Below are 72,089 nucleotides of genomic sequence, written 5' to 3' on the forward strand. Positions count from 1 at the left end.
TTCTTTATATTTAATTCTAAATACAGCTTTTGTGATATGTAATGGCGTTTTGATGTTGAGTTACGGACCCCTGATCTACATGTTTCTCTCTGGGTTTCATGAACAGCAGGAGTGGTGGGAAACATAGCACTCAGTGTTTTAGGATCGCCCACACTAAGTGAGTCAGGCTGGCAGGTTTTCAGCCTGGTGAAACCTCGTGTCAGCCCCTGACAGGGAGAACAATGGAGACAAGTGTACAGAACACTCTGGGCAGACAGATCTAAACTCTAATGGATTTCTGGCAACTTAGGAGGCAATACTTGAGGGTACACCAAGTTTTTGTCTGATTTATCGCAGCTCTGCGCGTTGGACTGAGCAGTTGACCTAATTGAGGCACTGCAGGATACGTGTGCACTACAGAGACTGAGCAAATTTGGAGAGCTGTGAACGGAAGTGCTGGACACTGCTCAGCAGTCCAACACAAGCAGAGAGAAGAGGCAGCAAAAGACCAGCTCTGCTCTTTGTGGATCTCTCAAATCCATAACTGGTCAGCAAACAGCCGTCGAGAGAAGGATTATCTTTGTAAGATTGTTTATTGTCCCATGCCAGGCACTGTGAAGGCCAGGCTGGAGAAATGCTTTTCCAAAATGTGTGTGACAAAGAGAAAGTCCCACAAACAAACCCCACATCTTTTTGGAGGACAGTCTCTAGTGTTTTGTTGAGACCATTCAAACAAAAAACCTTGGATCAGCTGCTGCCTGAGCTCCATCAAACCTGCAGATCTTGAAAAGGAAGAAGGCTTGGTGGAAACAATATGAGCAGTTTGAGTTGGCAGAGTTTCTTCCGTCATTCAAAGATGTTTCCTGAAAAACATCCTTTAAATTTCCATGGCTCTACCTGCAAACAAAGCTGCTGTGAAAACAGCGTCTGCACCGAAATTAATTAAATCTCTCGCACATCAGGATGGTCACTGAGAGACGAGACAGCTTTGGGATGCTAGTGGAGTCTAAAAGAGCTGAGGCTTTGGATGTGGATCAGTTCATAGCATCATTTAGTAGTTGCCATGAAATCACAAAATACGCCAGCTCGGACATGTCTCCAGAAATTAACTTATACAATTTCTCAGTATGAATTTACAGAGAGATGATTTTTCTTGGCTGTCTTGTGATAAAGTTCTCTTCACTGTGATGGTTTTCTAAAGGTGTCCGACTTTTCTTTGTTTCGTTCTTACTTTCTGGGACGCCAGTCAGGGATAAACCCTGAACTTCAGCACTTTTCATGAAGCTGCAGAATGCTGGGATTTTTTTTTTTTCTTTTTTGCCTGAATATCATTAACACTGCTTGCTTTGTGAACTGGCCTTGAGATAGAGCAGTTAGCGAGGGCAAATGAAGAGCAATTCTTGGTGCTGTAAGCAGCTGCTTTCAGTGAAATCCGCGAGAGTTACATGTTTTCATCCCAGACAGCACACAAACATCACCCGAAATCGACCAAGACATTTAAAATTCCATTGCCACGATGTCGCAGGGAAAGAATTTGCTCACTGCCATACAAGACGTCCGCATTTAATTTAAAATGACCACTCCACAACGTCTGAACAAAAGCTAGAGCGCCAGGGTAGCCTCCTTAAACTTATGTCTTTAAATATGTGACTTTTATTTTATTATTATTTATTCAATCTCTAGATTGTTAACCCCTTGATGCCTGTTTTCACAAATTTGCGACATAACCTGTCAGGTCTTGATGCAGCTGAAATGACCTTTGTATCTCATTTTTACTTGTTGATTCATATTCTACACAAACCAAACATCATATCAGATCCACTATGTCACAATATATTGGTCAGGGGATGAACTTCTCATGTATATATATAAATGTGTATATATATGTATATATATATGTATGTGTATATATATATATATATATATGTGTGTGTGTGTGTATGTATATATATATATATATATATATATATATATATATATATATATATATATATATATATATATATATATATATATATATATATATGTGTGTGTGTATATATATATTCGGTATTGTGTATATATATATATTCGATTCGGTTGCTAGGCGCTACCCAAGTAGCTGCCTGTTGCAGCAGCTCTCTCGTCTTTGTCCGTTTCTTGTAATTTTTCGTCTCTTTTTCGTCATCTTTGTATTTGGAGTGGATCATCACTTTGTATGGTTCATTGTTGGTCACGGACACCAAACTTTTTGTGGCTTCAGCGATATTTTTTTACTACTTTTCTCCTGTGTTTGTCTGGAGATCCTACATGTAACCATGGCTGCATTGTTTACATGCGAAATTAGCTGTTAGCAGCCTGTAGCATGTCAATGCTAACTGGTGTAAGGCTTGATGATTTCCCTCGAGCTGAGGAGGAGGAGGTGAGGACGACGTGCTGGTTCTCAGATGTGAGCTGGGAGGTGACGACGTGGACCTGTCCTTCCATCCATCGTTGTTGGGAACGTGGGATCTCGCTCCGGGGGATGGATGAGCTAGCTGTGCTAACCCAGCGGCATCGTGCTGTTCACGGATGTGGCTGACTGAGCTTACATCGGACGCCACGACACATCGGAGGAGCTTCGCCTGCTGTGAGCAGACAGGATCCAGGAGACAGAGACTGAACAGACTGCTGGGGAGGCTCAGTCCTGGACCCTGTGGAGGTGGAGGCTGGCTGGGCTGGAGAGTGGTGGACGAGTGGTGGACGGGATGTCGTCATCTAATTTCTTATGGACATTTTTGCACTTTCTATACTCTTTCTTACTTTTGTTTTCTTAAATGCTGCTGTGACTCCTGAATTTCCCCTCAGGGATAAATAAAGTATTTTCTATTCTATTCTATTCTATTCTAATGAACATCATAACACTTGATGGCAAGATCAGCCCCCAGTTTCTCCTCTGACAGCTGCAGAAAAAAGGACCAAAAAAAAAAAAGTCACATCATTTTAACCACATGTCAAACTCATGGCCCGAGGGTTGGGATCATTAAAAAGTTAATGCTTGAAGTTAAAGTTAGAAATTAATTGCAGATTTACAGAAATCAATGACCTTTTCCAAAACTTTTTGCCGAAAGTTGACAAATTTTCCCCCCTGTACAGCAACTGGTGTTGACACCCACCCCTAACACCTGCTATATCCTGCGGTACTCTGTGAAAGTCACAGCTGTTAACCCACTAGCTTGTCGACTAGCTGACTAGCTGACTAGCTTTCCTTTAGTACAAGTCTTAAGCTGGCAGCGGGGATATGGGCTCTTACCTGGCACACTTCAGGTTGTTCCTAAGTCCCAACCTTCGTTTCTTGTGACAAAAAGTGTCATTTTCTGCCAGTTTTAATTGAAATGATAACTTACCTGAAGGATGCTGGGTGATGGACTCTGTGCTGGTGCTGCAATGGTGTAGATAATCTGTCCACTTTTATTCAGACCTACAATGACTGTAACAGAAAGCTCCCTCTTTATGTCTGTGTGTGTTGATGTGGACAAAAGGGACACACCCCATTAGAACCACACACACATCATCTATGCACACATGTAATGGGTATTAATTTTTTAAACTAAGAGGATAATAAATGAGTTAAGTCATTTCAAACAAGTGACCTGAAATTAAACTGCTTTAACTTGACTCATTGATGCTTTACAAATACACAACATGCCACCTTACAGTGTTGCAATGCAGCGTAGACTTGCCAATGTTGGTTTGTAGGTTTTAAAAATGCTGACCATGTAGAGCTTAAAAAAGGGGTATATTTTAGGCGTTTTATTTTCTTTGAGGAACCCTGCAGTAGTATTTCATACAAAACAATACATATTCTTCTTATACTGCTCGTTTAGAAAACTGTTTTTTAGCTGCTGTCTCTTAAGCCCCTGGACTATCAGTGGAAGAGCTGTGGGCAGACCTTGGTGTTTGGGGCCCATCCCGTCATGGGCAGCCAAATTATTACCAAAATAGTAGTAATGGTTTTTTGGGGGTGTGTGGATGGGGGGTGTAATTACATGAAAATAGTTAATGGATGTTAAAAATGGTCAGACATTCTTTTCATTGTGTTGTTTTGTTTTCCCTTCAAGTATTAACCATGTGACAAGCACATGAAAGACAAGAACTTTTGTTATCGACTGGACCACTTTGCAGCTCTCAGTTTGGTCCTTTATGTTCAATCTTCATTAAAGACAGTGCTCTGAAGACTCATTACATACCCTCAATGTTTATGGGGTCAGAGGTAGGCTGCGACAAGTTTTGAGACCTCAAAGTGGGCCCTGAGTTGGAAAAGGTTAGGAACCACTGAGTTAAGGGATCTTCATGCAATGACCTCACCATTTCAAGTCTTGTAAAGATCTCAGGAAGACCTTGGAAAGATCTGGTGCTATCTTTGAATGGACTCTTCTAAATGGAGTTGAATGTATAATGTATGCTTAAAAAAACACACACTATTTGTTCCGTAGTGCAGTTTCCAAAGCATTTAACCCTCTAAACATGCTTTGTGAATTATGACGTCTTTTTAGCTCACAGATTAGTGCAGTCCATCTCTGACTCAGATACTTAGTATACTCAAATTTGAGAATCTGCTGACAAAAGAGGGCCAGGAGAGTTTAGAGTCTGCAGGGAAAGTTTAATTTTCTCTCACTGTTCAACCCTTCTCTGCTACTCTGGTGCTGAAATAACAAAGATTTACAGATTAAATTTATTATTGATTCCGTAGTTTGAGCAATGCCCCAACAGTTGACATGGAAGAGGCGGCTGTTTGAACTGCAGCCAATAACCACAGGCTTAGGGGCTGTCAAATCGTTCACTTTATATTCAGTATTTGGTCTTGTCAAACTTTAACCTACGCTTTTTGGTGTAAAAGCTCCCTGATCAAACAGCCACGCGGCTGGCAGAGTTTGGCTCATTGTTCGGATTATCTTTAGATCTAGGGCGTGCTTGCTCAAACTTTTTCACTTTTTATGATTCTTTTTTGATCAAAATGATCTGAATCCAGAGGATAAACAAAAAGACAGGATTCAAAAAGTGAAATAGCTCTATATTCTTTCTTAGCTCTTGGTAGTAACCACTGACTCGTCAGTTATAAAAAGTCATAAACCTGCTCTGCATGTACCCAGCAGGTAATCCTTACGACTCTCAGCCTTAAGCACTGCCTTTCGGCAAATAAAAAAATAAAAAATACCATAATATCTTATTCGCTTTTGGCTCTACCACCCCAAACCTCAGCAGATGGGTAATCAGCCTGAGTTAGAAACACCTGTGAGTGATTACAGGGCCTGAGGGGATTCACAGAAAAAAACAGCAAGAATATAATCCATCCATCCAAAACAAATAAAATAGCATGAGAGCAACGGGTGGAGGATGGAGGGATGATGGAAGGCATGAAAAACATAATGAAAAACATTCATTCATTTCCCCAAATGACAGCATGTATTATTCATTAAGCAGCCTAAATTATAATTGAAGGGGGGAGGCTATTGTGAAGTCACAATGGGCTACTTCACCATTATAGACACTTCATTCCTGCTCTCGACAACAATACAAATGTGAACAAAAACAAAAAGCTCAGGGACAGAGGATAAAAAAAGGGTCTGGTCAGGGCCAAGGATTACAAGCATGACTTCTCTTTTTTTAAACTGATATGTACTAACATGTCACACATCTTTTTCTTTCTTTTGTTATTCCTGCTCCTTTTGTTGTGACAGTCTTTTTGTTTTGGAACAACAACCAGTGTTAAATTTTACCAAAAATGATAACTGTTTTTGTATATCAAATTTAGACAATGAGTCAAAAAAAGTACATTTTATTTTACTTTATTCATTTTTTTTCTGTGGACATGTTGGCAGTCCACTGAGCAGGGAGAATCACAACATGCTGATAGGACTTGTACTTGATGTCCACACACAGGCTAAAGGGGTGAAGCTAATATGAGTAGCATTAGTGAGAGTCTCTGTGTGACTGAGGATGAAGTTTTGCAGTTTAGATAAGACTACATCTGAGAAGCTGCTCCAGCCAGACGAAGTGTAAAACATTTGCCTGAAGGCGACTGCATCTCCTACCATAATGAAAAGCTACACAGAGCAACAAATTTAATGACTTTTTTTGAGCTACGCTACCTTAGGCTGGTTACTGCTGTATTTCTTTGATAAACTTCAGCTAAATATTGTGTATTGGACTTAAAGACATGGGGTATAAATTTCATGATGCAACCTTAAATAAAAAAGCTTTAGGCTACTATGTTGCAAAGCAGTTTGCATTGATTATTTAACACTTAGAGATTTTGATATGAAAGTCTCTACATGGTTGATTTTAGTGGTTGCAAAGTGCTATTTTAAATTTCTACAACAGAGATTATGGTGCAATTTGTATTTTACAGGCAAAAGTGCTTTGACTTTCCACCATGAATCTAAAGAGAATAAAACCATTTAAATATGACCTGGATTTGGATTTGAGTTTGGTCTCTCTGTGAAAAAGGTCCTTATTTGATTGCAAGTGAGCTGTTTTACTACTGGCTAGTTCTCTTAACATTACAGAATGTTGGCTGTACACGACAACTATAGGATACAAGCTGTAAATTGCTATTTTTCTCAAATAAGCTTCATTTACCAGCAGTAAAAAGACCAACACCAGTGCTATTATCTAATGAAATTGACTTGAAATGTTTAGCAATTAACTTTATTGCTAATATGATAACGCACACATATTGTTTATTTTTTGCTAGGCCGCACCCTGTTGAGTATGGCTGCCTCCTTGTCTGTTTCTTGTTATTTTTTCATCTCTTTTTTCATCATCTTTGTATTTGGAGTGGATCATTACTTCAAATGGCTCATTTTTGGTCATGGACACCAAACTGGTTTTGTCTTCAGTGATATTTTTACTACTTTTTCTCCTGTGTTTGTCTGGAGATCCTACATGTAACCATGGCCACATTGTTTACATGTGAAATCAGCTGTTAGCAGCCTGTAGCATACCAATGCTAACTGGTGCAAGGCCTGGTGTTTTCCCACAAGGTGAGGAGAAGGAGGTGAGGATGACGTGCTGGTTCTCAGGTGTGAGCTCAGAAGTGATGACATCAACCTGTCCTTCCATCCATCCATCGTTATTGGGAACAATACATCTATCTTCAATAAGATGGACAAGCTAGCCGTGCTAACCCAGCAACAGAGAGAATACCAGAGGGCAGAGTAGCATCATGCTATTCACAGACATGGCTAATGGAGCTAACATCAGACACCAACCCTACATTGGAGGAGCTTCACTTGCTGAGAGCAGACAGGATCCAGGAGACAGAGACTGAAAAGACTGCTGAAGAAGCTCAGTCCTGGACCCTGTGGAGGTGGAGGCTGGCTGAACTGGACAATGATGGACAAGCTGTCATCATCTATTTTCTTATGGAGCTTTTTGCTCTTTCTATACACTTTCTTACTTTCGTTTTCTTGTTAGCTGCTGAAGACAGTGTTTTCTATTCTATTCTATTCTATTCTATTCTATTCTATTCTATTCTATTCTATTCTATTCTATTCTATTCTATGTACAGGTTTTGTATCATGACAAGGTGCACTGGCTTTCATGGGGGAAGGTACTGCCCTGTTTTTATAAACAGCTGTAACTGCAGCCTTTCTTGCCCTCAATTTCTCGATCTGAGTCACGACTTATCATCATGGGGTGATGGTGGGTCATGAAACCAGACTAGTTCTTACTTGTGTTGACTCACCTTGGACAAATCTGCTGATTGAAACTGTAGAATTGTAGAATTGTTAAATTGAGAACTACTGATTCCAAGAGCCTGTGCTTGAGGATTAGCCCTGAAGTTTCTCCTTTAAATGACAGACATGGTCAGTTTGCACAGGAGTAAAAAAAACAGACACCTTCAAGAATTATTAAATACAGTCAGAGGTCCCCAGGTGATATGAACCCAGTGCAAACAGAGTGTGAGGGTGTGTGTTGTTAATGTGTGTTGATGTTTAATATCCTGACAGCTGACCACACTTTGGCCTTTCACATACTGTCTATGAGCTATTTTATGTCTTGTATACGTCTTTATATGCTGACTCGTCCAATTTATCAGAGACCCCCTGCACCGGCCCCCAGCACACACGCACGCACGCACACAGGCACGCACGCACGCACGCACGCACGCACGCACGCACACACACACACACACACACACACACACACACACACACACACACACACACACACACACACACACACACACACACACACACACACACACACACACAGCTTTGCTTCAAGTGATTTATCAGTAGTGACAACGCGGCTTCCTGTAGCTTCCCAAACGTCCCTTTCTGTCACTGGAACTTTGTGTAGTGTAGCATGAAGTGTGTGTTTGTACAGTGTACAGTACATGCCTACGTGTGTGTGTCTCTAACTGTTTTTATGGATAACAGGAAATTGGCATGCATCCTCTACACTTAAGCTTTAATGATGTGTGGAAACAACGTTGCTGGCACACATGCAACCGTTAATGGTTCTATGCATGAAAGGATCAGTCTCATGTTTGCGTGTTTATATGAGCAATCTGCTGTTTTTAGCTCTGGGAAGCAAATGAAATGTGACATCTGAGTGTTAACCACTGGGTAACACTTTCTCCATGCAAAGGCAAAAAGAAGATTTTCAGAGCTTTGAATAAACATTTCCTCCAGCATCTTAATTTTTTTTTTTAGCCCTGCTCTTAGCTCTCTCCCTCCTCATTTCTCTCCTTCTGAAGAGTCCTTCCACTGGCATATTTTCCACCGCACTGTGAATTTGTTAAATGTGGGTGATTCAGAGCATCAGGCTGAAGAGAAGTCTGCAGCTGAATTTCATCTCAGGGGATTGGCTCATGGACTCCTGCCAGGATGCTGATACCAAGATCTACAGGTTGATTTTGAAACTCAAAGCTCCCTTCTTTAAATCAGAAGTCTAAAAGTTCAGAGCTTTTCATTTCATGGATGGGTGTGAGAAAGTGACAGCGTTTGGTTCAGGAGAATTTTGCATCTATCAACAAGCTGAGTGCTGCAGTGAAAAGCACATGCACAGGCAAGAGGTTGACATCTTTATTTACAAAATTTTACTTACCAGATGTCAGAGGAGTTCCAATATTTGCCTTTTTGATAAGCAAATGCTAGTGACAAATAACAGCTAGGAAGTTGCTATATCTTTCAATTTGCCAGTACATTTCCACCAATCAGTGCACTGCGTTCCTAGGCTTCTTCAGCTCTAAAATCAACACCATTCACCAACAACTGGCATAATCTTGCACCTCCTCAAACAATCCACCCTGGATGATCAACACTGGCCAACCTCTCATCAGCTCCCTCTCTGACTTCACCCCAGTTTCAGGACACACCATCTCTGAACTCATTCATAAAGCCAAAACCACCGCCTGTCAGCTTCATCCTCTTCCCACCTCTCTTGTCAAAGCTGATGCCGTCCATTACTCCCATGATCACCAACATAATAAACTCCTACAGCCCCACCTTGACACAAATCTCCTCCAGCAACCCTTTAAATATGGTTTCCGTACAAAACACAGCACTGGGTCCTAGTTAAAACCTCAGTGCAGCATTCAGCACCCTCTCCCACCCACTGCTCCTGGACCCCCTAGCTGGCACTGGGATCACTGGTGCTGCACTTTCCTGGTTCACATCATACCACCAATAATTTGTGCAATTAAGGGCCCACAAGTCAGGGTGTTTGGGTGTTTCACTGGGTGTCACCCAGGGGCCGGTCTTGGGTCTGCTTCTCTTCATTTTTTACCCCCTACCCCTGGGTACACTCTTCCATCACCATGGGGTCCATTTTCACTGCTACGCCGATGACACTCAGGTCTACATCTCCAAATCCAACACTGCCATCTCTCCCACCTCCCTCATCATCTGCCTTGAAGACATCCAGAGCTGGATGAGCAGGAACTTCCTGAAGCTCACTAGCAATAAAACAGAGGCCCTGCTTATTGGCTCAAAATCCACCCTCACCAAATCACAACACACTCCAACCTCACTCATCATCATCAAAGGTTTCTCTATACCCAGCTCCCCCCACCCAAGTCAAGATACTCAGTGTCATTCTGGACAGCACCCTCTTATTTGCACTGTACATTCAAAACATCACCTAGATTGCCTTCTTCCACCTTCGCAACATCTACAGACTCTGCCCATCACTGTCTCAATCCAGCACCAAAATCCTGGTTCACTCATCTGTTACATCTTGCATCGATTAATGCAACGCCCTCCTGACAGGTCTCCCCATTCAAACTCATTCACAGACTGCGATTTATTCAGAACTCAGCCACCCCGGATCATCTTCTGCACCAAATCAACTGACCACATCACCCCTGTTCTCAGCTTCACTGGCTCCCTGTTCAATACTGTATTCATTACAAAAACCCTACCTTACTTATAAAGCTCTTCACAACCTAGCCCCCTCTTACCTCAACAACCTTCTTCATGAATACAACCCTACCACACTATCTTCTCAACCTCTGCGGGACTACTTACTGTTCACGCCTCAGTACCAGAGGTGCAAAAGCCTTCAGCAACTCAGTACCCAGGGTCGGGAACTGCCTCCCCCCACACATATAAGACAGTCAGACTCCATCATTCAAATCCCATCTAAAAACTCACATGTTCAAACTGGCTAATTCTCTTTATCTGGAAACTGTGCACTTCACTTGATTTATGTCTATGGTTTGTTTTAATTATGTTTTTTTTTTAAATCCTCTTTGCAAGGTGACTTTGGGTGACTTGAAAGGTGCCCCAAATAAAATTCATTATTATGATTACATGTTGATGAAAAATAGATGAGTGTAAGTAAGTATTTGTATGATTTATTCATCTTATTTTTTCACACATATTGTCAAAGGGTGTGAAATACCATTTCCCTCAGTCCTCAAAAAACAAACAAAAAAAAAACAAAAAAACAAAAACTCTTCAACAGTTCAGTTCGAACATTGTTTTTGGAATAAACACTCTGGGTCAAAGATATCACTGTAATGTAATACAAAAAGCAAACAGGATCCCCCTGCTCCCACCCCTTGTAGAGACATTCCAACCACTGGGACCATGTCGTTGTTTTTCCCTTTCATCCATTATCTGTCCTGCTCATCCTGTCAAGCAGGGGTCACAAGGGACCGGAGCCAACCTTGGCTGTCTTAGGGCATGAAGGAGGGTCCACCCTGGACAGGTTGCTAGTCAATCACAGAGCTTAAGCACTGAAGCAAATAATTGCTTACACATTCTTTTATCTACAAGCAAACTCATACAGAGGTCAGAACACGTGTTATAAGTCCAGTCCATCAGATGTTGAGTTTCAGGACCTGTCACGCAGAGAATCAGGTGCAGTACCCTGTGTCATAGTGAATGGCAATTAAGGTCATATCATGGACCTCATGACCTCCCCTCAGAAAATCCAGCCTGGTATTTCTTTCTGCCTTACTGAAGGAGCCAGTAATGATGACCAGTGAGACACTCTGCCCGGGCAAAAGTCATGAGTGTAACGGCCAAATCCCACCAGGTTTTAATCATGCGTTCAATTCCAGTTTTGTTATCTTTGCTGGCTGCCTTTCTGATCCAGCAGGTCAGAGAGGAAACTTTGGAAAACCATCTCACAGAAAGACGAACTGAAAAACATTTCAAGCACTAATAACTTGTTGAACAAAAGTTATTTATTTACCCATCTGTAACATACTGCAAAACATCTCATTTTGTGAAGGTTTGTGTTGAAAATGAAATTATTTTAACGTTTTTAAGAGATTTTTTAATCACTATATTTTACTTACCCCTCATTTTTATTGCCTTACTGCTGAAACACATCAGATGTGTCTCCAGTCCATCTCTGCCCTGTCATGGCATGAGATCAAATAGGTTTCCATTCAAGTCAATGTTTCAACTTACACTGGATCCACTCTGTTGTAGTCCAGCTGAGTGGCTGGTCAAGCAGGTTGCAGTAGTTACACAACCATCCTATTTCTGCCAGATGCCAAAGCTGTGACGCATAAATTCACTGTAGGGAAGATTGAGCAAGACAAGAAGTTATGTCTTTTTTTGAGAGCAGAGCCACAGAGCAGAGCCACAGAGCAGAGCCACAGCTGGCCTCTTCCAGCTACAGCAGGCCTCTTTTCCCACCTTTTAACTGCTCCACCAACTAACCCTGGGCAAACCTGCTCGCTAGCTGCTGCATCACTGCGTAAGACCTTTCTCTGGACTACAGGCCCTGTTTTCAGTCCAGCAAGTGGACTATCAGCAGCAGGCCCTGTTTTTCTGAAGCCCTCGCTGAAGCAGCAGAAGCACCCAGGCCTCTACAGCAGCAGCACTCGGCTAAAGCTAGCTGCTTCATACCCTGGTTTGCCGGCTGGATAGTGATCAAACACCTCCAAGGACCACCGAGTTTCTAATAACCAGGACGTCAACTATCCGCAGCAGGCCCTGTTTTCTGGGGCCCCCGCCGGTAAGTCTTTGCTGACTCTTGCTACATCTGCTGTCTCCCTGCTACCACCCCTGCTAACGCTAAGCCTCCTCACCGCTGCGGGCTCCGTGTTGGAGCCCCTGCGTGTAAGTGCCTGTACCTGCCCCTGCAAATCATCTGCTACCCCCTCGTCACTTCTCTGCCACAAACCTGCACTGTGCTTTTAGACCTGTACTGGCCCCTGTTGTCTTTGTTTTGCTCCAGGCGTCATGGCTCCACTTACCTCTCCTTCCGGCTGCATCAACTGCACCGTCCTCTCTGAAAAAGTCACCGAGCTGGAGCGGCGTATCTCCACACTCTACACACTTCGTGAAGCCGAGCTGCAAATGGACACAATCATCTTCCGTACTACTCCACCGGTGTCCGTGTCTTCCAGTTCCGATCAGCCCATCCGTCCCTCCAATGCTCCAGCCGATGACTCCGCACCCTCTCCCCCTGGTATCACCGCTCCCGACGGGGCAGCTGCTGCCTCAGAGCTCCTTCCTCCGATCTCCCCCAGAGAGCACTCCTGGCAGGGCGCAAAGCCCAAGACCATCGCCACCTCCACTCCGCGAGATCCTGCATCCTGGACCCTGGTCGCTCCCCGTAGCGGGAGATCTCAGCAGCCCCCCGACTCGCTCCTTCACACAGTCCATCTGAATAACAGATATGACGCCCTTGCCCGACAGGATTTCACTCTCAAAAAGGATACTAAAACCCCTCAGCTGCTTTCCCCCCTGTCCTCCAACCCGCCGTCTCTTCAGACTCCCTCTCAGCGTGCTCCTCACCGTGCTGGCCGCCGCATATCCATCCCGCACTTCACACCGGCTCCAGCTCGGCTGCCTGCCACGCCCCCCTCATGCCACTCTCCAGCCGCTGGGATGCCTCCGTCCAGCACTGATCCCTCTCCCACTTCGTCAATTCCTCGCCCCCTTTTCCCCCCTACTACCTTATTGCTTGGCGACTCCATCACCAGAAATGTCCGTTTTTTCAATGTCATCACTCACTGTATCCCTGGGGCATCCGTCACTAACATCCTCGATAAACTCCCAGTCATACTCCACACACTACCTCCATCTGTCCATAGAGTAATTATTCATGTCGGCTGTGTAGATGCATCCCGCCGACAGTCCGAAATCACAAAAACTGTCTTCAATAAACTCTTCCATTATATCCAAACCACCGGGAAGTCAGTCTTCATCAGCGGCCCAATCTCTCCCCATAACCGTGGCTCAGGACTCTTCAGCAGGATCCTCTCGCTGCACACCTGGCTCCAATCAGCCTGCAGGTCTCATTCTCTGAGCTACATAGACAATTTTAACTTGTTCTGGGCGCGCGAATCCTTTTTTAGAACAGACGGGCTCCATCCTAATAAGCTGGGCAGTCGTATTTTAACAGCTAATATCCAGCATGCGGTTCAAAATCCACCATGTGACTGACTGTTTACACCTCGCACACAGCTCCCCCTGTCTTCTTCTACGGTACTATTCTCAAACTCCTCCACTTCTCACAGCGCCCTCATCAGGCCCCAGAGCTCACCTTCTCCCACTGCAGATCCTCTTCACATCCAGCCTGTCATCTCCGCCAGACCGTTCACCCTTCAACACAGACGCAACTACAGTAACACTCATAACCTCATCCATATTGTCCCCTCTGTTCCCACAACTCACAAACCCCAGCAGCACATCCTCAAGTTTGCTCTCCAAAACACTCGCTCCCTCAACAGTAAAGCTGTCATCCTGAACGATTTCATTTTGGACAATAACCTGGATTTCCTTTGTATCACTGAAACCTGGCACACTCATCTGGACTATTTCTCCCTCAATCAAGTCACCCCCCCTGGATACAAGTACATTGACAGACCCCGCCCCTCTGGTAGAGGTGGCGGCGTTGCCTCTGTTTTCAAGGACTTTTTCAAAACAAATCCCATTTCCACACCTACTGTTGAATCTTTCGAACATATCACTTTCAAAGTACTTTCCTCCACTCCCTTTGTCATCTCGATTATCTACCGGCCACCCAAACCGAATCCATCCTTCCTGTCTGACTTCACTGACCTCGTCACCCAGCTATCAGCCCACTCACCCTCTGTTCTACTTCTCGGGGACTTCAATTTCCACATCGACAACAAAAACTGCAAACATGCCTCTGATTTCCTGGACCTCCTCGACTGCCTGAACCTCTCACAACACATCAACTTTCCCACCCACTCCTACGGCCACACCCTGGACTTAGTCTGCACCTCCGGTCTCAACATCCAAGAACTCACCTGTTCCGACCTCCATATCTCTGATCACCTTGCCATAGCTTTTGACATCCATCTCCCAACCCCTGTTCTCAAAGAAAAACGTACTTTATCCTACAGAAATATCAAATCCATCCTGCCCCATGACCTTTCAGTTTCACTTAGCACTGCTTTAATCACCCACCCCCCTCCATCAACGGACAACCCGGACAAACTTATTACCCACTACAACAGCTGTCTCTCCACCTTCCTCAATCAGTTAGCCCCCTTAAAAACCAGAACTGTTTCTTTCACCCACCCTGCCCCCTGGTTCACCCCTCATCTCCACCACCTGAAATCCAAAAAACGCCAGCTAGAGAGACTCTCAAGAAAAACCAGACTCACTGTTCATATCCAAGCTTACACAGACCACCTCCAACTATACAGATCCGCCCTCACCCACGCCCGCTCCAACTACTACTCCAATCTCATTAACACTGGCTCGAACAACCATAAAGCTCTTTTCTCCACCATCAGCAAGCTCCTTAACCCCACAAACAATACCACAGACTCCTTCACCACTGAAAAATGTAACTCCTACCTCTCATTCCTTCAAACAAAAATCAACAGCATTTACAGTTCTCTACCCACACCGCCCCCCTCTCATGTCTCCCCCCTCTTCACTGCCCCTCTCATCACCTCTCCACTTTGCAAATTCTTACCGATTTCCCAAGCCGACCTGTCAAAAATCATTACTACTATGAAATCCTCCACTTCTGTCCTCGATCCCATCCCCTCTTCCCTTGTTAAAGTCTGTCTCCCCACCATCTCCCCGCTTATCACCGCCATCGTCAATTCCTCCATCACCTCCTCCACCGTTCCTCCGTCGCTGAAACTGGCTGCCATAACCCCCATCCTCAAAAAACCTGGACTCAACCCCGATGACCTCCACAACTTCCGCCCCATTTCAAATCTCCCCTTCATTTCCAAAATACTTGAAAGAGCCATTGCATCCCAGATCAAGACCCACCTTACCAACAATAACCTGTATGAACAATTTCAATCCGGATTCCGTACCCACCACAGCACAGAAACTGCTCTCCTCAAAATAACCAACGACCTCCTCCTCTCCTCTGACTCTGGCAAACTCACCATCCTCATTCTCCTGGACCTCACTGCCGCCTTTGATACCATCAATCACTCCATCCTGTTATCCCGTCTCAAATCCCATCTCCTCATCACCAACGACGCTCTCTCCTGGATACAATCTTACCTAACAGACCGGAAACAATTCATCTCCACCAACAGCTGCTCCTCCACTACTGCCCCCCTGTCCCAAGGTGTCCCTCAGGGCTCGGTGCTTGGTCCCCTCCTCTTTATCCTGTACCTCCTCCCCCTCGGTCAGATTATCCATCGCCACGGTCTCCATTTCCATTGCTATGCAGATGACATTCAATTATACATATCCACAAATTCCATCAACCCTCAGATCCACTCCACCCTCACTGACTGCCTCTCTGACATCAATTCCTGGTTAGAATCAAATTTCCTCAAACTCAACAGTTCCAAAACAGACATCCTCGTCATAGGTCCACATTCCCTCACCTCCGCAGCCAAAGACTTCCACCTCACCTTCAACAGCACCACCCTTTCACCCGCACCCTACTGCCGTAACCTTGGAGTCATCTTGGACAGTTCCCTCAATTTCAACCAACACATAAAATCAGTAACAAAAACAGCTTTCCACCACCTCAAAAATATTGCCCGCCTTCGCCCCTCTCTCTCCTTCCCTGCAGCCGAAACCCTCATCCACGCTTTAATCACCTCACGCATTGACTACTGCAATAGCATACTCTACGGCTCACCATCCACCCTCCTCAATAAACTTCAGTATATCCAGAACTCCGCCGCTCGCCTCCTCACTCACACCCGTTCCCGAGAACACATCACCCCCATCCTTCACAACCTGCACTGGCTCCCCATCCCTTTCCGCATCACATTCAAAATCCTTCTGCTTACCTACAAAGCCCTCCATAACCAGGCCCCCCCATACCTCACGAACATGCTCCACCCCTACATCCCTTCCCGTCCCCTCCGCTCCTCGGATTCTAACCTCCTCACCGTCCCTAGGACCAAGCACCGAACCTGGGGGGACAGAGCCTTTTCAGTTGCCGCCCCCTCTCTCTGGAACTCACTCCCTCAAAACATCCGCAACTCCACTGACCTCACCATCTTCAAATCCAGTATAAAAACACACCTCTTCCGCACTGCTTTCAACCAGTAATCCACAGTCCCTCCTCAACGCTCTATGTTTTTACCTTTGCACTGTAACCTCCCGTTTTTATCTGTTTTCTGTTGTTCACCTGTCTTTTATCTGCACTTTTAACTTTTTATGTAAAGCGACTTTGAGTTTTGTTGAAAAGCGCTCTATAAATAAAATTTATTATTATTATTATTATTATTATTATTATTATTATGCACAGAGACAACCTAAAAACAGTCAGAGACTTTCAAAATAAAACAAACCATGTCAAAATCGTTTTGTATTTAGCTTGACTTACATGACAAACAGACATAATGAGAGAAGCCAGACCATGAGTCGACAAATTTGAAGTTTTACAGCCCAACATGAATGAAGAAAGACTTGGAGTGGGAAGTATGGGAACTCCTCGGTCTGTGACTCCAGCTGTCTGTCAGTCATGGAACTTGTTGGACCGAACATGCAGCTAATGTGAGTTGATGAATGCAGTCAAACACGCAATGAAGTGGAGCTGGATGCAGACTCATCTGGTGTTTGGTATTTGAGGGTTTAGGACAAGCAAATAAATGTAAAGCAACCTGAACTTTCTACCAACTTAGTGTTATTGAAAGTGATCTCCTCCTCTCAAGCTGCCAGGTTTAAACTCCTTGTTTCAAGTTTTTGAAGAAGCTCCAGACGGGACTTATCACGTCGTGAAGTACTCACCAAAGCTCTGCAGATCTTGAATCAGAGTCCAGCATCAAAGGCAAAGGTACAGACTGTTCAAATCCACGATGCTGAGCTCCAGACGGAGGGAAAACACGACGACATTACCACAGGAAAAGAAGAGATGACATTTTTGTGCACTCTGTGAATAAATGAGGAAAAAGGATCACAAACAGGAAAGTGAGATGACACACTGTAATCCCCAACTGTGGGCTCGATACAGCTGAATGACGGTGATGTTGCTTTTGTACCAATTCTTATCTGTTTTTTCACCTTTGTACTCGAAGTTCTTTCTGCTCCTGAAGTCGACTGAAAACTTTTCTTTAACACAGACTGAAGCTGCGTCTCAGTCTTAATTAGAGGCTTTTTGGTTTCTTCTGGGGATTAATCAGACACATAAGCAAAGTAGGCAAAAGAAAACAGTTTCTATACAAAAGGTGGATTTGATGAGTCTCAATGGGTGTAGCGTTTTTCTTGTGATTGTAGTAATTTAGGTGAGTACGTGGAGTGCAGGGAGGTTTTCACTTTGTTTCTATAATTCATATTGAATTACTATTGTGTGTGTGTGTGTGTGTGTGTGTGTGTGTGTGTGTGTGTGTGTTTATGGAACATGCAGCTTGTAATTGCCCCCTCAAACAGCCGTGTGACTGTGAATGCTCTTGGATTAGCAGTCCAAATGGATAATTAAAGTCAAACCTTGATGAATTACCTGCCTCAATTAACATGGATCCTCATTAGTGTGATCAGTGAACGTGTTTGTATTTTAACCTTGTGACTGCTTCGAGTACGAGTCAGACGGGAGCTCCATCTCTCCCTTTGGCTGCTTTTTCCTCCTCTCCTTTCTTCCTTCTCTTTCTCTTCATCTGTCTCTGCCAAGCCTATACACATGAACACACTTGAGTCTAATTACTCTTCATTCATGTCTTTTTTTCTCAAACATGGTTCATTCCCGTGTTAAGGAATCCGTGGTTACAGCAGCGGTTGATGATTTGTAATTCAACTGCAAACTTTCACTTGAGGATAATGCATTTTGATAAAGTGTGTCTGGCCCTGCAGGCAGTTTTCTGTGGCCTCAGGTATTTTGTTTCCTGCCTTAAAATAGCAGTTGTCATATCGAGCTCTAATCTGAGTGCTGATAACTTGATTGTTGGCTTCCTGGCTGCCTGAGATCCCTCTGCTCGTGAAAAACAAAACAAAACAAAGATGTTTTCTGAGTTAGTTCTATGGTGTGAGATTATTCCAGTCAGGGATTGGAAACATGGCATAAATCTGCAATGCTTTGGCTGTACAGTCTTCTGAGGAACTACAGCAGCAGCAGTGAGACATCGGCACGGTTCGTTATTTGCTCTGGCAGCTCGCTGGCCCAGAGATGACACATCTGCTCATCAGAGCAGATATGAAATTGATTTTGATCAGGTTAGCAACCTGACATGACGCGCTGAGTGAAATGTAATATCAACTGCTGTGCAGCACAGGAGATGATGTTATGTAGGACATTTTTACTCCATAATTAAACGTACATGTATGTATTTTCTCCCGAACACGTTTCTCTTTTAAATGAATCAATCACAAGGAGAGTCATCCAACAATCGCTGGGGTGATTGGTTTTAGATTGACTTTTTATGGACCAGTGAGTAAGAAATCTTTAAGCAGTTAACACAGACTGATCTAAAACTCAATAAGTAACATCAACAGCTCTGACATATTGTAGATCAATGTGTTTATATCTGTGTGTGTGTTGGTGGTTGTGTCAGCTTTGAATGCTGTTACTCGACACATCTTTGGAGTTTGTTTGACACTCTTCCCATGCATGCTCGTGTCTTTTTACAGTTGTTGTCTTCTAGTGTATTCCTTGGGCTTAATATGACAAACAAAGGGAGTCATGTGGGAGTTGGTTTCACTTGGTCTGACACCTTTCTTAACGAGACAGGCATAACTTATTGCATTCCTCTTGCCACATACCTTAGTAAAAAATCATTGCTTATGAGGAATCTTAAATAAATACTAATGACCCTTAAATGGAATAATCAGGCATATAACAGCCATTACTGATAAACAGATCACGGCCAATTTCCTACATAATGTTTTTTCCTTCATACTCCAAAGCTTATACTGATACCTGATTGGTCACTACCATGAACTGGTAACACCTTATTTTTGATAGTCCATCTTTGAAGACTCAACAACAATCAGACGACAGTCAACAAAATGTTTCAACAGACCAGTAACACACATTGAAATAACTATTAGTAGACAATAAGATGCATTTCAAGGTCTCAAAAAATGTAAAAAAAAAAATAAAAATAAAAATTAAAAGTCTCCTGACTCTCTCTTTTTTTTTTTTTTCAAAACAGGCTATTAATTTACACACGACTATCTGTAGATTGTCATCTTCTTCTTGTAAGTTCAGACTCTACTACTCTGAATCGATCTGTCAGTGAAAAGTCAACAGTAAAATATCAATATATGTCCAACATTTCTTATCCATTGTCGACTACTGATAAGATTAACTATCAATAGATAATATATTCATTAATTAGTAGTTGAATTTCTGTGACTGTCAGCATATATACAGACAACGATCAACAGACTTTCACCTCTCATTCTCCACTAAGCATTTGTAGACCTGGGTTAGGACTATCCAATTAAAGTGAAGAACAGTTGACAACAGTTCAAACTCTATAAACTATCAACTGAGCCAAAACAGACAAGTTTGCTGAACTGCATGTCAGAGAAGGAAAGCTCATTTATTTGAATGACAAAACATACTCATCAGGCACACAAAATCAGGAGGCACACTTATTGTTTTTCCCCAAAACAACTGTACAGTTGAGGGATCCCATGAGGGAAACCAGAGGCAGCTTGACTTGGTCCTATCGGTGGTAAGCATTTCAGCTGACCGGTTGAAGAGTCTTGTTAAATATAAACTGATAAACTGTTGATATGAAACATATCTACAGATAATGTACCTTACGTGTGTATGTTACTTGTCTGTTGACTCGTCATGTGATATATAAACTGACACTGCCAACAGATGGAATATCAAAAGGTTTATAAAATGGACAGCATGTCTATTACCATCGTATGGTTTTGAAGCCATAATTCCCCCGTTACAGGCAACACCATTGTGCAGCAAGATTGGCGCAGTAGAGACTGTGAGGGACTGAGAGAACCTGAGTGGAGCCAAGTGACCAAAATAATATATTTTGAAAGCCTAAGCTCTTCTTGGCTCTCCCTCTTAAGATGATGAAGATGTCCATTTTTTTCTACAGTCTATGCTCACTACAGACAGAAACACAACAGCTCCCAACAACACCCCTTCACAGACCCATCAGAAAATTTCCCGAAATTATAATATTGCTGTATCATTTTGTTCATGATAGTTTTTTTTTTTCTCGTGTCACATTTGACACATTGGGCAGATTTGGCATCTTGTTGCTCACATCAATGTTGATTTTAGAAGCAAAAGCTAGTTTTTTTTTTTCATTTTTATTTGTGCAACATGCCACTTTTTACAGCTTTTTTATTTCACATAGGTCTATGTACTAAAAGAGTTTCTGTCCTTGTTGAGGCTACGCCTTACACTCCCCACAGTAGACATGTAAATAGTGTTTTGCAGTGCAGTGCTTGCACATCTGTCGGGTTTCTTATGTTGGGAAACGGTCGGTGCCATCCCTTCTCACATCAAGAGGCAAACTGCAGCCTGGGCCTTTCACCGGGTGGTGTTGGAGTCGCTTCAGGGGAGGACAGTGGTCGACCACACTTGGCCTTTCTTGCACTTGTGACAGTCAAAGCCTGAAACCAGAGGCAGAGCCATGGGTTTCTTCTTGGCACTTCATTGACTCCTTTCTGTTTGTGTCTTGTGTTGGGACGTCAGCGTCTTTGCTTGTCTGGGTAACACGCTGATAGTCTTCTTCATCACTGCTGTCTGGACTTTCATCATCATGCATGTCCATTCTTTCTTCTTTTCTACTCTCAACGAAGTCAGACACTTTTCTTCTAGCTCCCTCCTCCCTCTGTGCCCTGCTTGCTCTTGGTTTGTCTCTGTCTGAGCTATCAGAGCCTCTCTTTGTATCCAATCCAAAACCTAAAACCATGGATTTGATCGGCTGGTCTCTCAACGCAATTCATCAAATTTTCGCCTGGGACACTTGATCCTTTCCGTCAAAGATGTTGAAGATTTCTACATATTGGGAATTATGATATCAGGCTTTCTGCTGTTTGGGGTTGGCGGTTTCCTGATTTATTGCAAACTTCAGAAGACAGGCAGCACTTTTGGGTTATAAGCTGCCCATCATTGAGTGATTAGGAGTCAACACTCAGACTCAAGCAATATGCGAACTTAATTGCAGGCAGGATGTGATTCCTGGACTTCTTCGCGGGATGGAACTTGGAGAAGTTGTCAGCTCAGCTCTGCTGTAATGGACCACCAAATTAGATCATTTGGCACTACACAGAGATGACCAGTTTGGATTTCAAGGCAGACAGTAAAATTTTCATTGAGTCTGCCTGACCCCAACGATCTTTATCTCTCTTTCAGCTCCTCTGCGTTGGCCTTGGTAGGCTGACAATGCTCTGCTCTCCTGGATGGAATGCAGACAGATGCTATACCCCCCTCCCATCCACCACCTTTCTCCTGTGAACTTGTCTCTGGATCAGAACTCTTCAAGGTCATCTCCTTGTCATCATCAGTGTTGAGTGTGGGCAGGGATGAAGTCCATGGGCTTACACATACACACACATGAAGTCACATGGCACACACAACCTTGGACTCAACGCCTTCTTTGGCTCCGTCAGCTGCAGAGGGTTGATGCGCGCGTGCCCGAGTAAGGCTGTGTGCGCGCCCCCCTGTGGCTGAGCAGTGACACTTGTGCAAGTCTTCGAGTTTTTGTCTGTTGCTATCATGTGCTTATATGCTGAGGTGTTATTTTCTCGATCTCAAACTACGCCCCCTGTTGGGGATAGTCTGGAATTGACGTTTTTTTCCCCCTCTTTGCTCCCAACGTTGTTTTTTCATATCTATTGCAAAGGGGGGCTGGGTACCTGGCTCCTAGGTTTATCCCATTTCTGTGTTTCCCCATATTTGTTTTCTTATATGTCTTGAAAGGGATGTAACTGAAATTAAATTTCTCCTCGGGATCAAGAAAGTATTCTGATTCCTTATCCTCCTCATCCTCGTCTCCTGCTAACTGCTCCATGTTACTTATGTTGTTATTTCAGTAAACTTTCTTTTTCTCTCTTCCTCCTCAAGTCTTTTTGCAATTCACAATTTAGCAATTACAATGTCAGATGAATTGTTATTTAAAAGAAAAAAGAAAAAAAACTTTAAAATGCATTTGATGATGCCATTTTATTTATTGATTAAGTTAATTAAGTTATCAAAATAGTGTATTTGTATTTTTACAGTTATAATGTAGATTACATCACAAAAATGTCATTAAAATTAAGGAAAAGGTTGAGTTATAAACCTGGAGTATCAATTTTGATACAGACATTCTAGCATGATTGAAACAGACTCAGTAAATGTGAATTCTTTCAGTGGAAATAAAAACAACAACCTTGACATCTGAGGGGATACATTCCTTTTCCAAAAAACACAAGGTTCCAAGAAAAACTGTTTCTGAGTGAACACAGCCCAAGACTGGATGAACCTTGAACACAATAAGAGAGGAGAATAAAGAGGTCTAATACAGCATAAGAATCTGAAACCTGCACACAGAGTCAATCTCAAGAGCTGCGCAGAGCCATCATGAAGTGCACTGATGGACTGATTTGTATTCAAGCACATTCCTGCAATAATGCTGTACAACAAAAGTGAGTACATGTATTGACTGTGTACTGCTAATGAGTCACTATGGTTCAAAGCTGAGTGCGAGCCTCACAACAATCACTTCAAGATCTGGACAATTCTTGTTTTAACTGAACTCTTGTATGTTGATGTGGGAATCTATGTTCCATCATACACAGAGGCTTTTTGTCTCTATATTCAGCCTTTATTCATAGTTAAACTGAACATCAGCAGTGTTCCTCACAAACACCCACTCAACATACGATCATCCTCACCCACTCTGTGGTGGTAAAAGCAACATTACAGCGAGCTCAAATCCCTGGATTGGGTATTTATTTCTCTGTTTCCTGTGTACTGGGGGGACGTGTATTTTTTCTAAGCCACAATCCAGAGTAAATAAACTTTCACAACACTAATTATGTCTGAATTCTGCTGTTATATTTTCCACTGGGGGAAAGTGTTTTGCTGAGTAAAGTTTTGCTGCAGGCCTTGAAAGTGTGCCGTTAAGAGATTGTCGAGCAAAACAATGCACACATAGTAATGGTGTCCCAGCTAATTACAGTTTGATTCATTAACCTGGTATTCAGTGCTTGACTCGTTATAGTTAATAGTAGTTCATATCATGAGCACATATACTGTGGAGGATAAGAATAAAGATGAATAGCTGTCTGCAGCTTACGTCAGTGAATCCTTCTCCTCAAGGTCACCACATGCCCCTTGCCCTACTCAACACACACACACACACACACACACACACACACACACACACACACACACACACACACACACACACACACACAAACTTTGGTAATTGATTCTTTATTCAAAATAAAATATAGCATTAAAAAAATCTTAAACCTAAAAAAAAGAAACATTGGCATTGAAAAAAATGTATTATAAAAAATAATTGCAATGGCTTCAAAACAAGTACAAGCACTGTTTTGCTGAAGTCAAAAACACAGACATCCAATGTTTTAATATTTTCTTTCAAGACATTTTTGCATTTTGTAATGTTTTTGGATTGAAATTGTATAATGTCTTTTTTTTTTCTAGGGTACTGTCTTCTTTCATTTTCAACTTTCTGGCACTGTTTTGGCGTGGAGGGCAGGGTTTAAGGGGAAGGGCTAGGAGGATAATATTTGCATATTATCTACATATTATTAGTGAATACTGCAGTTGGCTGAGCCCATCCAGGCTTACAAGACATATGAGCGTAAACCAGCCAGAAGTTCACCTGAAGCTTCAAAACCACAAGTTGGTCTTTTTTTTCCCTTCTGTTGTTCATCTATTGAAGGAATCAACTAAAGTTAGTCATTTTTGGTTAATAAGGCATATTTCATATTTTCAAATAGGTGTTCCTCTCTATACACTGTACAGTGCAAATATTTCAAATGAGAGCATACATATATAAACCTGTGTAATTTATTTATAGCCTAGTAATTAATTCACAGCTGTAATGTTTATATGTAAATGGCACTGGGCCCAGTTTGATATAAAACACAATTTGATACTGAGTGTGAATATTGAATGTGGTTTGGGGGAGGAGGGATCTCCCCCAAACCACATTCAATGTGGTCTTATGTTTTAATTTTATTCAATTATGCAATGTTCTGCTTTTTATTCCAGTTCTTGTTATTTCAATTCATTTATTCCCATGCAAAGCACTTTGTTTTACAAAGTCTTGTATGAAAATTGCTATGCAAATAAAGTTTGATTGATTGATTGATTGATTGATATACAGTACTTATAAACAGTACTGGGTCCCTGCTCCATCTCTCCATTCGTATGTAAGGTCCTTGGTCTGAAAACCTTGAAGACCCCTGACAAATATAACACATTTCTGAAATATGAAAAAAGTTGAGGGTGGATCACTTTTCATGTGACTTGAATAATTGCTGTCCCTCTTCATGAAACTTTCCTTCTTCATGTGATACTTGGGAGGTGATTGACTAAAGGATATGGAATTTGTTTATTAGACAAAGGAACACTGTGAATATGTTGAACTATGAACCATGAACTGCAAACAAACTTTCCTCAATTGATTCTTGGGTTTATTTTTTTTTAACCAGTATTTTATCCAGCAAAAAAAGTTACCTAAAGCTACGATTCGCCAATGTAGGCGCCTGCTTGGAGGGACTGCCCTTGCACATTGAGAAGAGTAAGATCAATTTGTGCTTTCAAATGACATTCTCTTAACTCCAAAAACAGACGTCTTGATCTGTTTGTGAAAAAGACTTACTGAAAGGGTCTGAAAACTCACTAAATATAGCTATTAAGTCACTAAGTTGGAAACACAGCCTGTACTACCTCCTGCTAACAGAAGAGGGTGGATGGAGCCAAGCGGGTGTGGAGATGGACCAGATTGGATCTAGATGAAGTCTGGTGGAACTACTCTTCATCTCAACGTCACGATCATCCTGTTGTTGAGCTGTTAAACAGTAAACAGCTTACCCTCAGTGCAGTGCATCACTACACATAGAAACAGTTTTGTCTTTCAACAAACTAAACCAAAAGATCTAGAGTTTGATTATTGAATGTTGCAGGAAGTATAATCCTTGCCTCATCACAGACTACAATCTGTCTCCATTACGGAGCAGGATATCACTGCTCGTCTCACTGGTTTATCTTACGTCTGTTCCTGTGATGTTCAGCTGTGGACATGCTGCTGATATCCTTAACTCGTTCTTGGCAGCAATTCAGTTCACCAATACTGCTACAAAACTGTTCTTTGATAACATTTGTTAAAGGATATATATCTGCCAATAACAGACTCTACTGCTGCAAGAAATCAGCCAAACAGATGAGTCTGCAAAGCTTTAGCTCTCTCAGCAGGGACTCAATAATCTCTTAAAGTGTGTGTTTTAATGTGCCAAATACTTCTGTTAAATAGTTTCAAGCATCCCATCAGTATGCCACCATGCAGTTTGTAAAAGTTCTCTAGCTCCTATTAGTTCAATAACATAACGTCCCTTTAACTTACATCATTGATCCTTTAACTGGATGTGTTAAATCAAGCTTTCACCGCTGCACAGAAGTCTTTAAAAGTCACCAAACACCTCAAAGCACTACCAACAGAGCAGAGTGGCCCATTGTCTAATCGTCAATATGAATGGATTGTACCATTTGACTGCAGGCTGAGGGTCACCAACAGCCCCAACAAACTGATCCACAAAGATAGTGCATGGATATGGACTTTGTCATGTATTTTTTTTTTTAAATCAAATTAAAATTAATTTAATTTAACAAGTTAAATTAATTTGATAAATTAATTAAACTAAATTTAATAATAAATTTAATTTAATTTAATAAGTTAATTTAATTTATTATTTTATTTTATTTTACTTTATTAATTTTAATTTTATTTAATTTATTTATTTTTTCATTTGTTTTATTTTATTTTATTTTTTTGAATACTCTCAATTTTTTTTTTTTTTTTTTTTTATTTTACTTTTGAAAACTTAATGGTTATTTATTTATTTATTTGTTTATTTATTTATTTACTTTTAAGACAAACACTGTTAGTGCTGGCATACTGCAACAGCCCTTAGCAAAATAAAACTGTTGTGACACTTGCAGAGTTTTCCTCTGATGTGACTGTGCTGTAAATAGCAGAAGAAGCTGTGTCTTCTCCTTGTTAAAAATACACTGCATATGTACATATGTGTATGCATATGTGTGATTAACACAAAACAGTAAACAGAATTCTCCATGCATAGCCAATTTGCATACTCAAGTGCCAGCTTGCTGCTGAAACGTGTTTGGAGAACAAAGGATGCTCTGCTGCACACAGATGATTTGCCTGTAGCTCTCTCAGGTTCACCTGCTGATTATTAGAGTTCACTTCCTCACTTATTTTGAAGAGTTCTGGAGACTCTGCACAATTTATCGTGAAAGGAAAAGAATTTCTTTGTAAAGAGGGTGGATCAGACTGTTGTCCTCCATCTGAGGAGTTTTTATGAAGCTTTTCTTATTCTGATCAGGCTTGAAAAGCAATTATCAGTCCATGTAAACACAGATAACAGCTTTGTACCCTGCTCTTTCTCTCTTTTTTTTTCTGTAGTGCACATCTTTGCTGTCAACCGTTCACACTGACTCCCTACTTTCCCCCTCACATTAGACAGACAGCCTGTCAATAACCGGGCTCTTTGTTGTGTTGTTCATGCTTCCTTCGTGCTGAAGCATAATCAGATCTCCAGAAAAGAAGGGAGAGTTAAAGTGAAATCCGCTGAGGGAAAGACAATCAAACAAAGCTGAGGTTTGAATGACGTCTTTGACATCATTCACCTACTGCGAGGCGTGTGTGTGAAGAGGAGGAATGGTTAGATCTGTGAAACTGTTAGTTAGGGATAAAAGCCTGACATGAGGGGTATTGTTGAGGCGTCATGTTACCCGCCAGACACCAAGCTCACAGCAAACTACTGACTGTCTACATGCTGCCTTTGAAGCCCACTGGAGGCTCGGAAAACATCCAAACTGACGGAAAAATGATTCTCCATCACCAGTGAAGCACTCCCATTGTCACCTTAAGTTTTCTGATGTAGTGGTAGTAAACAGCTACACACAGGGTGTCAGGTTGTTGTTTATCAAAGACACAAAAAAACCTCTTCAAACTTCTTTAGGGCTGCAGAGGGGAGAGCAAAGCTGCATTAAATCAAGCTGAACAGATGATTCATGGATGCACAGGAACAAGCTGTGCAGACTGTGTGTCTTGCAGAGAGTCAGTAAAGCAAACTGAGGATGATTAATTGCTCCTTTCTTTAATTAATCATTTTAAAGTCACAAACTTTATGTTAAACTTGGCAACACTGTCACCTTGACAGATCAGTCCACTTAATCACGCTTTCATTCTTACTGCAAGTACATCCATGGTGACAACAAAATGCCAACGTCTTCATTGAAATTGAGGTTTAAATATCTATTATCAGTATTGTACATGTTGAATTAGCATTTAGAACTTGCAATGGATTATTTAGAAGCAATCATACATTCAGTTGTGCAGCACAAGTTTCCTTATTTCCAACCTGATGCAGATCACATTTTTACACTTCTATTCCATGCTGTGTGGTAGATTAATCTGCACCTGTGTTAGCACCCATGAGCCTTTTTCTGTCTCAAAATAATGTGTTTGGTCAGGTGTCTTTTTATCTTGAGGATGCAAAAAGTGACTCGTCTAGGGAAGGCCTGAAGTGGCTTTTATGGTCTAATATGTTTGAGTGTGGACATATAGTTACAGCCTGTCTACAGATGTCTTTGTTAAACGTGCAAATTTTCAAACTGGAAAAAACTGCTCAAACAATTTGTCAACTAGAAAAGAAAAAGTCTTGGGATTCTCAGGGGACCTGCTGAAATGATGAGGTCATTGCTCACAGCCTGGCTATTCAATACAAAATTCAGTCTGGCTGGATTTTTAGATTAAGGACACAAGCTGGCCGCACAACTTTAGCAGCAATATTAAGCAGCTGTGGCCCTCTCCTGAGCTATGCTAGTCTGCTCTGTTGTAGTACAGCGCTAATTGTAAGACGCAGTCAAACTTTGAGTTTTGGCCGCCCCTCGAGAGATCCCTTGGGAAAATTTGTCCAAAATACGACATGTTTTTCAGTGTGGTGTCTTTGGGGCGTTATAATCTTTCAGCACTGCAATGCACTCGTTGCAGAGCAAACACATTGGTTTGGTTTTTCGGACTTGGTGGTAAAATAAATACTTTTCAGTCCATGCAGGATTGCACTACCGATTATCAATGTTTTTTTTTTTTTTTTTTTTTTGCGTTTTCGCGTAGAAAGAGATGCTATTTTCACCTGTGTAGGACTGCTAAATGCAGCTGCTCAGAGACACAATGCATTGTGGGTTTGTTGCTAGTATATGATAGGTGTTGCAGTCAATAATTGTAATAATGTTGGAACTTTTGTTAGAACTTGTCAGTGTTAGTGAAACATGCTGCAGCTGCTTTCAGGGTAGCCATAAGGGTTGCTTTTGGGCCACATTTGGCCCGCAGGCTGCTAATTGAATAGAGCTAGCTTAAAGGTAGGGTCTGCAGGAATTTCTGTTGCTTTAAGTTAACGCAACATTCAAACAGTGCTCCTCCTCCTTGGCTCAGTGCCAGCGGCTCTACATGGGAGAGACTCGAGAGCTATGCACGTGACTTGGCATGTTAGCACAAGCTAATCACGGGTATTTGACACATAGCTGGTTGGAAGAAAGCCAACTTGCGTACATTCAGAATGGCTTCTTCTGCTTGCAATCATCAACACGCAATGCCACTTGTGCACTGGGTGCACTGTGATTGGCTGAGGTAACCACGTACACTCATCCAGACACAGCTTAAGTATCAATTTACAGGCAGAGGAGGGGGTTGAGGCAGACACAGACGCTGACAGACATGTATGGAGACCCATAGGAGACAACTGAGCATGATTATTCTTAAAAAAGTTGACATTTTATTTTGGGGGAAGATCCTGCACACCCTACCTTTGAGAACCTCCCAACTGGTTAAATAATATGCTGGAGGGGCGGGCCTCAAACACCAAGGTCTGTCCATAGCTCTACCACCTGTTGTTAACTCGACAACTACCGACATGTTATGATGAAAGTTCTGTTTACAAGGTCACTTAAAACTGTAACACTTAGAGCTAATGATACACATTTACGCAACTGTTTCATCGATGTTCTTGGACTTTTGGAAAGAACAATCCTGTCATCAATGGCTTTTCAGGAGAGAGACAGACTACACCAGAACTAGCTTTAGATCCTGAGTCCTGCCACATAAACACTTTGACTAGAGGTGTTAAGCCTTTTGAGTGGTCAGAAAGACGTGCCCTTAAAGGTTGCAAGTTCCTGGCAAACTTTCTGCATTTGTAAAGCACCTTTAGTGCCCTGATTCACTTCCCACCATGGGCTTCAGACTACAAGCTTAGATAATAGTGGAGCATTAAATTTTATATCATATTCTACTGCTTACATCACAGACATACATTTGGTTGTAGAGACATTAGAGGACAATAAGCTTTTATAGTCTGTGCAGCTAATACCATTAAAACTCCATTTCATGTCAGCGTTCAGAGTCTTAATGCCACAGTTTTATTGAAAACATTCAGAATACGCAGCCATAATGAGCTGTCCTTACTCTGACTTTTGTTCAAACTGAAACTTTTGCATGAGCCAAAGTTTACTCGGCTAAAGACTCAATGGGGAGACAAACTAAGAGAGACGAGGATGGAAAGTAAAAGTGACAGAGAGAGGGGGAGGAGGCGACTGACGCTGTGATGTCTTTAGCTTGGACAGACTGCACTCAGTTTCACTGCTGTCTGCTCCATCCTGGATCTGTTTCCCTCTGGTATTCTCTCGAGAGCTGACAAGTGGAAACAAAGGAGAGGCAGACACTGACAGAAACACAGCAGGGGGACAGATACCAGACCACACGGTGACTCTTCAGGGATCTTTCCCTCGCCAAGCCTATGAAATATGTCACATTGTAACTCTGGAAGTTTGACTTTTTCAGTTCTAGATTAAAGACGCTGGTATAAAGCTATTTGTGTTGGACTGAGATGAAGGTTGTCCACACAAACAGTAATTAATCTCAGGGAACGATCCTGAAGTGATTCATCTTTTGGCAAAAAAGGAAAAAAAAAGACCTCATTGTGCTTCCTTCTCTGGGGAGGAGTGGATCATTTTTGCTTACCTTTTCATGGGACTTTTTCAGTTGACTTTTAAAAAAATGGCTGTTAACTTAGTGCACTTGGACAAACTGATACAGCTCTGTTAAAATGTTTCTCTCTCTTAAAGGGTCTGAGCTGCTGTATCTGGTAGGTTTTCTTGCTGCTGTAGCATATTACATCATACCCACTATAATGGATGGTGTCCTCTCTCCAGGGTATGACAGCGATGATGACTTGCGACACAAAACTGGCATGGTGCACCATCAGCCTGGTTACATAAGAAGTTCCAGTGGGAAACTTGGGAGAGACATGATGACAAACAAACTTTCTTTGGGAGTGGAAAATACTCTTAAAAACTCTGGACGTTTGGTTTGGTGGAACACTGGATAGACGCACATAGGATCGTCTTTATTTCTCCTCAGATTTAAGGCATGTTTGTTTTCTTTTTGGGGGGTTTGGAGATATATCCCTCATAAGAAAATCATGTTTGAGCCTTAGACTTATGCTACTGATGTTCAAAAAGGGCAAGTCCCCAGTTTACAAGTTGTCTCTAACCCCCTTAACACTGACACATCGCACTTTCAATCTAAACCTTAACGGTTTGCATAACCTGAAAAAATTGCAACGGTTTGTGAAAGCTGAGACTGTGCTCTTTCAGCCAATGTGAGGTTTTTATGATAATTTCACTCAGGCATTTAAGGAAGCTGACAAATACACATGAGAGTGCAGAGCAGATGGATAGCAGGAGCCACAGGGAGAACGGAGCTAAATTCTCCTAAAAGTTCCAAAGAGAATATCCTCTTGGGTATAAAACCTCCATGGAAGTTTCTGCCTGATTCTGAGACCAAAAGAGCACCTAAAGGTGCAACTCTATGTGAAAAAAGGTAACGTCAGATGGGATGAACTTCACTGATGTCAAGTGAGCCGCCGTTCAGAGCTGTTCTGTCAACTGAGCCGCTATCTAATTTTCACTGTGTCTTTATGACAGACATTACGGTAAAGGGAAGAAACTGTGCAGAACAGAATGTAGGATACAATCCTTCACAATAAAAGCCTATGAAAATTATCAACATCAAACCATAGGACACACGACTAAAAGTTCTTGTGGGCACCCAGGTTCCCACAAGCACCATGTTGGCAGGGGTGGATTAATGCACAGGCTCACCTGGGCTACAGCCTAGGGGCCCAACATGCTCAGGGGCCCTAGGCTCCAGGGGCTTGATTTGTATCCTATGTGATCCCTGCCTGATTCTCTCTCAGTTCTTCACAGCAATAAGAAAAAAAAAATCAACATTGTTTATTAATATTAATATTTATTTAATCTAATAATTTTAACAATTTCTATTTCACAAATTATTTTTGAATCAAAGAAAAATTATATAACTAAATGTTTTACAGACATAGTCTGTGGTTGTGGAATTTAACTGGTTTAGCCAAAGAATGAGTATCAAAGCTGACTGTAACTTTCCATTAAGCTTGAGCTAAAACTTATCTCTTATTAGGACAACTCTGTGGATACCCAGGCTTCATATGACAATGTCAAAATCAGCTGAACTCATACCTGCCAACATTGGACTTTGACTACAAGGGTGAAAAAAGAAAAAGGATAAAAAATACCCCCCCCCCAAAAAAAAAAAAAAAAACAAACAAACAAACAAACAAACAAACAATATATATATATATATATATATATATATATATATATATATATATATATATATATATATATATATATATATATATATATATATATATATAGGGCTGGGCAACTATTAAAACTTTTAATTGTAATTAATCTCGTGATTTCCCTGATTAATCATTATTAATCGCATTGTGAAAGTGCCATAACATCTGTCAACACTAAATCAGTACTTGTTATACAGTAATAGTTAAATCACATATTTAGTGCAAATCAAATTTACAAAATGTAAATACAAAATTAAAGCTTATTGCCACTGTCAGGGCATTTAAGTGATATCCTGGGATGGAACAAGTTGGGTCCTATCACAAGGTTTAGGGCAGAAATTACCCCTACAGCACTGTTTTTGTGCAGCAGAAGCCCAGAGCGCACGCAACAAACACCCCCTCCCTGCTCGTCAGACGGTTTCCTCTGCACTCAGACGGGGCCATTTTTTACTTGACCAAAAACTCAAATAAACGAACTCCCACTCTTTATTTAGAGAATTTTCAGCGCGTTACTTTCACACAAAAACACCGCTAAATAATGCTCTAGTTCTCATCGTGTCTCTTCGTCCTGGCAGACTACCTGCGTCTGTTTATATCTGGCACGCCGTGCGCGCGGACTGATACACTAAGCGGCAAGCGCCTTTAAGTTCCGTGGCGTTGCCCATCTTCCCCATGCTTGTTTTGGTTACTCATCGGGTTTTTCCGCCAATTTCACTTCCGGTTCCACCACTGTCAGCAACAGACATTTACAAAATAAAAGCATGTGAGTAACATGCACTAATGTGTGATTAAATATTCAAAGGCGTTAATAGACTGACGGGTTAACGCAAAAATAACGCGTTAACTTGCCCAGCACTAAAAAAAAACACACAAAAAAACAAGAGGTTTCACTTGCACCCAGGGAAAGTGAATTTGGAGGCACAGCTTTTCTTCTTTGAACCTGTGGGAGTGTTGTCAAGTCTGTGAACCCATGGACCCCGTACCCTTTGCTAATATATGTTAATGTTTGTGATAAGATGTGGGTTTTTTTTTTTGCTTCTGGTGGTGGACTACTCTGAGTCAGACACAGACATTCCACCATAACATCCTGACCTGTTTCCACACCATGGAGATTGTGGGCCTGTAAAATCTTACAGCACTACACAGTCCTGACAGAAACCTGAAAGCCCCTCTGGTGTTGAAAGAAGAAAAAGTAATGAGTGAAGGAGCGACACAGAGAGGGAGACTTGTCAAAAGTGGATTCAGAACAGTTGGTAAATTGATGGATTTTGTCGAGCTCAGTGGGACCAATATGACTGCAGGAGCAGAGGCCTGTGTTTTACTGAAGACAGACCAAAGCAGACACTCACTCTAATTGGATACAGTGGGTTTGCCAGGATGTACAACTGGGATGTGTGCTTGTAAGTGTGTGTCTTTTATTTTTATTTAGGATTGTCATAGGGGTTCACTTTGGGATGGCAGTTGGAAGCCTTTTTCATTTATTGACTTGGAATAAAAATACAAATAAAATTGATCCCATGTCATGGTCTCAGTGTGTTTGTGTGTGTCTGTTTGTGTGTGTTGGACAGAGGAAGGAAGGGATTTATAAAATAAAGTGGCTGACTCTGTGAGAACATGAGTAATTTTGAACCCCTGAGTCTCATCTGTGTAATGAATGCTTGCTGTCAGACTTTTGGCTGTTTGCTTTCAAAAGCAGAGGAACTATTTACTTTCTTAAATGTTAAATTCCTGGCATCTTTTCTTTGAAGAGCAGTTAAAAGTGTGAGATGGAAAGACAAGTGTACCTCAAAGGACACAGGAATTTGGCAGATTTTTATGGCCTTGAACTCGTGCTTATGTCAAATGTTTTTTTTGACACAGTTGCTCTCAAGAGGCTTTTTAACTTAAACTCATCCTCCTGATTATAATAAATAATACAGACAGACCAGTCCAGCTATCAGCGATGAAAACAGACTTTTTTTTTCTTTTTTTTTTTACCAATGGTGGAATGAATGTTAACGCCCCAACAGAGCACTAAATTTAATGGAGGTAGACCCCACCAATACAGACGCTAACAGCAGCATGGCCACACCTTTTTGACTATTTAATGAATGTGGATGTTGTGTTTATGCGTTAGCTAGAGCTAAACAGCAAATTTAGATTTAGGAAACACAACATTTTTCTGTGAACAGATGAGATAAGGGAGGCAATCAAAGTCTTAAACCGGGGAGGCTTGCTGGCGTCAATTTGGGAAGTTAGCTTGGCAATTTGCTTTTATGTGTCCTGGTTCTTACAAGGTGAGGGAAGTGAAATGTTGGAGTTCATCAAACAGCTGCTTGTAGAGTTATTCATCAAGTTTCTGGGGCATTGCTGTGTTGCTTGTTCCACAAAGCAGCTTTCATACATCTCATTTTGTTTTTGAGGTTTTCTACCGTGCGCTCGGAAACACTACACACATTTACTCTGATCAAGATCTTTAGCCAAATGTTCCCTTTCTCTTTTTGTTATCTGACGGACGAGCTGATGACAGCTGTTCATTATATTTTATAGTAATAAAATGTCCATTTCTTCCACTAGAGACTTTTTTCCTGATCTCTTCTCAGTTACACCAGAACCGCTCATCAGGTTTATTGCCATTTATGTGTAGTTGGCATGCCCAATTCAAAATTGTTATACAGCAGTTATCCAGGAGGTTCCCTCGACACATGACATTCTGCACCTGTCTCGCTTTCGTGGTGTAATCAGTTGACTAACCAATTATTTGCAGTCCTGCATGTGGCTAACACTATGGCCAAAAGGGAAGTTCCATAACAGTACATTAAGACTAATGGTCCCATTTGTGTAATGACTGACTGTGCAAACAGGCCCAGGACTGTAACCTACAGTCCACACATATGAGTGTGTGTAAATGACCTAGTTTTAAGAATTAGAGAAAAATTAAGCCTGTTGTTTTTGGCTGGTCATCTTCACACATCATAATGTAACTCTTGGTTGTTTAATCAGTTGACTAAATTGGCTGAAAGCATCACCATTCTTTTGACCTTAAAATTATCTTACTGAACTTCAGCTGATGAATAACCAGGTCTACTACTGAGTCACTTGAATTCAGGCAATTACTGTGTCTTTCTCATCTTTCCTTCCCTTGACACTGCATTACTTAGCGGCAGCTTGTCTTAGTCATGAGTGGTTTGGTTGTTTGGTTGAAATGTATCAAAGAGTAACTGTCCAATATTAGGTTATTATTAAATGTAAAAGAATACACAGGGTGTTTACCAAAACTTAAGACTGAGTGGTAACACTGCCTGTAACCGACTCTGACTCAAATTCAAAGTCCGGTAAATATTTATCTGTGGTTATATTGAGTTATTTCTTTCATTTATTTGATAATGGGATGCCAAAAGAAAAAGGAAGCCTATAGACTTGCCAAGGAGTAAATGTTTATCATTTCCATACACAGGAGTTAAAAATGAATATATAAATAAATAAATAAAAAATAGTTTATTACTCAAATAGAAAGTCATTTTTTTCCCCATGAGTTAAAAAGCAGTCTTCCATACAAGCTTTTTGGGACAAAACAGAGACAAACAATTCTCTCTACCATTGCAAGTGTAAAGTATATTCCTTTAAGTTTACAATAAGTGAATTATTCTCACATGAAATCTTGGACTCTTTAGATAGGAGGTCCCAACAACGGCAGACCAGGTGTATCTTTTGCCTGTTTTGACCTTTGGATCACAGCAGAGAAAATGAGAGAGGCACAGACGGGGTATGGAGAATGGGGGAGGAAGGGAGAATGGAGAGATTTGATGCTTGCCTCCAGGCTGAAGAGGAGAGAGGACAGACACCGACACCATGAATCAGACCGACAGGGGGAGACGGAGTTTACTGAGAGGGCAGGAGAGAGAGATGAATAAAAGGATTAGGGGAAAGGAGATGGATCAATCCCAAAGGAGAATAACAAAAACTGAAATAGAGACTAAAATCTATCAGGGCTGAGGAGGTATATTTTTCCAGCTGCAGCTGCTGCTGCAGTAAATTGTCACTGTGTCACAATAACCGATGGTATCAGAGGGAGAGGACAAAACTTGAGAACTTAGGGAAGTAGAGAAGAGTTCAAAATGGGCTGCTGCAAATATTGACTTTCTCCCAAAAAACATCTAACAAAAAGTTTCTCTATGGTTTACAGCAGTATCAAATGAACTTAAAAACATACTAAAATGTAACCAAAGTGTGACTTCAAAAAAGGCCCCTTTTTCAAAACCAACCGTCAGGTCCCTGAAATAAGCATAACTCTTTTAAATTCCTACTAGACCAAGAATATTGGCGTCAGACCCCTGTTTGGGCCATGTAATATTCTAATTAGCATACTTGCATATTAGATGAGTGATCAAAAGTAGAATTACACGTTAAAGAAATTGGTAACAAGCACATATGAGGAATAAAGCAATTTCCCTTTTCCCATATTTCACCTTCTCATGCTGTTTTGCCAAGTATTGGCAGTTTCCTCGGTTCTTTCCTAATCTTTTAATTCCACTAAAGGATAAATTCATTAGACCTGAAAGGTACTGTAAAATTATTCAAACAGGGCTGCCATGTGAAGACTCAACCTTTTCATTTTTTTGTGTTTTACTTTTTATGTATATTTTTAGTATTATTATAATTCATTTTTGTTTAATGTTCTTTTAACAGTTTTTCTTGTATGTACATTTTTTTTCTTAATTTTTTTTCCCTCTTATTCTGGTTTATTTTTTATACTTTTTTGCACCGTGGCCCTCAAAAAATTTACCATTACTTAACACACTCTGCCTCCCATAGAGCTGACTACACTGGTTCTCACAACTTCCAGCTTGACATGATCCACAAGCACACATGCATGGTAGTCCATATGCCCTGAAACTGCTCCGTTGTGTTCTGCAGACAGTTGTGCATTTACAGTGGATCATCTGCAGGAGGTTTTCTGAGGCATCGGTCTTACTGGTCATAACTGGCAGGAACCAGTTGTCCCTCAGTTTCCATCCACAGTCCACTGTGTTCCTGTCACATTCCTTTTCCGGTCATCATTATGATCTGGAAGTAAACTCTTTGATTGAGGACTCAGAGGCAGACGCTCTGAAGTAACTAAAGATTTGGGGGTATGGTTTTTTTTTGTTTTTTTTTCTCATTTTTTCAAGCTATCTTTGGACTTTTATGCCTTTAATTATAAAGGATAGGACGGTGGATGGAGTAGGTAACAGGATAAAAGGCTATATTTGAACCCAGGCCACCCGCTCGAGGGCAAACCTCATGGGGTGCAGCCTACACTGCTGGGCCATTTGCATCCTGAGGGTACAATTTTTTAATAATTTTCTCATTAAAAAGGTTGTAACACACAAGTGTATTGGTACTCCTTGTGCCTAACAGCACTGTCATTGCCTTGGTCTCATGGTCCTCTATGATATTCCTTGCTCAGCGTAGAAACACATTTGCACACTGTGCTGCCATCAAACAACTCCAAATGTCTGGGTTAAAGAAAGTAAAGAACATACCTGGATAAACAAAAGCAAAGCAAAGCAAAGCAAAGCAAAGCAAAGCAAAGCAAACAAACAAACAAACAAACAAACAAACAAACAAACAAAAAAACGAAAACAAAAAATGAATAAACAAAGTGAGGGTTAAACCAAACAGAACAGGACATTTTTCCTGGTGAGTGTGTGTGGCTCAGCTTCCTGCTGTCTCTGCCCTCCCGAGTTCCTCGTCCTGCTTAAACTCTTAAAATCCAGCCAGCCACACAAGAATGATATGAATAAAGCTTTTATATTCTATGTGTGTGTATTTTTCCTCTGCACAGACAGTGGCAACAAATTTCCTGTTAAGGACAATAAAGATCTATCAGTCTTATACCATAAGCCAAATTTACAAAGTGCTTCCTGAGTAACTTAGAGTAAAGTGGCAACCTTCAGGCTTAAAAAAGAAACCAAAGGGAAAAAAATAAAAACTGCAGCTCTTTTGGTGCAGATGCTGCATACACACTGATTCTAAACTTTTCACAAAAAGAAACTCATTCACAGCCTTGCTCCAAAAAATGATTTTGGTCTGAATAGCTTATTTCTCTATTGGCACATACTGTACAGGGGTGAAGAAAAGTTTCAGAACTTGTAATTACTGAAGGTATTAAACCTTCCAGTGTTGCTGGACTATTTAACTGTCGGGCAGGCATGCTGTAGCTAACGGTTAGGGAGCCAAAAACTGACCTTGGGTGAATCTCAGTGCAGTAAACTGCTGTCTCCTATCTTGTCTCCAGTGTAGCACTGGAAGTAGTTTCTGAGCCGCCAAATTAAATGGCGTCCCGAAGTGATGATTGTGCTGGGAGAAGAGAGGAGAATGATTGTTGGAGTGATGAGTTTGGAAATATGAGAGCAGACTTTGCGGAAGTCTTTTCACTAACAGACACGTCCCCTCGTGTCATTTCTTGATTATACTGACTGATGATTTGATCCAGAGGCAGCATAAATAAGAATCATGAAGGACCCAAGATTGACCCTTGAGGAACACCTTGGGTGAAACATGGAACATTTTAAAGGAGGAGGAGTTTGGAAGTGATCTTGAAAAAGTCTCACCTCTAGATGTCTGATTGTAATCCACACTTTAAAATGAGATTATCAGTGCCAGTATAGGTTATTTTGACATGCTACTTTGTATCTTCTTTGCAGCTTCCCAATCAGGTTGAGCAACAATGGATTGATGCACAGCACGTCTAGATCTCTGTGACAACACCATGCTGGGTGAAGAAGTTTAGTTGTAAGAAGAGTGATCTGATTAATTTTGTAGTGATGGTGGACACTGGAGCCTAACTGTCAGACAGAGAAAGGACAGAAGAGCAGAAGAAAGACAAATAGGAGAGAGATACAGCCCGAGCTAAAGGCTAAAAGGGCTAAACTGTTTGTGCTAATGTTGATTCCAGCCCACAGTCAGCAGTTATTCTGCAGTGGTCTGTTCAAACTTGAGAGTCTATCAATAAAATGAAGAGTGAGGTTACGTTAGCTCTGATTGGTAGATGACTGGCAGGACATGACCAGGATTCACTAATGTTACACATTACAGACATGTCTCAGAGCACCAGGCTGTCAGTAGCGCTACATATGGACAGCTGCTAAACTACTGTAAGAACTAACAGTTGGCTTGTTGTCACATTAGCCTACAGATATGTCGTAGCACCGGGCTGCTATTAGCACTACATTTAGCCAGCTATTGACGTACGGTACAAACTCACAATGTTTCAAACAACAGTGCTACGCAACTGTACTGATAAATACCCCCCCCCCCCCCCCCCCCATCGCATTGTATCCTGTAAAAGTTGTTTTGAACAAAGAAAATTAGTTCCAAAACAAACATACACCTGGTTAAAAGTCACATCTTCAGGACAGTGTGTGTAAGACTCTGGGCCAGAAAGTGACAAGGCAGACAACACATCCTCCTCACAGCATCTTTAATGTGATACTTCTGGATGGAACAAGTTGGGTCCTATCACAAGGTTTAGGGCAGAAATGACCCCTACAGCAGTGTTTTTGTGCGGCAGACGCCCAGGGCGCTCGCACCAAACACCCCCTCCCTGCTGGTCAGCTGGTTCCCTCTGCACTCAGACGGGGCCATATTTTTCTTGACCAAAAACACAAATAAACGGACTCCCACCGAAAAAATCTGATATTAGTCTGCATTCACGCTTTATTTAGAGAATTTTCAGCGCGTTACTTTCACACAAAAACTCCGCTAAATAAGGCTCTAGTTCTCATCGTGTCGTAAAACGGCGCTACCTCCGCTGCAGAGCCACAGCTGGCTATGAGGCGCTTGCCGCATAGTGTATCAGTCCGCGCAGCGTACCAGATATAAACAAACGCAGGTAGTCTGCCAGGACGAAGAGACAGGATGAGAACTAGAGCCTTATTTAGCGGTGTTTTTGTGTGAAAGTAACGCACTGAAAATTCTCTAAATAAAGCATGAATGCAGACTGATATCAGATTTTTTCGGTGGGAGTCCGTTTATTTGTGTTTTTGGTCAAGTAAAAAATGGCCCCGTCTGAGTGCAGAGGAAACCGGCAGAGGAGCAGGGTGGGGGTGTTTGGTGCGAGCGCTCTGAGCTTCTGCTGCTCAGAAACACTGCTGTAGGGGTCATTTCTGCCCTAAACCTTGTGATAGGACCCAACTTGTTCCATCCCGGGGTATCACTTTAAGGGAAATTTCTTCCATCAAAGAAAATTAAAGTAAATAGGACTGAAGTAAGGTAAGTGCTGTTCCTTTAATGCCAAACCAGGAAACAAGGTCCTGAAGAAGGGGGATGTGATCCAGAGTTTTACCCGGTCTCAGGACAGCATGTCTTTAACTTTGTCCCTTAAACTAATGCTGTCTCAGCATTGTGCAGTGTGTTTAAACCACACTGGTGGCTTTCAGATATGTGGTACATGGGACTCCACTTTCTCAAACAAAAGTATTGCTTTATTATATCACAGAGTGTGAGCAGCGTGTCCTGCGAGCCTTTGGAGTGGAGTGAACCGAGAGCCAATCGAGTTAAAGGCTGGTTAAGTGGTAGCAGCCAGGGACTGGGCGGTTGTCTCTTCTCCTCTGCCCAGCCGACATGACTGAAATGAAGGAATAGGAGAAAGGCAGAATCGAGCCCTCCCAGCTAGAACAAGTCATGTGTCAGCAAATCTCTCTATATCTCTCCAATTACCTCCCTCTGAAGGCACCAGTGGGAATACATCCCCCTCACACAACACCTTAACAGCCTTTGCCCTGTTCTACAGGATCCAGTTGATCTGATGAGGAAGAAAACAAGAAACACTTATAAAACTTTTTTGTAAATTCACTCTTTTGGCTTGGTGAAGTAAGAAGGGCATACCAGGATAGACTGAGATGAACCCTGTAACACGGCACAGCTACCGTACATATCAACTTCTTTTTTTTTTTTTCATCCACTTCTCCACAGTGAGCAATGACTAAGCCGGAACTCATTAAAACCCTGCAGGGGTGGTATCTGGAGAGAAGGGGTATTGTCCTTTAACTGAATGACAAGCTCTCTGTTCAAACAATGCTTCCAGCTCATTAAAAAGCTCTCCTTCTAGATTTGTCCTCCAGTTCTCGTTCCTACCCTAATGCAGAGCAGGAAGATGCACATTATACATCCTAAAGACACGTGGGCCCAGCTGCAGCTGCCAGTAAGAAATAATGGACCACTGATTCAGAACACACGACTTAGGGGGAGTGGGTGTGGCACAGTGGAGGGGAGTGAGATGATTAGTGGGATCCCTGACCTGTGAGTGTGAGGGTAGACTGGAGAGCAGATTCACGGCAGAAATTCACGTTACCTGAGGAATGTTGAATAAATAACACTTTTCCTGTGACCACAACAGCCCCCTTCTTCCCACTTCTGACAGAGTAAACTTTGACGAAACATTTGTATATTTAGTTTAAGCCTTTATCACCACAGCATCATACTGGTCACCTGGACTTTTTGTTGTTCTTGTTAATTTGTCCTTAGAAAAAGTGATCATGCCCAAAAAACTCATCTTCGCTTCTTTTAAGAACTGTTAAAATTTTTTCACTCACCCAAATTGCTGAAGAGTTATGGTAATGGGAACAGCTTGCATCAATTATTACTGTGATTGGAAGTCGTTGCTGTGAATCCAGTCCTGAAGTTTGTCTTTTCTTCTCAAAGGAGCTGTTTGATTCTTTTTTTGCTTGCCAAAATGTTTGAGAAGTTACGGTAATTCAAAGAGCACCTGTAAAATGCCAGCACCAGAACTCTGATTCAAAAGCTGTGTTTCCACCAAGCTGTCCGGTTCTGCTCAGTACAGTTTGGTACAGTTAATCCTGGTCCAGTTTGTGTTTCCACAGCAAACTGTGCCCCCCATGTAGCTCTTTGATACAAAGTGCAATCATGCTTTGTTTCAGAGAAGTCTGTGTGCCGCCAGGAGAAACACAACCGCTGTCATGGGGTAAGTGACGATTCTTTTGACCAATCAACGTTCTCCAGTGTTGTAGCTCCACCTTCTGAGAGCAGATAGGTTCAGTCTGGCACCCATATGAAAGTGTCCCAAAATTTTATTTGGAGATCTGTACCGGGATAAGTCAGTGGAAACATCACAAAATGCGCCCCGTACCGAGAGGAACCGAACTGGTCTGCTTGGTGGAAACGCGGCTAAAGTGTTTAGACTTTACTTTAAGAAGTTGTGGTAGATTTAAGTAAAGTTTTGTCTTCGTGTTTTGTAATGCTGAAATCAAGCTTGGCGGCACTTGTTAATGGCATCAGTCCTGGGTAGACGCTAAAAAGATTGTTGTTTTCTGTCTTTCTCTCTTTTGTACTGGATCAAACAGAATAGGTTTTTCTACATTAGTTATTTAACTGAAACGAAACTGTTTTATTTTTTCTGGAAAAAAAAAAAATTCCCTTTTCTGAAGAAAAAAAGACAAAATCAAAATCATATGTATACGTCATAAAAGTGCTTTTTGCCTCCTTATTGCTATTTTTGTGGACATGGAACTTCTGAATGAATTGTTTTTGGTACTTTGGAACATAAGGTCATTATTATTATTTTTAAAGCTGAGGTTGAATACATTTTTTACTTTTACATCCTTTGTGTGGTTTTTGATAGGTGTGCTGACTAAATAGGAAAAACAAACAACATTTGTCAGAGCTTTCTCTGACTGGCACGATGCAACAAAAAATAAAAAATAAAAACTAAAATAACTTTACAGCAACAAACACAAAAAGTCTCACAAATTATAAACCATTACAAGTTTAAGGGCATGATGAACTTTGCTCTATCTTTGTTGTCAGTTCATTTCCTATTTAATCCTCCATTTATTTAGTCATGCAAAAAAAAAGTAAGCCAATGTACACAAACTGACATTCATTTCTGGTTTGGGGGACCAGGATTGGACTACACTCTCACTCATCGTTTTGCTGATGATGTTGTTTGATGACTTCTTAATGCTTTGACTTACAGTACACTGGACTTTTACTCATGAGTGAGAGTCAAATGGATCTTGACATTGACCAGTAGGTGCAGGATCAGGAAGATAAAGCCTGAAGGCAAAGCTTTCCATTCCCCGGCTGATCTTCATCATAACCTTCTCTAATGTTCAAATAATACAGTCAAGAGAGACCAAAATGAGTTCCCTCCAACTGGTGGCTCGACTTATCCACAGACATTACTTTGCCTTTGAGCCAGTTTTGAGACTTTGGGAGATACCTGCTGTCACGTACAACTGGGAGGAAACTGTAATTTGAACAAGAACTAACTTTAGGGATTATTTCACATCTACCCCTGAGAAAATACTAGAATCCCAAGTGAGGAGCTGGGAACATTGTCAAGGAGAAAAAGGTCTTCGTCCACTTGTTTGACATGCTGCCACTGTTACAAAACAACAGTGAGAAACATTTGTTCAGTGACTCGCTCAGCTTTCTCCAGACTCTGAGGAAACACACTTGTGGCTTGGATTCTTAAAAAGGTAGAGACAAAGTTTGTGCTGAACCAAACTTATTCACTTTTTTACTGCTTCTCCCTTTTTCCTGACACTTTGAAAGAGACGGAAAAAAACAGCTCTTACAGCTAACAGCCCTCACCATCTCCTGTTTCATCTCTGCCACAGGGAACTATTTTCTTCCACTGCTTTCATGTAGTTACCAGTATCCACAGCGGCCCAGCGCTACTTTTTGCCCGTCACTTTTTTTTTCCTTCCTCTGAAGTTTAGAGCAAATTTTCACTTTGCTGGAACATTTCTACTTCTCTGAATAAATCTGTGTCCCTGAAGGAGGAGTGAACATGTGTAGAGGGAAATCACTGCATCATTACTATTTTTATGTTGAAATTTAAGAATTTGACTTTCACTTACACTGGGCCACAGCATGAGGGATGATGAGATATCATTTTAAGACATCAAACAGGTGGAGCAGACTGTCTGTCAGGGTTTCTCTTCTTAACTCTCATTTATGAGCTTTTTCCCCCCATCATAACACAGGCAGTCCAAAAGTTTCCTCACATATTCTCCCAAAATAATGTTAATGTTGAAGTACATTCTTAAAAAAACAGGTTTACTTGATTGGTATGGGCGGCTAATAAGCACCATGGATCACTGTGCAAGCTGACAAGGTCTGACAAAGAACTGATGAAGTCTGGGAACAACAGGAATCCAGAGGTATGTACTCAGGTAAACTGTTTCACAGTTTGAACAGAGAAACAGAAAGGAAAAGTTAGAAGAAAAGAAGAGATGCTGAGGCAGGATGCTGGCAGTTGGCTAAATAGTTCAAAGTAGAGTGCTTAAAGGTCACACATGAAGGTGAAGAGCAGGAGGCTTAAGTGTAGGTCTGATTACTGGTGGAAGGCAGCTGTGGACAGAGGTGACCCGAGCTGCCTGGTGAAGTGGGTGTGGCTGGGAGACAGAGAGCAGCAGAGGTGAGCAGAAAAATACTGATACCCAAAGAGAGTGAAAGAGTGTTCAAACAAATCTGAAATATCCCCTCACTGAAAACCTAAAAGTATTTAGATTAAAGTGTACCAGCTGTTGTGCCTTCAACGGTCAACTATGCATTTGAGTGAAGTCAGCAGGTAAAGATGGGTACACACTACAGGATATTCAGGCTGGTTTTTGTCCAGATGTCCCCCTTACAATCAAAGCCAGCAAAGACCTGATTGTCTGATGTTTGCAAATAACTGTGAGAGATTTTCTCCGGTCAGAGCTGCTGGGAAGGCCTTCGATTGAGAAATTGTAATTAATGAACATGTTTAATATTTTCGACTAAAAATCCTGTAGTGTGAGGGGTGCTCTGAGCGCACAGCATATAATGTCACATGTGCCCATGACACATGCACAAAGCCAATCAGGACACAAGCTGACTCAGCTGACTGACTGAAGGGGAAGTAAGACATCTGTCTGTTACACTTGGCTGTTTTCCAAACTACCAACAACACTAGTAGTGTCATATTTTGGCTGAGATCTAGTATGTAGTGTGTAGTGTGGGAAAACTTGCAAAATCTTCAGTGCCCCAAAAATCCCTAGATGACCGACTGATCCAGGAAGATTTCTCAGATTGCAACAGACTAGTCTACCTGGCATGCTGTTTCCCACAATGCACGGCACTGATGCTGTTTGTCAATGCGGGGGCAAGTTTCGGTGAATTACCGCCATCTACTGGAATAGGTCAGCATTATAACCACAATACAACAACACTAACATTATATGGTCCGTGACAGAGAAGTGAAATGATGATAAACACCAGTAAATCTTGTCACTAGTTGTAAAAGAAGTGTTTACTTACTAAATTCATTACAGCCCATATGGAAGACAAATTACCCCTTTTTAACCATATGTGGATTATGGGGAAGTATTTTTTTTATCAGCTGTAAAAATAAAAATCGAGATCTATTTTCAGTCAATGATATAACTGTTGGTTTAAGATTAGAAATCAAGAATGATGATTCTGTGTGATATCATTAATAAAATAAGGAAATCCCGAGATCTGCCCAAAGCTTGTTTTGTATATTTATAATACATATATAGAGGCAAAAAACCCAACATCATCTGTAGCTCCGCCTTCCGAGACTGGAAGACCACAGTAGTATACCACAAAACAGACCCAACAGAAAAGTCATAATACATACTACATGCAAAAGCAGTATGTAGTATGTAGTGCCTACTACAAACTACATGTATATGGAGTATGTAGTAGGTGGTTTAGAAAACAGCCCTTGTGACGACTAGCATTGTTATACATACAGCCCATATCTTCATGACTATTTCCAATATCTTTTTTTTTTTTTTTAATGTTTCTTTCAGAATTTAAGAAGTCCAAAGTCCTGTTCTTCTATGCAAGATTTGGAATATTAAGCATGAAGAAGCTGATACTCTGCAGAAGTATTGGTTAGTGTGTTGTGCCCTCCGTAGTGCGCACCACTCACTGTAAGATCAAAAGAGAGTGAGATCTTATGTGATCTGTTTTTGGTTTTCATCAAGTGTGAGCTCTCTGAATGCGTGTTGGTTTGGAGAATCCTGTGATGTGTGCCAGCCTTTACCCTGCTCTCTGCTGCAGCTCTGGTAGGAGGTGGAGTGTAGAGGTGGGAGGGGCTGTTACCTGAGAGAGGCGGGGCTGTCAGAAGGCAGATAAGGGGTGCGTCTCAATGCGTTAACTTCGTGCTTCCTCCGTCCTATCTCCTCCACGACACCAGAAGTACTTTCCCAGTCACCATTTTGAAGACTGTCCCAAAGCGATAATTGCGCTCAGAGGGAGGAGAGGAGAGAGGAGAGAGGAGACTGATCGGAGGAGCTATGATTGAGGAGACACGAGAGCTGTCTTTGCGGAAGTCTTTTTACTGACAGACACGCCTCCATATGGAATATCACTCTCTGATTGGACGCTGCAGCGGCTCAGACTTCACATGTAACTTCACAAACACAACAGAATTTAATGAGAGAAAAGACGAGCTGAGGACAGGCACAGAGGATCGTTCAGACACTGATCATAAATCTGGTGATAAAGTGTTCGCTGTGAGTTTAAAGCACAAAACACTGAACACAACCATCATCAAATCAATATAACAGAGGATTAATACAGAAAACTGACTGATCAATAATATCTTCCTGAGACACAATAAGGTGGGTTATATTAATATAGGACCCACCTTATCTGATCTCTGAAGCTTCAGAGTTCACGATCAGATGGGCCCAAAATAAAAGATAAATAATTCATAAATAATCTCACAATTACGCATTTTACCTGAAAAGTGATCCGTGAGCTTCTAAACAGCACACAGAATAAACAGAGAGCAGGTTTTCTTTATGGTAACATGTGTGTTTAACAGGTTAAAGGAACAGACAAAGCTCTGTTACTGTTTCTGTTTGATCAGAGTTATTACAGCGCACATGCTCAGACGAACAAACAGCTGTTAGAGCTGACTGACAGATGATCCAGAGGTGATCAGCTGATGCCGTCATCACTGAAACACGTCGCTTCATGTGACGCTCCGAAGGAGAGAATGTCCCATTGCTCTAAAAAACAATCTCCTCCGTTCCTCTCTCCTCTCTTCATTTCCTCGTGTCTCTCCCATGCATCTCTGGTGGGAGGGACTAAGACGCAAGAGAACGACGCAAGTGGAGGAAGGAAGGATGGAACTTTGGAGCTTTGAGACGCACCCAAGGCCTTCCTGTTAGCAGTGAGCTCTCTCTCTCAGCAGGGCCTGTCAGGCCACCACAGATATCGCCTTTTTGGGTTTGATTTTCCAACACCATCCACCATTTACACATTCACACATGTACATTTGCTCACAATATTGAACTCAACTCACATACTCGTCATATACATGTCATTTTTTTTTTTTTTTTTTGCAGTTAAATAAAATGTTAGTTAAAGGCTTTCGTTGTGTGTTGCCTCCCTTTTGTTGTCTGTCCCTGGCAGGCAGTAACACTGATCATCAAAGGGCAGTGAAGGTTCACAACCTGATAGCTTTGAGCTACATGATACTGTAGCTTAAAGCATACAGGTGGAGGGATAGCCACTTGAACTGAAAAGTGGATCAAGAACACAATTATCCTATTCAAGATTTTTGGACAAATGTTCACTTTCTTTTTGTTTGCTTTTTGGTTGACTCGCTGATTACAGCTGTTTGTGTATTCCTGTAATAATAATCTCTTCTGCATCTTCTCTCAGTCACACCATTACTGCTCGCCATTCTTATCACTGCTTATGCGTAGGAGGCATGTGCAATTCGGCCAAACAGGCCGTCTATAAAGGTAGGTTAAGACTAATGGTCCAGTTTGTTTAATGACTCAACGTGCATACGGCCCTGATTACTTGAAGATAACTGTATTTTAACAAAGCAGCATTGGCAGTTCCTCTGTTCTGAACAGTCAAAACCCACTTAACTTCTTCACGGTTTATAAAGTTTTTCACTGCGTATGCACTTCTAAAGGAGGTGGTAATGTACATGTGTCTGCTTCCTCTGCGAGCTGTTGAAAGTGCGTAGCTGCAGTGAAATGTCAAATTTATAGAAGGAAAATGTTACAAATGAATTCAGATGTTCTCAAAGCTAAATGTCAAACCTAACACGGATTTAATTAAAGCTGGTACATGCACATGGAACATAAAGATTTTTTATAGAAACAAGAAAAACAGCAAGACTGTTCCATGAGTTACATTTATATTTCTAACTCCGTCAAGGAGCTTATGTTTTAAGGAGAGTTTGTCTGTTGTCTGTGAACAACACAACTCAAAAAGTATTGAATGGATCTTGATGGAATTGTCGGGAAATATTTACAATGGGATAAGGAAGAACTTGTTAAAATTTGGAGGTGATCCAGATCACCGTCTGGATCCTGGACTGTTTTAAAAGGATTCTTTATCATTGAGAGATAGGGCTCTTTTCACCATATGTGTATATAACTCCACCATAAATGGTCGGATTGCTTTGCAAAAACAACACAAGACAAGGTCACCATAATTTCTGACAGATGTAAAGTACGATCCAGATCCTGGCAATATTTTGGATTTTAAGATCCAGAATATGAAATATGTTCTGGGTCATCATAATTTTCAACACTGTCAGGAAACAAACTATTGTACAAACCTGCAACTAACAGCAAATTGTAGCAGACAGTCTGCTGAAAGGGAGTATAACATTAAAGTAGGACTAAAGTGTTGGTGACCATCACAATATGCTTGGTGGAGGCCTGCGCTCCCTGAGTGGTTTTCTAGTTTAAATAGATTTATCATTAAATCGATGCCTCTTAGAAGCCTCCACTTTTGGCAACAGTCACTTTAGCAAAGTTTCCCATCTATCAGAAACCATTTTCATCAAAGTTGTTCAGGTTTTATTTCCACGTGTAATCCATCAGGTAAGACCCAAAGACACTCTCTGCTCTTAGTGTATGGTTACAGTAAAAAAACAGAAATTCAGTGGTTTCCTGTCCTTCTCTGTTCAGTCAGCATTAAAACTGTATCAACGACCAAGCTGGTGCTGGTGCTAGTTCCAGGCCAGTGTCTGACTTAGCACTAGTTCTTCATGTTTCCACTGACAAAAAACTGGCTCCTGGTGCTCTAAACTGGTGCTTAGCAAGCATTCAAAAATGGAAATGGAGACTTTAAGTCTTTAAGTTTTTTGTTTTTTGTTGTCACATGCTTATATTCTGAATTTCTTTTTTCTTTATTTCACCCCCCTTCCGGAGCATATTTGGGTATCCCCCTCCACTTACCTTACTTACCTTTTTTTCTCTTTCGAGTGGGGGGGCTGGACACACTACTGCCCCCTAGTTCTCCTGTTCTTGTCCTCCTCCTGTCCTGTTACATGTTCTTAGACAGGATGAAACTGAAATATAATATTGTTCCTCTGAAACATGTGCAATGACGAATAAAGCATTCATCATCATCATCATTGTCATCATCATCACACAGAAGAGCACACTCTGTGTAGCAGACAGTCAGGAAAAATAATGTCACAAACGCAGATGGAACAAATGAATAAAAAATTCTTCTTTTTCAAAGGGCTCCATGCGCCATCTTTGTAGCTGAGATTTGTATGGGGCAACGCAGCCTGTCCTTGTTGGCTATTGTACATCAGCCGCTCAGTGGATTCTGCATCCTGCAATGCATCCTGTCTTGAATGAAGAACAGTATTACTCATTAGAAAATCTGCATTTAATTAATTTCATTAGTATTTAATGATAAAAAATATATATATATATATATATTTTGTTGATGTTGGACAAAGCCACATCTTTGGACCAGTAGGTGACTATGCTCACATAAATGAAGTGTTCATTCAGCTGGAACACAACCAGTTTGACCAAACACAAACCAACACAACATGATAGTGCATTAGTCCTCTGATCTTTACACGCCGCTCTTTCTGAAGACAACACCAACTGTGACAACTCACACACTAAGACTTGACACAGGGTGGACATCATGATCAAGACCTTTGTGGCAGACTTCTCTGAGTAGACCTCCCTCTGTACATATAGATTAATCAATAAATAAAAGGGAGGGAACATATTCTCAGACCACAAAGACCTAACTATGTATAGTGGCAGCTATGGCCTAGGTGGGATTGCCTATTAAAACAAGGGTCTTGCTTAAAAGTTCAAGTAACAAAGTTTGTTGAGAAGAAAATGATTCCAGGTTCTACTTTCCAACTTGTTATTGAGTGGGCATTTTACAGATACCCTCAGACTCACTGAGAGCCCAGCTCCTGCTTACACTTTACAGGCACAGACCAGCACTCTAATGCAGACGAGGGCTTATCACACGGGCATGTGCATCACAGACTAAATCCACCGAGCTGCTTGTGCCTGGTGGGTGAATCTTCCTGCCACAGGCTGCAAACAAACAACTCATTTTAAAGTTTCCCTGTGAGTTCTCAATGTTTGTGATAAGCCGTGTATCTGCTCATTGTACCAATAGACCTTCTGTCTCTTTGGGTTACACACTCACATACTCAACACAAAGTGTGAGTTTTTCTGTTTTTAATGAGACTGTGTGTTTGCTCTTACCATATATGAAACCAGCAGCGACTTTCTAATGTGTACTCATTTATAGTTGCTGATCTACCTACCACTATTGCAGCATAATCCTCCATTCATTGCCAGTTTTTCACGATAACACTCTACATGTTGACTGACTAAATGACTCATTGAGAACAGAGAATCACCTTCTGTTTCCCAGCCGTGGTACATAACCAATGACGGATCCCAATCACAACAACAGTTATGAGGTAATTTAAATGAGTCAGAGAGCTGCTGGGGGCGTATTGCTCATCAATGATCACCATGGAGTGCTGCTAATTCCAGCAACAGCCAGCTTTCTCATCCAAGCATAACCCCCTGACTCATGACCCCACTTATACCCTCCAGACTCCCCAGGAGATGATCACACATGCATCAGCTCCACCATTAAAAGGATGGCTGGGTATTTTCTGGTTGAGTAGTCTGAGGCAGTGGTTCCCAACTGGACCTTAAATTGGTACCTTAGACTGTTTGAACCACTTTTGCCAAAGTGCTGTTGTTGCCAATAATAATTATGATAATAATAATAGTTGTATTTTACAACAAAAAAGAAAGCTGAGTTTTAGGGACACAGTGGGCTGAGGGTTGGACAAAGTGGATGTGTCAAACAAAAACCAAACCAGACCTAACTAGCCTCTAGTCTCTTAAAAAAAGAAATTAAAAACAGCCTAACTGACTTGTCTACAAAGTTTCAGAAGAAAAAACTAGATGGGTGTCAAAAACCACACATACATAGTGTTTCCAACAAAATCAACTAAGTAAGTGTAGAGAATGTAGAAGAACCCCAACTTACAGAGCCCAACCTCACCACAGACCTTTCAGAACAATGATGCAAAACAATAAAACTGGCAGAGAGATGACCCACTGTGAGTGGCAGAGAGCTCCTGCTGCAGAGTTTGTGTGTATGTGTGTGTGTGTGTGCATGTGTGTGTCAAGTGCTGATCTTTCAGTTGTTGGGTAAAGCAGGTGAGGTTGATGACTAACAACATGGAGGAATAAAAAGAAGAGGGGCTATGTCTCGTGCTATCAGCCATGTAACAGTGTATGTTCAAAACAAAAAAAGTCATTAAAGCAGATGGTGACACTTTACTTTAGAGGACTGCAAATTTCATCACACTTAGGTAATAATTAGACAAAGTATCTTCTCATTTATTTGAAATAACCCCTGAACTTTTATGAGAATTTGGTAAAAATTAGCACATAACTTCAGTCCAGATTCTGTTTTGCAGCGTGCCTGTACTCACAGTGTCTATCACAATCAGGTAAGGCCAATTTACATCCCCACTCTTGGTGAAAATCACATCTGAAGTCTTCAGTTGTATCATATAGAACATTATAGGCCAAATCATAAAGGTTTATCATTTTTCACGTGATCTCAGTTATGAATATCAACAAACTTGGTACTAAAGAACTTGGTGAAATTAAATAAATAGCTAACTATCAACTGCTTATTGGGAAACTGAATTATTCACTTCACATTTCAAAGGTAATTATCAGAGGAAACAATTAACCTAACTTCTGTTTTCAAGAACTAAGGAGCTATTCATCAACTGCTTCTCTGGAAATAGCAGAAATGTTGGGATACTTCTAAAACATTTTGCGCTGGGTTGTGATTAAATTTCAAATAAATTATTTACTAATTGTCACTTTTTTACCTTTCGATTTAGAGTAAATTAAAAAAAAAAAAACTGTTTGTACGACATATCTAGCTTTTACAGACAAAAAGGATTTTGCTGCATGACTGGTTGCTGCATGTTTTTGCAGCTAATCAGAGGTGCAGGGCCAATACAGGTAAGGTAAGCTTTTTAATGTGTTTCAGTTGACAGTTATATGTTTTATGTTAGCTATGACTAAGGTCACAGCTTGATTTTAAAGTCACAGGGGGAACATGTATGGAGATGCATGCAGAAAAGAGAATGTGACTTCTGGCCAGGGACGTCTCTCCATGTCAATAGGGGGTGCTAGATCGGTTTTGATAGGCTGAAGCTGAGAGAGTGTTGAACTAGTTTTGGTTCACCTGAAGAGAAAGCAACATATCTATGGCGATGGCTGAGATGGATGCAGCTGTAGCTCTTTATGTTTCTTACATACTATGCATATTGATTACATTACATGGTGTTTGTTCATCGTGTTGGAGTACAGCTTTCATGGTCATCTATTTCCTCTTCTGGGTAGTATTTGTGAACGCTGAATGCGGAGGTGCACCAACACCTGGGAATCCTGCTGAATCCAACTGCAGTCAGATAGCAATCACATTATCTATGTGTGTTGATCGAGCTATGCTCAGTCTGTTCTTCGGTCTTGTGCTGACTAAGCTCATAGTCTGATTTCTTAATCTGCATGTTAATGAACTGATAGTCTCAATTCTTCCTCAGGTTTCCAATAAACCGTTCTACATTAAAAATGGAAACTTGTACAGTGTGCAGTTTTGCTTTCAGTGCTTTTCATTTTTATCTTTGTAATTTCCAAGAGCACAAAGCCCTGATATACGATGCCTTACTGGAGATTTGCACAAAATGAACCTGCCGTACATGAAGATGGTCTACATAAACTTCTGAGCAAAGCAGGGATCATCACTATTGGTGGGAAAATTTACCACTTTGGATTAAATCTAATAAATATAAATTTGGCGCGAGGGATGGTTGGGAAAAAACTTAGGAAAAGCTTTCACTGATACTGCTGAATATTACATTTTTAACTGCAGAGCAATGTAAACTGTGGGAACAGACAGGAGCTTTGGGTAGGTACGGACACATCAGCTGAGGCAGGTGAAGCCACTGGCTGATGTGTTGGACTATGGCCCTTGATATGAGGCACCTGCTCTGACTGACCTTCACCCACACCCCAATTTCCCTGCTTTTATAGAAAAATCTGTTTATTTTTTTTCTTGCTGGAAGAAAAAACCCTTGGAATCCTCTCTGTTCAGACTAATAAGCTCTCCTGCTTGTTTCCCACATCAGCATTCAGGCAAATCTTGTAGTAAGCTGCTGCTGCTCCAACTAATCCCACCGTACAACAGTGTTGTTTGTGAAACTCTTTTTTAGCAGTTTTATCCATCAGAAAAACTGTCTAAAAGTTCCTCCCTGCTGAATATGATCAGGGAGGGGAGAACAAGAAGCTCAACTCTAAAACCGATGCACCGCAAAGGGCTGAGGCTGCCGTTAGAGCGTAGCTTCATTCATTTATTATTCAACCATCACTTTAACAGCACTCCACACAATATAAGGCTGAGGTTGATCCTCAGATTAGTCAGTATTTGTCCATAGTTTAAAATATTGGAGAAATTGTTACAACTTACATGCACGACAGCAAACTGAGACAAAACTACCCAAAGACAAACGCAAAATTTAAAAAAAGGAGAGCAACTAGTGGCATTATTTACCAACAATCTTTTTCTATCTAGCTGTCAATCAGAAACATCCTTGTGTGTGTGGGTGGTCTTCCAAGGTTTTTTAAAGATGCTGTGAGGAGGATCTGTTTTCACTGGACCGCCTCACCAACTTTTGGCCCTGAGTCTGATGCACACAGTTGTGAAGATGTGACTTTCAACAAGGAGTGTGTTTGTGTTTGCCAAAGTAAGGTATTTATCAGTACAGTTACGTAAGACTATGGTTTGAAATGTGACAGCAAGCAAACTGTCAGTTTGTACAGCAGGTTATTAGCCGTTCATATGTAACCCTACTAATAGCCCGGTGTTGTGAGACATGTCCTTATTGTTCTATGTTAGGCCCCGTTTACACGACGACGTTTCATCTGAAAATGCTAAAACGCAGTGAAAAAAATCTGCGTTTACACAGAAACGCTGACAGACTGAAAATGCTGTAGTAAGCATGCCAGGCCTGTAGTCAGCGCTACAACCGTCTTGTCCAGAAGCTGCTTCTGGGAGATCTCAACCCAAGTAGAGTTGAGCTGATCATCTGGTGTATTGGTGGATGCTAAAAGCAGAAGTGGAGCAACAGATGCACATTTTGTATAAAGACAGTCAGCATATTCAGTAGAATCACGGCACAAGCACAACACGGTAGCTCGCAACGATTGTAAAAACGGTACTGTCGTCCTGTTGTATGCCCTCGCGCAGTGTGTGATGTCAGCCTTTCAACTGAAAACAGGGGCTGACTGTTTACACGGTGTCGGCAGCGTTTCAGAAAAATCCCACTCTGGAGGCCGTTTTCAAAAGTTTGCGTTTTAGGTCGGCTGAAACGCCCTTTTTCATCTAAACACAAAGCTGAAATGCAACAAACCTTGCATTTCACACTAAAACCGTTGTCGTGTAAACGGCCCCTTGGTAAATCCTGGTTATGTCCTGCCAGTCATCTACCAATCAGAGCTAACGTAACCTCACTCTTCATTTTATTGAGAGACTCTCAAGTTTGAACAGACCACTGCAGAATAACTGCTGACTGTGGGTTGGAATGAACATTATCACAAACATCTTAGCCCCTGTGTTAGCCTTTAGCTCGTGCTCTATCTCTCTCCCGTTTAGCTTGCTTCTGCTCTTCTGTCCTTTTTCTGTCTGACAGTTAGGCTCCTGTTGGCGTAGTGTTGTCATAAAGACTTAGACATGCCGTAAATCAAACCGGTCAAAGCTAAGGAGTAGCATTTTGAAATAACCTATATTGGTGCTGATAATCTCATTTTAAAGTGTGAATTATGACCAGGTATGACCACCTAACCCTAACCCTATCTAGAAGGGAAGCTTTTGCAAGATCACTTAGAAAGTCCTCACAGCCCCTTTAAATTGGTAAAGGTCTAAAAGTGGTCTAGTGTGTTCCTGACCATCATCAAAGTTAGCCTTTCTGGCAGTGTAAGTATATATTGTAAGTATTTATTTTTCCAGATTTCATTTGCAGAAACTGGAGGTTCTTAGGTTATTCAGCATGGTTCACTTGTTGAAACATTTTAACTCAGTGGCCACTTTATGAAGTACACTATACAAGCACACCATGCAAGTACCAGACCAGGCCCCCTTGCTCCACGTCAAAAATAGGATGGTTGTGTATTCCCTGCAACATGACGGAGCAGCCACACATATTGCAACATAACAGATCCAGTGTGGGTTGACACTGACTTGAATGGAAACCTATCTGATCTATTGCTGCGATGGAACGGAGAAGCACTGCAGACACATCTGGTGTATTCCAGCTGTGAGGCTCCCTGCTCTGAATACTGCTGCAGCCAATGAGATAAAAAGATAGGTCATGTCATTTTCTGGATTTGGAAGTTGTTTGAATATCTAAGTAAGCATGTAACCATTAACTGATTTATGATTGTGGTGACAATACTGCTGATGTTTTAATTTCAGGAGGCTGATTACTAGTTCAATAATTAAGTTGTCCAGTGATTTATCAATCTCTCACTGCTTCAGTGAGCAGCACTAAAAAGCAGCACAATAGGCAACACACACACACACACTCAAACTTTTTCAAAGCTTGTGTCTGCATCTCACTGTTCTACCCTGAGCTGTCGTCTCAACAGCAGCTGAAGTCTCCAAAGCTTTTAATCACGTCTCCCAGAATGCCCCTCTCTTCTTCCTTTATGCTGGAAGTTTGTGAGAACTCCCTGGCTGGGAACTGTATGGGGAACTCACATAACCCAGGATGATGAATTGACTTATATTCTTATCTGACATGAAAAATTGTTGTTGTTTTTTCCCCTCAGAAAAAAAAACAAGTGTTATTCAGAATGGATTGGATTATTATATCAGAGGGCGCAGGAGAACTTTCGAGGAGGAGAACAAGTGTTTAACAGATTGGTCTTTAGGTCAACCTGACATGAAAAAGAAAATTCATTTATGCCGTGTTACAACATATATTTGCTCTGTTTGTGAAACCCTGTTAGAGTCCTAACAGGGCTCAAAAGTTTTGCATTTGCATTTGCATTTACCAAAACACAGATGCTCATCCTTAAACTGCATTGATGCCAAAAGCCTGCTACACTGTGTGCTGCTGAGGATGTGGGACCCAAAACCAAATACGGAGAAGCAAAAAAAGGAGCAAGGACAAATTGGGTGAGATCAAAAACTGTCCAAAAGTGAAAGATTCAGCCTCAAAAACATTCACCCAAGACATACATACATTTAGCCAAGAGGAAAGGTGACACCTAAGCTTCAGCAAGCAACTCAAACATTGCTTACAGTATTGTGTGAATGTAATTATCATTCTCTGAGCAAAGGGTATTTATGTGGTAAAGCAGCAAAAGGAAAATGCCATCCTATCAAAATGTATGATTCTGCATCTTGTTTGAGGAAAATTCTAGAAAGAATGTACCAAAAAAGTTCAAAAATGAAACCAAGATAAGGACAAAAATACCTCCTTTATAAAGCTGACAGAGTTTCAGCATCAACTTTTTTTTTGCCTTGTGCTGATTACAACAGTCTTAGTGTGACCAGAGAATCATAGAGGAAACTTTAGTCATTATTCAGCTTTGAAAGGTTCCTCGTACGACTGTAGCAGCGATGCTTTTTCCTAAATTACAAAACGCAAAGATAAGACAGCTGCTCGGCGCCAGAAAAATGTCCACAGCAGAAAGCAATCAGCAGTTTCTCCTCTGAGTCAGGAATGCAACAATGAACAGAGTTCAAACCTGATCAATGTGTCTGAGTCTGAAGGAGCGCTGCAGGCAAAATAAAAGTGCTGAATGTATTCGTTAATGACGTTAGAGAAAGTTTTGGTCAACAGACTCCCTAAATGATATCTCTGTGTTACATCTGTGCCTTGTCCTGTATGCGAGCACTATTTGGCTCAGATCCATCAGAGTGCTGAGCAGGAATAAACTTTTTCCTGGTTGTCCATCCTTCTGTCCTCTTGTGGGTAGGGATGGGTACCTTTCACATTTGAAACGATACGGTACCAATGCCCAGTACCTGGCAATCGGTACCGGTACTCAACAGTACTAATTATGGGTACTTTTTTGTGTTTATGTGGTTAAAAATATTTGTTTTTCTGTATTAAAAATTGTTTGAAATGTAGATTATTTTCAATTTAACATATTTATGTCTCATTATATAACCTTGTCATGCTATGTTCATGTCCAGCATGGAAAATTGCCTACTCTTCCACTCCCTCACAGTCACAAAGATGCATTTAGGTACCTAAACATGGTACCTTTTGATTTCACGTGAATCAGTACCCGATACTTTTGACAGAATTCGGTCAGTACCTTTAAAAGTACCTAATTCGGTGCCCATCCCTACTATCTGAAGGGGATTTCTTCAACTGTTATGCCAACAACCACCTCTGAAAACCAACATCAACCCAGTCCTTACTTAAATCAAAGTCACTGCGACCTTGTGTATGTCCTCATTTTTTTTTTTTCTGTTGGTATAACAGAATGTGCTTCAAGGTGAACAATGAGAAAGAGCGACACAAAAGCTCATAAAATTGTTTCTCAAAGTTACGAAACAGCTTTTGTAGCTTTTCAACAATCTAAGAAAAAAAACTCAGAACTCAACCGAGCACTGCTTTGTTTGTGGGATTGGTTCATTTTCGTGAATCATCCCAGGTCATCAGATCATTAACCTAACTGTCACTGAGCACAATTTGCAACTGAACATTAGTGCGTGTAACAGAGTGTTCCAAATGTGTCTAACTGTGTGTAGTTGTAAAATTAGAAACACCACATTGCCATGCAATGAGGCGACCAGTACAGCCGGTAAGTAAGAACCAGGGTCCAGTCATCATACAAACCAATGTGTTAGCTGTGTGCACAACTGCCCAAAAAATGGTCAATTAACTAATAGCACAATGAAATTGAGGCAGATCCAGAGCGTCATACATACTGAGTAGTAACGGTATCACCAGAAAAATATGAAGAAAACCTTTTTCCTGTGGAAAAAAGTGACGTTTTATTAGTAGAATGAAGACAGAACAAGCAGCTGTTCCCTTCATAGGCCATATTTTGTCTTACATAGCAATGCATGAGCACCACATCCACCATATTTAATACAGACAAACAGGTGTAGTCATCCTGCCATTAGCACCTGTAAAGGTGGGGTCCACCAACATTACATTTAATACTCTGTTGGGGCCCTAATATGGCTCATACACACTGCTAAATGATGTTTTTTCCCACTATAAGTACAAATGTTCTGCTTTCATTGCTAATGGTTGGACATGCATACAGGCTCTGGATGTAAACCAAATGGGGCATCGCATCCTTAGTTCACAGCAGGATTAAATGCCAATAATGCTCAAATGCTGTGCATGCAACACTTAGAATTAACTTAGGGCTTAATACTTCAAATACGTCACCATGAAATCCTGAATAATGTGCTTTTTAACGACTTAAACAACTTCATTGAATGTCCATTACAAGTTGCCTTGCATGTCTGTTGATGTCTTTGTCATCTATGCTCTGCAGGTGCAGGGCAAATACCTCTAGGGGCAATATAGAGAACTGTAGTGGGGGACTTAAAACCACTACAATTTGCTACATGTGTGCGCTTTTCTTATTGTGTCAGAAGAGTTCATGGAGTATGGCATCCTCTATACACAGGTGGTGCTCCAACCCATACGGAGGATGGTTGGACCAGTTGTGGATAATGTTGTATCATTTTGTAAGGGACCATCCAAAAAACTCAAGAATCTTACAGCATCTTACTTATAGCAGTCAGCAGGCTAAAATTAAGGAATGTCTATCAGATTAAACTTAGCTGCCAGTTGTCCTTCCTGCCCCTTAAGCTTTGGGGTAGGAGTAAACAGAATGGTAAATAACAAAATGACTGGTGACAGACATTGCTTTCAATGTCTTCAAGAGTACAGGGGATGAAGCTGGACACTGCCCAATGGATGAGCTTGCCAACGTTTAGATCAGTAACACCTTAAAGGATCTCTGGATTCTGAGTAACATTTTCACATTTAAAGAGTTCCTCTTTCTGACTGACAAATGAAGACAGCATCACATCCTCTGTCTTCTGGTGGCAGAGCCAGTCTCCTCCTGAAGTGTTGGCTGACATGCAGGTCCAAGGCCAGCTATGACAGAAATAACATGGAAACATCTGAGGACACTGAACCTGAACCTACTCCAATTCAGAATGCAACAGGAGTTTCTATTATGAGCTCCAAACTGACAACCGATGCACACCTTCCAAATGTGGACCCAAGAAGGACAGCCTCTGTTGCTCAGAAAGAACAGCCAATCAACACGTTGTACTGCGTAAAGGAATATCTTGCAGATCATCTGGTAAGCCCAACACCAGAATATAAAAGAAGCAGCCTTTGCCTTGCTGGAGAGGTTGATAGGAGGTTTTTTCTTATTGTTTGTAGAGGGTACTTTGAGGTCTTTGAAGGTTAGAGGACCTTGGGGGCTCACTTTGTTTAATATGGTTTGTTTTGAATAAAGTTTTTGGATTCAGGCTGACTGAAATCCTTGACCGATTGGACTCTTTGTCTTCTTCCTCAATAGTCTAAGATCAAGGTATAAGAAAGCTCAGTTATTTAGTATTTATGCAGAGGAATTAGGGGCCCATCCCAACGAGGCCTGCAGGAGGCCTGAAGCACCAGAAAAAGTTACTACAATTCCTTAAGATATATACGCTTCTATAAATTAACCCAGAGATTAAGCATCTCAAGCAGTGTCTGGACATTTTTTTTTTTTTTGCTTATGTCACTGTTCACCTTACAATCATGTTAAGGCTGATGTACCTCAGTTATGTCTTCATGCAGTACAAGAAAATTTGAAAGCCATATATCATTAAGGGAGAGAAAAGATTTTCTCTTATTTTATCCTTTTAAAAAATATACTAAAAAAATAAAATAAAATTCATGATAGCACAGATGGAAAAAGCTTTCAAAACTGAAAATTGCACCTATAATGATCCTTTTCTAAGGGCCTGAAACTCTGAAAGGTTTCTGGCTCTGTGTCAAAAGCCCCATGAAGAGATTGCTGCGGCTTGTGTGGTTTGAGTTTCTTTAGTTTGTTTGCCTCATTTTTTCTGAAGGTGAAATGGTGAGCAATGGACCAATATTTATCCAGAGTAGGAAAAGTGCCACAAACCTGCTGGAACACTTGGTTGGGTTGTTCTAATCAATGTAAAACAAGATGTCATGCATTAATAAAACATTAAAAAATGTGTATCATGGCACATATTCATAAGTTCTCCAGAGGTGCCCTTTGCTGTTGCAAACTGCCTTGGGCTGATATCCCTGAAGAGATATGCACTAATTAATGGAGATTAATGTCCATGAGCTCATTTTAAAAAAGTGTTTGTATCAAAAAAGTTTGAGAGACTGTGCATGGGGTGTTGAAGCACAAAGCAACAGAAAGAGGGGAAAAGAGGCTTTGTAACAGTGATGAATTTATTATTTCAGTGGTGTTAAACAGAACTTTGATCATAAGGCGTGCTATCTGAGGTGCTGCGACGCTGATTAGTTCCCCTTCTGCTCCATTCTTGTCACAGTACGTATTAACCATGCCTCACTCAACTGATGAAGCACACGCTGCTGGTTTTGAAGACAAAGAAAACCCTCCCTGTGAAGAAAATAAAAGGTTGTTTCATTGAAGCAGTCTGATTGCCCTGTGGCTTTTTGTATAGAAGTATTTATTTGTACCCTCTTCTAGTGCCAGTCCACATGCAAACCTTTCCTTAACACCTGGTTATGATTTGTTTAAGCAGAGCCCAAATGCTGCTGAAGTGATAAAAATACAAACACTCCTGAAGTTAGTTTGCAGACGGTGCTCTGGGGTCATTTGGAAAGTGTTTGTGTCGACAGGTATTTACTCGCTGGCGGTGCTCTGTCCATTTTCCAATATCTCCTCTGTGCCAGTTGTTTTACTGTGAGAATGTGATAAAAGCCTCTCTCTGAACAGTTTTTCTTTGACACTCTCTTCTCACCCTCTAGGCCTCCTGTGCTTTTTTTTATTTCTCTGTAAATGAGGGTTTAAGTGCGGGGCAAACATTTGCATTGGAGCCCTGAAGTTTAAATAGCCTGTTGCTCAGAAAGATGAGTTGTTTGTATAATCTTGCATGAGTCACTTTATTGGAGGTGTATGACTTGAGGCAAGATGACTGAAGTGGACAGGATTTCCTCAACACCTCAATATGCTCATGCAGCACAGAAGAAATGCTCACTGTTATCATAATATTGTGGCGCTGATGGTGGTGATAACCATTACTTCTAAAATACCAACAGACCAGATGATTATGAGTGGGCCAGAAAGAGCTGAGAGACAAACAAAATTGTATATATATATATATATATATATATATATATATATATATATATATATATATATATATATATATATATATATATATATATATTCATGTACAGTGGGGGAAATAAGTATTGAACGCATCAACTTTTTTCTCATCACATGTGTTTCTAAAGATGCAATTCAAACAAAATTTTTACCAGACATTGGTATTAACTCAAATAATCCACACATGAAAAGAAATCACAACGATCAGGTCCATAAATAATGATTATGTGGAGTTAAGTACGATAACACAGGAAAAAAGTATTGAACACACTAACTGAGACTCATCTAATACTTAGTGGAGAAGCCTTTGTTTGCAATGACAGCTTCCAGAAGCTTCTTGTATGTTTGAACTAATGGCCCACACTGCTCAGGTGTGATTTTGGCCCATTCCTCTGCACAGATTGTCTTTAAATCTGGAATATTCTGGTGAACCCTTTGTTTAGTTCAGTCCACAAATGTTCAGTTGGATTTAAGTCAGGTGATTGACTGGGCCATTCTAACAGATTGATTATCTTTTGTTGAAACCATTTGAGAGTCAACTTTGCCGTGTGCTTTGGATCGTTGTCCTGCTGGAAAGTACAGCCATGTCTCATCTTCATCATCCTGGTGGATGGCAGCAGATTCATATCAAGAATTTCCCCATACATGGCTCCATTCATTGCTCCGTCAATTATATGAAGTTTGCCAATACCATGAGATGAGAATCATCCCCATGCCATGATGCTTCCACCTCCAAACTTCACTGTTGGTGTAGTGTTTTTTTGGGTGATGTGCAGTGCCATTTCTTCTCCAAAAATGGTTTGAAGTATGACAGCCAAAAAGTTGAATTTTGGTCTCATCTGACTGGACAACATTCTCCCAGTATTGTCTAGGCTTGTCAAGATGCTGTTTAGCAAACTTGAAACAAGCTTCAACATGCCTTTTCTTGAGGAATGGAGTCGTGCGGGCTGAGCGTCCATAGAGGCCATGGCAGTGGAGTGCATTGCCTATTGTTTTCTCTGTAACAATTGTACCTGCTGCTTCCAAGTTTTTCTGGGGCACTTACAGGGTGGTCCTTGGCTCGTTGAGTACTCTTCTGACTATCTGTCTGACTCCCTGGTCAGAAATCTTACAAGGAGCTCCTGTGCTTGGCCTGTTATTGGTAAGGTGGTGCTTCTTCCACTTGTGAATAATGGCCCCAACGGTGCTGAGTGAAATATTCAGGTGCTTTGATATAAGTCTGTAACCAGTTCCATTCTGATGTAGAAATATGTAAAAAAAAAAAAAAAAAAAAAGAAAAGAAAAAGAAAGAAAAAAAGACTATATATATATATATATATATATATATATATATATATATATATATATATATATATATATATAATTCTTTATAATCTTAAAATCTATAACCCTGCTCTACCAGCAACAAATATGTCCTCCTTTCTTCAATTTTCTTTCTTTTGTTTTTGTGGTCACTCTCTCGGTGCAACGTCTGCTCCTTGTTTGGATCCTCAGAGGCACTAGAAGGCTTCAGGAACTGAAGAGTCACTAAACAAACAGACAGATTGGTAATATCCTCCTCATGGCACAGAATGGAGTGTGCTGGAGTCCAGTCTATGAGACTGAGTGGAATATCATCAATCTTACTGTATAATTTCATACCAGCTGAAAACTATAAAGAACTTACAAACTTTGTCTCCTTATTTATCTTTATTGGCACTGTAGCACCCTGTCCATTTCTGTCTGTCCTCTGCTCTATATCTTTTCAGCTCATTCCTGGTCTCCCTTCCCTCTGCCTTGTATAAATAAAGAGTATGAACCACAAATATGAAGAAGAAGCTGATTTCCAGTGGCTCCAGTAAAAGCATTGTTATATAACATTAGATTAAGTGCTTGAAAAAAAAATGCTGTTTAAAATTTGAACACCACAGGTTTGTAGACTTTTGCAGGGAAGAAGTTCGCAATGGCAGAAAAAGAGGTTTTTACTTTAGTGCTCCAACCTGTGAAAAAGAATTTTCCCACAAGCTACTTCAAACTGACTCTTTAGGACAGTGGAAGGAACAGGCAAATCAGTACAACATAGCTTTGATATCGCGATTGTGTTTTCTTATTATCAGTCTTCAGCGTTGCTTTAAGTCATGCACCCATGCTTTAGTTAAAAGTCTTTTGTTAAAAACAGTGGGTTGTAGCAGCCGACAAGTTTGTGAGCAGGTTATGTTCAAAAGGACTTAAACCTTCACAGCCTGGTTTCCTGTGACAGTGCTGAGGCTCTTGTTGAACTCTGTGTGTGTATTTTATGGTACAGTGGTGACAAACGTGGCCTATACGGTTTCGAGATACCCTAAATCCACCATTTTTCTTGACCCACGCTACTAGATCTAAAAATCCATTTTTGGATACCTGACCTGAAACAGTATGGAAGAGTTAAGTGTGACTCTTCTCTCCATTTTTGTCTGTGACCCAGAACTTCTTCTTATTTGGAGTTTGATGGCAGTTGGAAAACTAACTTATCAGCGCAATACCACCATCAACACTCTTCATGGACTGGAGAGTGGAACAAGAGATAAGGTGCAGAAGTGTGCAGTGTTTCTCCAGAATAACGTCAAAAGCCCTGTTTCCACCAAGTAGTTCAGTTTGGTTCATCTCGGTAAGGCATGTTGTTGCATTTCCACTGACTAATCCTTGGAAAGATCCACAAATAACCGAGACAAACCGTCCCACTTTTTTGGACCCACATACCAATCCAACCCCACAAGGTGGAGCTACAAAACTGCAATCCGTCAGTTGGTCGAAAGAATCGTCACTTGCTGTGTGACAGTGATTGCTGTATCGATTGTGTGAGACAAATTGCTGGATGTCTTACATTGTTGCTCCTTGTTTACTGTGTTGCATTTTTCTTCTTTGTTGGTTTTTTGAGGGGGTAAACTGTGTCAAACATTTGAGCAAAAAAATCAGTTTCAGGTCACTTTTAACAGCAGTGTGAACACAGCCAAAGAGTCCTATAAAGTCCTCAGTTTCTAATACACTGACCATCGCCAAGTACCAAATACCACCCATTTACAAAAAATTGCATTGGTCTTGGGATTTGGTCTAATGGCTGATCTTCACTCAGCTACAAAACACAACTTTTGGGGTCCCAGGAAATGTGCTTGTGTCATCTGTTCCAATCCCATCTCATTTTTCCAATTTGTGAAATCCATGTTAAACCTATGGTCTACAATCTGACACCAAGTTTGACACATTTGAAAAACGCAGCCTGCCCCCCGTCACTCACCCCTCCCCTCTGTGTTCCAAGATCCCGCCCCCAAGCTCATATTGCCCTACCTCTCCTCCTAACAACACAGCCCCTCCAACAGAGCAAGAAGTTGGCCGGCCAAAAATGTCAGCAGCAAAGCTAGGTTCAAAAACAAATCATTCTGCAGCTTTTTCCACGGGTCGTTTGATTCTCCGGAGGGACCTGTATCGCTCATTTTTCTTCTTTACTTCAGCCTTTTCCTCAAAACTTTTACGTTTCCTTCCCTTTGATGTGGAGGGTAACAGAAGCAGCTTCCTGGTTTTGGCGCTAGTCTTTTCCGGCTCAATAATGCTTCAGTAGCTGTGCTGCTAGCTGCTCACCCATATATGAGGGAGTTAGTGGGGAGGAGGTGGGACCATGGGCATGATGGTGCAAAGCATGGGAGACAGGGGATTGGATGGACTAACGAACCAATCCGAACCGCACATGCCATGCGCGGTTCAGATTGGTCAACTAGTATGCAGCTTTGCAGCGAATATACTGAATGGATTCTTTTCATTCTTTTTGGTCTTCATATTGTGTAGATTGGACCATAGGACAATAACAGCCCTATAAACTGTGTTATTAAGATGTACAAAGCTTCCAAATCGTAGACCATAGCTTTAAGGTCAGTGATCATAATGTATTAATGGTTAAAACCCTTCATCTGTTGTTTGATGACCCACAGTATCTGTTTTGAAGCTTTTACAAATCTGGGCTGTGGAGTCTTTATTACACTTTGGCCTTCACTTGCCCGGTGCTGATAAGATGAGTCCAGATGTGAGATGTCAGAGATATTTCACATTGTGTCTAGTTATACTCCTGTCAGAGACAGACTAATCCCACTCAGACTGAATAGAAGCCTATCTGCAGCCGAGCCGGCCAATGAGACAATGCTCTCTCTCAGCTGCGCAGATGAAATCAGGCGCTTGCTTTTCACAAACACTCCCGCCACAACGTCTCTGTCCATCAGGAAGGAGAAAACAAGATTATTTGTGGAAAAGAGGAAGAAGTAGAGAGCGGTTTCCTCAGCCTTCATACCTGCTATTACTCAGGCCTCTCCAGATTAACTGCTGCACCCTGACCTTTAAAACACGCCTTATTGAGCACAGCCAAGCTCACAGGGGCATGCTTGGCTCGATAGCCCCTTCTTTTATCAGCACGGCACCAAAGGGCAGTGACTTACTCAGACACAATTATCCCACTTTCTTTAACAAGCAAATGTCCAGTGACCTACGCTCTGTTAATGTGCAAACTGAACTGGAAAAGTCCTCCAACAGCTCCAGCTTAGTTGTCTAACTTTTGTAAGAGTGCAGAGCTGAGTTTGAGTCTTAAACAAAAAAAAGCATTCTCTTAACATTTTTTTTTCTTTTTCCAATTTTTCCTTTAAACAGCATGTTTTTGTATTTCCTCCACTGTGAGAGTTGGGGTATATGTTGCTGTTGAAGTGTAATGCGTCTGAAAAGGTGTTGCTTCAGGAACAAAGCTGGACTGACGGACTCAGGCTGCAGCTGGCAGAGTGCTAAGTGTGATTCCTGATGGAGTGCCGTGCTTTAGTGACTTTATAGCAGACTGAGCAGTGTTGGACTGAACTGTGGACAAACAGTTGACAAAGTGTTACTGTCGCATCTGCTCCCTTTGTCCACCCTCCTGATTCTCTTTGTTGTTTCACTTCCTTGCAGCCTGCATCCTGCATAAATAAAGACAAACCAGCTCTCATTTACAAACAACAGCAAGTGTTAGATTGTCATTCAGGGGGGTGTTCACAGAAACTGCAAAATAGCAGCAGCTGCTTTTTTCCTGGGTTTAGAAAAAGGTTTCTAATGTGAGAACCAAACTACCAGCATTTACAATCTAACTGTGTTAGTCGGGGAGAAGTGGGACCCAGGGCCCAAAAAGAGGGATGGGCCTGACATGAAAATATATTTTTAGTTTGTGCTACTTTTCTCTAAGCTGTGTATAAATGAGCTTCATAACAGTATAAGGCTAAACTCCTAAACTGGAAAATGTTGTGAGGCCTTTCTCTGAGCTTCCACTCATCTCAAATAGTTTTTTCCACTCCATAGGAGTGAAGGGATTGAACTGACCACAGCAGATAGAGCAGAAAGAGTGATGCTGAGGCACTAGGTCTACCCAATGAAAGCACAAACAGTTTATCAATAAGAAAAGAAAGGAGCAGTAGAAAAGGTAAGCTGCGGGGAAATGCTTTAAGCTGGGAAGTGAGAATGACTCACACTGAGAACGATTTGAGCCAGGGGGTGTCCAAACTTTGTTTTTAGTGAAAACGACCAAAGTCAGCAGCTCCGTCTGACACAGTGATTAACCATGACAGTAATACATGAATGCTGTAATCATTAATTACTTCTTTTAGTGATTACACCAAACAATCAGTCACTAAGTGGAGCTACTCGGGCCATATTACTAACTTATGAAATACATTTGGCAGGTAAGATGGAAATTTGAGCGAGGATTTCTTTATGGCAGGCTCAGGACCTCGATTTTTATCAGGATTGTTTTTAATGATATTTTAAGACTATTTTGACCTGAAAACAGCATTTTGAGCCCAAAATAGGAACAATTTTTCTGCATCATTTTATAATGTACATTTTCGTATCACAATAAAAACATTCATTGAAACTAGGGCTGTCATTTTAACGTGTTAATTAGATTAAATAATTACACTGCAAATTGACGCGTTATAAAAATTAACGCAGATTAATCTGGATCAGAAACCCATGGGGCGTTCAAAGACGCACTTATTTTTAAATGTCTGGCATTTACAAACCTACTTGGAAAAAGAGGTGTTCTTGTCAGATTTTCTAATTTCTGACGGTCCCTGAATGTATCACACGTGACGTCAGCTTTAAACCGGAGGGAGGGAAGCGAGTGTTTGCGACTGCCTTCCACATCGGGTTTATTCACACTTCCTTTTTGAAAATCTGCAGAAAATCAACCGTTTGCTCTAGCTCAAATCTGCAAAAAAACAGGTAATTTTACACTCTTTACTGCATTAAACAAGCCCTGAATGATCGATATATATCCTGTATTTAAATCTAAAGAATTCTTAGAAAATTTCCTTCCATCTTCCTGGTGTCATGTTTCAGCTTGGGGCTGCTCTGCACCAATCAGCAACAGTTTGTGTGTTCAGAGCATGTAAAACTGAAAATACTTCACTTTTCTTTGATCCAAGACTTGAATTAAGTGTTTTGTACATAGTTCCTCAAAGTTTTTAGCCTGTAGCCTTGGTTCTCCTGACCTCATAGAAGTATAGAAGTTCATATTGCAGTGAAAATTGAGTCAACATTGAGTAAAAATGTGACAGAAGCAAAAACCGTCCTACAAATCAAATCAGCTTATCTTAGGTGCAGGAATGTGTAGATTTTGTAAAGATAGAACCATAACACTTTTTTCATGTGTTCCTTATGCATCAGGGTACCTAAAAATGTGTTGTATACATTCCCAACTTATTTTTAAATGGTTTTTTTTTTGTGTCTTTTAATGTAATTTTGATGTCTTGGAATTCAAATTCTTTAATTTGGGACCTTAAGCAGATATGAGATTAAAATGTGATTAATTAGATTATTTAATTACAAATCCTGTAATTAATTAGATTTTTTTTTTTTTAATCGCCTGACAGCACTAATTTAAACACATCAGGTGCAAGACTTGTCAAGTTTTTGCAGAATGTACAGAGCTTTATCTCTATAGCTCTGTTTTAGCCTTTGTGCAATTTAAAGGCTTGTTTCCACCAAGCAGTCTGGTTTTAGTGAGTACAGTTTGGTCAGCTTTGCTTCAGAGAAGGCTGTGTGCCGCCCGGACAAATACAGCCACTGTTGCACGGTCAGTGACGATTCTTTCGACCAATTAACGGACTGGAGTGTTGTAGCTCCGAGATCAGATGAGATCCCAAAAAGTGGCATGGCAAGTGTCAGTTATTGGGGGATCTGTCAAGGGATTAGTCAGTGGAAACACTGTAAAATGTGTGCTGTGCTGAGACGAACTGAACTGAACTGCTGGGCTTTAAGGCTTTTGAACTCTGAGTCTGTTTTCTTTTTTTTTTCCTTTTTTTTGTACTAAATTGATGCACGTTAACAAAGAAATTTGATTAGACTCTGTCAATTCTGTTTGCATTGTGTGTGTGTGTGTGTGTGTGTGTGTGTGTGTGTGTGTGTGTGTGTATGCCTACCTCAAACATACTGCCAATTGCAGCTCCTTCAAAAGCAGGTGACGCTCTCCTTGCTCATTTTTTGTTTATAAGAGTGGATGGACCATGTGTTTCCTCTTTCTTTTCTCAAGTAGTGAAAGAACCATAAAATAATAATTATTTCTCATACTGGGAACTTTTGCAATTAATAGAAAAATAAAATCAGATTCAGTGAATATGGATTAAAAAAAAAAAAAAAAAAACATCCAGAAAAAAATAAAACTCAGTTTAAAAAGACCTTAAATGTAGTTTTGTGAAACTTTACTAGATAGTCGTCATTTTTTGAACACTTGACAGAAAATGTAAATGTACATAACTGAGAACATGACTCATTTCAGCACCATAATTAATACATCCTTGGATGAAAGTTTGGACCTAGGGACTGGATCCTGGGCCTGACTTTGGACTTGGCTGCTTTGAGCTAACAGAAATAAAGAACTAATTTAGTCAGCGAGGAATCTTGCTTCTACAATTTTTATCATACTCTTAATATTAAAATCATATTAATGAATTTACCAGTGTTCTAGTTAGGCCTATAATCTGATATGATCATTTTTTTTATTTATCAAAAATCTGAACCCTTTGTCAACCCAAACCTCTTTAGAATGATATTTAACACAGTGAGCAGGCTGAAGATATTTGAAGTTAGCAGGTTCATTACCATCATAAATCAGTGTGAAATACTTGTGATGTGATGTTTCTTTTCTCGGTAAATGAAGTGGGGTTTGTAAATTTAAATATACCACATACAAAAGCAACAAACAAAAAGGCCTTTTAGCAAAACTGTCAACATTATTATTTTTTACTTTATTTTACTTTATTTTATTTTATTTCATTTCATTTCATTTCATTTCATTTCATTTCATTTCATTTTATTTTATTTTGTTTTGTTTTATTTTATTTTATTTTATTTTATTTTTTTTGTGCTGATCATCAAGCAGGTGAGGGCATTTCTCTGAATCCTGATCATCAGACTAGTTTTCTGATCACTTTGCAGAAAAAAAGTTTCAGAAGTCTGTCAGAACTCAAAGTATTAAGTCTTGGTGTTAAAGGTGCTTATATATGAGTATGGATTATCCCCCGTTAAATCCCTGCCCGACAGAAATTCTTCCTGACACCTCGATATTTGGCTCTTGTCTGCAGTCTCTGCTGTCAGTTCTGGAAGGATCTTTACCTCCAGTCCACTCAAATCTTTTTAAAAAAAAAAGAAAAGAGAAGAAAAGAAAAAAAAAAAAAACTTGTGAATATGAACTAGATTATTTGTATGTGTCCCTTTCCAACATGTAGGTCATCCTCCTACACTTGATGAACTCCCAGCCTCTTTTGTTCTTTCTTTTTACTTAATAACACTATATCTATTCAAAAATCGGGTCCTTTTTTCAAGCTGAATTGATACTGGGCACATAGACAGGATCACTCTGTAACAACACAGAGAGGATTGGGCGTTTTCACATCCATCTCCCATGTTTTACTGTCAGACACAAACTGTCCCATTTCCTTTTCTTAACACCATCCAAGATAACTCGCCAAAACACATTTCTGCCTTGAGAGGCCAATTCCATCACAGCAAGAAAGAGAAAAAAGAGGATGGATGAAAGGATCAGACATTTGTTTTATTAAAATGAGCAGTCTTTCTCATCTCTTCATTACACTGCTTTAATTTTGAGCCTTAAAAGCACATGAAACAAGAAATCATCTGCCATCTGTTACTTAAAATTCAAGCCAAATTGGATTTAATCATGACCCACACTAGATACTACCTTTTTAGTCCTCACTGCTTTCTAAAAAGCTATCCAGAAACTGCATCTTTCTCAACATGGTCAATCCTTGATGCTGCTTTCTTTTTTTCTTGTTCTTTGTGACTGTGGGATCATTCCAGTGGGACTTAAAGGTACAAAATGTCAAAATGAGAACATTGAAAGATTTCTGTTTTTTTCTGATTCTGGTTTGTAAGGCTCGCATATTCAACAGTAGAAGCAGTGCAACATAAAGGATGTGAAAAATCATTGAAGAGAAGTTAGGTCCAATCTTTATTGACATCTGTTTAGAAAAAAACAAGAAGTGTTACTCATATGCTAAAGCTAACAAGACTCTTGATTTTGTAGTATTACAAGAATGATTGTGATGGCGGAGCTGAAGTGAGTGAATCGGTGGGTCTATAAAGATCTGCTGTATTATTTGGACTATAAATCACC

This window comes from Halichoeres trimaculatus, unplaced genomic scaffold, assembly GCF_033239565.1.
Source record: "Halichoeres trimaculatus isolate MK-OKI-2021-1 unplaced genomic scaffold, fHalTri1.1 fHalTri1_scaffold_17, whole genome shotgun sequence".
Lineage (NCBI taxonomy): Eukaryota > Metazoa > Chordata > Actinopteri > Labriformes > Labridae > Halichoeres > Halichoeres trimaculatus.